This window comes from Eptesicus fuscus, chromosome 6, assembly GCF_027574615.1.
Source record: "Eptesicus fuscus isolate TK198812 chromosome 6, DD_ASM_mEF_20220401, whole genome shotgun sequence".
Taxonomy (NCBI): Eukaryota; Metazoa; Chordata; class Mammalia; order Chiroptera; family Vespertilionidae; genus Eptesicus; species Eptesicus fuscus.
In genome coordinates, this window is record NC_072478.1 from 15,642,815 (window position 1) to 15,702,177 (window position 59,363).

A 59,363-nucleotide genomic window follows, 5' to 3' on the forward strand; every position below is an offset into this window, starting at 1 on the left:
AGAAGTCCTAGGGATCTAATGTATAGCATGGTGACTACAGTTAATACAGTATCGTATACTTGGAAGTTGCTGGGAGTAGATCTTAAGCATTCTCAACACACACACACACACACACACACACACACACACGCACGAGTTAACCATGTTTACTATATGAGGTGATGGATGTGTAAATATTTTGATCTTGGTAATCATTCTGCAATGTATATCAAATCATCACATTGCACACTTTAAATACATACAATTATTTTTGTAAATTGTTTCTCAATAAAGTTAATAAATAAATAAATATCTCCATTTGGCTTTAATAGGCATTTCCAATCTAACATATTAAAAGCATAGCTATTAATCATAAAAACTGCGAATTCCCCAGATTTCTCCACCCAGTTCATGGCAACTTCTGGTTGCTCAGGAAGAAAAACTTGGAATTTATCCTTGAATCCTTTCTTTTTTTTTTTTTTTTTTCACAAGACTTAGTCAATCAGTTGAGAAATCCTACCATCTCTGCTTCAAAATATATCAAGTGTCTGACCACTTTTTACGCTTAAAAAATGTGTCTTATTGATTTTGTGAGAGAGAGAAACATTGATTTGAGAAATACCAATCGGCCACACCCTGACCAGGATGGAACCCACAACAAGGGCATATGCCCTGATGGTCCGACTGGGAATCAAAACAGTGACCCCTCAATTCTTAGGACAGGCCCAACCAACTGAGCCACACTGGCCAGGGCTACTTTTTATCCTTTTTAATGCTACTACCATCAGCTCTTTCCTGCATTATTGCAATCATCTTCCCCTGGTCTCCTTGTTTGCCCTGGTAACCCATTAGTCTATTAAGAATATAACAGCCAGGTGAACTTTATTTTGGGTTATTTGTGTGTGTGTGTGTGTGTGTGTGTGTGTGTGTGTGTGAGCGCGCGCGCGCGATTTATTTGTTTGTTTGTTTGTTTATTTTTTATTTTACATCTTTATTGTTGAACTATCCCAGCAGGGTTTTAATACATCGGAGTCTCTGGTGGTTTTTATAAGCTGTACTGGCTTCTGGGAGACTCAGTCAGTCAGGAAACCCTAACATCTCTGGCATTTAATGCTTTGGCGGTGGGTTGTAACAAATGATATTATTAACAGTTGGAGGGACAGAAGATGAAAAGTGTAGGGTTACTCCAAATTGACAAATGTCACTTGGCATCTACTACATGCAGGCATTTTGTAAGGTGCTAGGTCATGGTGCCATTGGCAAGTTTGAGCAGGCAGATGGGAGTAGATAGGAAAGCTATGCATCACATGGATCCTCACATGCTTCTTGTGCTCAGAAGTGAATGCCTTCTTTTTACTCGTCTGCCCAGTGTGGGCATCTTTTAGTAATTCATGCAAAGGCATTGTACATGCTAACACTGACTTTACTCACTGCCCTGTCCCTCACCAAAATTAATTACAGATTAAAAGATGTTAGAGGTACCTGAATATGAAGTTGTGGGCTAGAAAAATACTGCTGTGTTATATTGTGCTTTGGCTCTACATTGCCTCCACCATTTTATTTTCCCGGAAATTGATTTACATCATTGTTTGTTTTGCCTCCTCAGATGAACAGTAGAAACCTCTATAGGTATGCACATGATGAGTATAACCGAAATTGATCAGTACACTCATTCTTCCTAGGAACAGTACAGTTCGGATGCTCTAAAAATACATTCTTTGATTCATTAAAATAAATTTCTTAAGAATGTAACAAACATGAACATAATTATCTCTAGAAGAAATTTTCCTATATGTCCTAAGAAGAAGCAAACAAAAAGGAACTGAGGGACTGAGCCAAAAAAAGCTAAGGAAAGAGGAGGTGAGTTGAGTTGGAGTTTTTAAAAAAGCAATAGAAAACAGAAGTTAGAAAGAAGGAAGGAAGATATTTATGTCATAACACTGTATCATTAATATTAATTTAAAAAGAAAAATAACTTTCTTTCACCACTATATGTGCCAACATCATGTGAGATAGTGTCATATACTGAGGGCAATGACAGTACAAGTTAAATAAAGAATTGGCTGAATTCATGACTGTGAACTTAGCACTTTGATATCCAAGTAAGAGCTAGAAAATTGGGCTCTCAGAAGTCCCCAAGTTGGAGAATCTGGATTATAAAATAAGGCTCTAGGAATTCTCTACTACCACATGTGAGAGGGCTAAGATGCCAAAGGTGAGAATATTCTCAGAGATATGGAGCATTCTATCTGAAACCAGGCCATGGATCATTTCAAGAAGAGCACGAATCCAAGGGTACATTTTAACTCCGTGTGCACCATATGCACCAAATGGTGTCACTCTGTTCCTTGACCTTTACGGCTCTTCTGATCCTAAAGGCATAATGTAAGGAGTGAAGATAGTACCTTTTATCCACACCAGTGAAAGAAGAGACACTCAAGTTATACTGACAACTTACTGAGAAAGAAATTCGCAGGAATCAGCACACTATTATAATAAGGTTCACCATTTTTCACAAGATGATGTGTGAAAGGAATTGATAAAATCATAGCGCCAGCAGAGGCTCTTTCAGTGATTGAGCCTAATAGGCAGCAGGCCGGTGGAGACAGGCAGAGGTGGATCTCCAAGTTCCTTGGGACTTTGGCTGACTGCCCCTGGGCCTGGTGCTGTTAAAACCCAGCCTCGCCGGCTGATGTGGCTCAGTGGTTGAGCATTGACCCATGAACCAGGAGGTCACTGGTTCAGTTCCCAATCAGGGCACAAGCTCAGGTTGCAGACTCAATTCCCAGTGGGGAGCACACAGGAAGCAACCAATCGATGTTTCTCTCTCATTGATATTTCTATCTCTCTATCCCTCTCCCTTCCTCTCTCTAAAGTGAATAAAAACCTATAAGCATATTTTTTTAAAAAAAACAGCCTTGGTGCACAGCTTGATCCTTCCTGCACACACCCAGGCCCAGCAGAGGCAGCCACAAACTGTGCATCGATTTGTAGCTTCAAACAGGTTGCTTAGGGCTAGTCACAGGCAGCGTCTGACATTGGCCTTCAGCAGAGTTTCTCCCAAAAGGCCCAAATATCAATGATGACATCAGAGCAGGATTCATTTATCCCCACAAGTGGCACATCCAAAGGGAGATCTCGGCAGGTGCCAGACTCTGCTGAGTCAAATTCTGCTCTGTGTGGTCAGCACCTGCACAGCAGTGCCTTCACTGTGGTTAGGGTTGGTCCTCACAGTTAACCAGCCTGAGTGTTGACTCCAGGCACTAATGGGCCAATAGCAATTAGACTCAGTTACAACAGAAAGGCCTACATAAGCCATACAAGGGACATTCCTGGAACTCCCAGCGCAGGTGACCAAGGAAACTGCACCACTAGTCCCACAGGACACCTACTACATAAGGCCACCCTACCAAGACTGGGAGTCATAGCAGACCTACCTAATACAATAATACCTTGATATAATGGGCTAATTTGGGCTAGGGGGTGTCCATTAAAGCTGAAAGTCTATTACATAATAAAGTAGGTTTTCCAAATGTGTATGGTAAAAAATTGGCAAATTAGTTAGTTTACCTGTTTTTACTTACGTAGACACATTTGTGTCATTAAAATTAAGTATGTATGAAAAGTTTAATTCCACAGAAAAGTTTTCTATATGTATTACGGTAATTTTAAATTTATGTTGAATAGTCTAGTAAATGCATGCATTTCACCAGTCAGCATTTCAAAAATAAGCAAATGCACACAGGTAGGGCGTGGCTTAGCATACATCGGAACATCTGCCAGCACAAAATAAAACTGCTGCAGAAAGTCAAAACACACCACAACAGAACCAATTACTACCTGTGATGCAGTGTGACCACGTGCTAATTATTTACTGAACATTGTTTACAAGCAGTGACTCTTGGATTTAAATATGTATACTAGCCCTGGCCAGTTTGCTCAGTGGTCAGAGCCTCTGCTCACAAACCAAAGGGTCATGGGTTTGATTCCCAGTCAAGGGCACATACCTCAATTGCAGATTCAATCCTGGGATAGACCAGGAAGCAACCAATCAATGTGTCTCTTTCACATCAATGTTTCTCTCTCTTTCTCCTCTCTCTCTCTTCCTATCTTCCCTCTCTTCCACTCTCTAAAAATCAAAGGAAAAAATATCCTCACTCTTCAGGTGAGGATTAAAAATATAAATAAGTAAATATGTAGACTAGTCCTGGTTGGTGTTGCTCAGTTGTTACAACATTGGCCCATGCACTGAAGGGTCACAGGTTAAATTCCCAGTCAAGGGCATATACTTGGGTTGCAGGTTTGATACCCAGCCTCAATTGGGGCATGTGTGGGAGGCAACCAATTGATGTGTCTCTCTCGCATCAATGTTTCTCTCTCTCTCTCTCTAAAACATCAATCAAAAAAATATCTTCAGCCAAAAACCGGTTTGGCTCAGTGGATAGAGCATCGGCCTGTGGACTCAAGGGTCCCGGGTTCGATTCCGGTCAAGGGCATGTACCTTGGTTGCGGGCACATCCCCTGTGGGGGGTGTGCAGGAGGCAGCTGATCGATGATGCTCTCTCATCGATGTTTCTAGCTCTCTATCCTTCTCCCTTCGATGTTTCTAGCTCTCTATCCCTCTCCCTTCCTCTCTGTAAAAAATCAATAAAATATATTTTAAAAATATATATATCTTCAGGTGAAGATTAACAAAAATAAATAAATAAATAGACTGTAGTTATAGATATGTAATATTTACTTATGTCAGCAAAATTACTACAGTATTTTTTCCAACATATGGCCTATTAGCTAAAATTTGTTTTAAATAACAGTGAATTAATAACAAAAAATAACCCTATTAACTTAATTATAAGCAATCTTGGTTAAAAGCATTTTTAAATTAATAGGATGTTAATTTTCACATAAGACATACAGACCAGAAATCTTGTTTATTAAATCTACAGTCTGTTAAATCAATGTCCACAAAATCAACTGTACACAGAAATGAACACAAAGAGGCTGCCAAAATAGGGAGACAAAAAACATGCCCCAAATGAAAGAACAGGATGACTCTCCAGTAAAAGAGCTAAATGAAATAGGGACAAGCAATTTACCAGATATAGGTTTCAAAAGAATGGTTATAAGGATGCTCATGGAACTTACTAAGAACTACAAAGAACTTAGTGAGAACTATAGCAGCATGAAAATGACTTAGATGCCATAAAAAAGAACCAGTCAGAAATGAAGAATACAATATCTAAAATGAAGAATACACTAGAAGAAATAATAAGTTGGATGAAGCAGAGTACCAAATCAGTGATTTGAAAGATACGTTAGCATATCACACCCAATCCAAGCAGCAAAAAGAAAAAAAGTATTTTAAAAAATTAGGATAGTTTAAGAAAACTTTGGACAACATGAAGCATACCAACATCCATATCATAGGGGTACCAGAAGGAGAAGAAACAAGCAGGGGACTGAGAACGTATTTGAAGAAATAATGACTGAAAATTTCCCTGAACTGGTGAACGAAAATGACACACAATTTCAGGAAGTGCAGAGTCCCAAATAAGATGAACCTAAAGAGGCCCACACCAAGACACATCATAATTAAAATGGCAAAGGTTAAAGACAAAGAGAGAATCCTAAAAGCAGCAAGAGAAAAGACAGATAGTTGCCTACAAGGGAGCTCCCATAAGACTATCAGCTGATTTCTCAACAGAAACATTTCAGGCCAGCAGTGATTGGCATGAAACATTTAAAGTGATGAAAAGCAAGGACTTATAACCAAGACTACATTACCCAGCAAGGCTATCATTTAAAATTGAAGGAGAAATCAAGAGCTTCCCAGACAATAAAAAGCTAAAGGAGTTGTTCATTACCACCAAACCAATATTACAAGAAATGTTAAAGGGTCTTCTTTATGAAGATGAAGGAGGAGGAGAAAGAGGAGAAGGAGGAGAAGCAGGAGGAGGAGGAGGAGGAGGAGGAGGAGGAGGAGGAGGAAGAGGAGGAGGAGGAGGAGGAGGAGGAAGAGGAGGAGGAGGAGGAGAAAAAGGAACATAGTTAAAAGAATCAAATGGCAATAAATACATGCCTATCAATAATCACTTTAAATGTAAATGGTTAATGCTCCAATCAAAAGACATAGGATAGATGAGTAGATAAGAAAATGAGACCCATATATATGCTGTCTACAAGAGACCCACTTCAGAAGGAAAGATACACACAGAGTAAAAGTAAAGGGATAGAAAAAGATATTTCATGCAAAATGAAATTTTTTAAAAAGCTGACAAAATAGACTTTAAAACAAAGGCTATACTGAAGGACAAAGAAGGACACTACATAATGATAAAGGGAGCAATCCAACAAGAGGATGTAATCATTGTAAACATTTATGCATAAAACATAGGACCAACTAAATATGTAAATCAAATCCTGCCCTGGCTGGTGTGGCTCAGTTGGTTGAGCATTGTCCCATGCACCAAAAGGTTGTCAATTTGATCCCCAGTCAGGGCACATGCCTGGGTTGCAGGCTTGATGCCCAGTAGGGGGCATGTAGGAGGCTGCTAATTGATGTTTCTCTCTCACATCTGTTTCTCTCTCTCTCCCTCTCCCTTCCTCTCTCTCTAAAATCAATAAAATCATTTTTTAAAATATGTAAAACAAATCTTAATGGATATAAAGGGAGAGATAGTAGGGGATTTTAACACCCCATTGACATCAATGCATAGATCTTCCAGACAGAAAATCAATGAGACAGCAGCCTGAAATGACACACTAGATCAGATATACTTAATTGATATCTTCAGAGCATTTCACTCCAAAGAAGCAGAATATAATTCTTTACAAGTGAGCACAGAGCATTTTCTAGGATGTATCATATGCTGGACACAAAACAAGTCTCAATAAATTTAAGAAGATTGAAATCATATCAAGCATTTTCTCTGACCATGATGGTATGAAACTAAAAATCAACCACAAGAGGGGAAAAAACACACCTGAAAAACACGCAAAGACATGGAGGTTAAATAGCATGTTACCAAACAATGAATGGATTAACAATGAGATCAAGAAAGAAAAGTGAGTGTTTATTTACATTTTCACTAATAGTATCTAAGGGTTCTAGTTGCTCAATATTATTACTCTCTCAATTTCTTCTTTTTATTTGGGGGTGTTTATCATATTTACAGTTAATGTTGTTACTGATATGGATAGATTTAAGTATATCACTTTGCTAATTGTTTTTTATTTGTCCCATCTCTTATTGGTTCCCTTTTTCTGTCTTCTTTTAGATTTTTTCTTTTTAATACAACACTAGAGGCCCATTGCACAAAATTCATGCATGGGTAGGGTCTCTAGGCCTGTCCAGCAATTACGGCTGATCTGTGGGGCAACCGGTGGGGTGATCGGGGCCCCCGCTCGCACCCACCTTGGCTGGCCTGGAGCTGCCCGCTCCCTGGCCCCGCCCCCCGCTGCTGCCAGTCAGGGCCTGCGTGCTGGGGGCAGCTCCTGCATTGAGCGTCTGCCCCCTGGTGTTCAGTGTGCATCATAGTGACTGGTCATTCCACCGTTCAGTCAATTTGAATATTAGGGTTTTATATAGATAGACTACTGGCCCGGTGCACGAAATTTGTGCACGGGGAGGAGGGGGTGTCCCTCAGCCTGTCCTGCACCCTCTCCAAACTGGGACCCCTTGGGGGATGTCCGACTGCCAGTTTACAAGTGGGATTGGGCCTAAACCGGCAGTCGGACATCCCTCTCGCAATCCGGGACCACTGGCTCCTAACCGCTCACCTCCCTGCCTGCCTAATCACCCCTAACCACCCTGCCTGCTGGCCTGCTCGCCCCCAACTGTCCCCCCACTGCCAGCCTGCTCACCCCCAACTGCGCTCCCCTCCTGGCCTGATTGCCCTTAACCGCCTCTGCCTCAGCCCCGCCACCATGGCTTTGTCCAGAAGGATGTCCGGAAGGTCTCCTGGTCTAATTAGCATATTACCCTTTTATTAGTATAGATTGTTCTCCCTTTCCTTGTTTATTAGCTCAAACTGCTTTGTCATTTTATTTTCTTTACCAATTATGGTGTGAAACTTTAACTTATCACAGTCTTCATTCTAATGCTGTTATGTAATACAACTTCACTTGTAGCATACAGCCATAGAACACTTTCATTTCTCCCCTCCCAGCCTCTGCTTCATGTTGCCATCCATTTTCTTTTATATATGTAATAAACCCCATGAGTCTTTGTTGTTATTTTTGCTTTAAACAGATGATTGTTTAAACACATTTAAGTAATAAGAAAAAAACTTAAATATTTACCCAAATAGTTACCATTTCCAGTGGTCTTCAGCATGTTGTGTAGGTCCATATTTCCATCTGGCACTATTTTCTTTCTTCCTTGGGAACATTTAACATTTCTTGCAGTCTGCATCTGCTGGTGCTAAGTTCTTTCACCTTTGGTATGTCAGGAAAAAAAAAATTTTAATGTTTTGGTGGGGTTATTTTTAATATATTTTCATTGATTTCTGAGAGGAAGGAAGAGAGAAAGAGAGAGATAAAAACATCAATGATGAGAGAGAATCATTGATTGGCTGCCTCCTGCACACCCCACACTGGGGATTGAGCCACAACCCAGTCATGTGCCCTGACCGAGAATTGAATGGTCACTTCCTGGTTCATAAGTTGACACACAACCACTGAGCCATGCTGGCCGGGCTATTTTTTTGTTTTGGAAATATATTTTTACTAGGTATGAATTCTATGAGACAGTTTTTGTGTCTGTGTATTTAAAAGATGCTGCTCATTAGTATTTCATGCATTTTTTTCAGCAAGAAATATTTCGCCAGTGGTACACCTACACAATGGAATACTATGCTGCAGTAAAAAAGAAAGAATTTTTACTTACCATTTGCAACAGCATGGATGGAATTGGAGAGCATTATGCTAAGCGAAATAAGCCAGTCAGAGAAAGATAAATATCACATGATCTCACACATTTATGGAATATAATGAACAACATAAAGCAATGAACAAAAACAGATCCAGAGACAGAGAAGCATCTATCAGACTGTCAAACCTCAGAGGGAAGGTAGGGGAGGGGAGGGGTAAGGGGAGAGATCAACCAAAGATCTTGTATGCATGCATATAAGCCTAACCAATGGACACAAACACCAGGGGGGTGAGGGCATGAGTCGGGGGAGGGTGGGGGGCAATAGGGGGATAAGGACACATATGTAATACCTTAATCAATAAAGAAAAAAATTATTTAAAAATTAAATAAATAATAGAAGCAAAATAGAAAAAGAAATATTCCACCATCCTTATCTTTCTTCCTCTGCATGCATGTATCTTCTTTCTCTAGCTAGTTTAAAATTTCTTTCTCACTTGCTTTGAGCAACTTGATCACGATGTGCCTTGCTGTAGTTTTCCTTTTGCCTGAGTTTTATTGAGTTTCTTAGATCTATGGAGTTATAGTTTTCATCAGATTTGAAAATATTTCCACCCTTTTTTCATTGCACATTGTTTCTGTTCCTCAAAAGCCTTCCTCTCATTCAAAGTCACTAATTGCACATCTCAGACACTTCAAATTATCCACAACTTACTGATGCTGTGTTTAATTTGGACACTTTTTACTTTCTTTTAAATTTTGTATAGTATGTCTTCTGGTCTATTAATCTCTTCTTCTGCAATGCCTGCTCTGCAATACAATTAATTTGATTCAGTTTATTTTTTATCTCAAACATTACAGTTTTCATCCCTAGACATTTGATTATTTTTTAAGGTAACTTCCATGTTTCTATGGAACATAATTCTATCTCTAGCTCTTAGAATAGATGGAATATAACTGTTTTAATGTCCTAGTGTACTCACTCTATCATTGTGACATTTCTAGGCTGGTTATGACTGATTGGGTTGTTTTTTTATTTTTTAGTTATGGGACACATTTTTCTGCTTTTTACATTCCTGATAATTTTTAATTGGACACATTGTGAATTTTTCCTTGTTGAGTGCTCAAAATTCTTGTCTTTATAAATATTATTTAGCTTTGTTCTGGCATGCAGTTTCTTAGAAACAGTTTGAGCCTTTTAGGTCTTGCTTTTAAGCTGTGTTGGCAGTGAAGTGTTTAATTTAGAGCTAATACTGTCTACTATGGAGGCAAAACCCTTTTGTGTTTTCTACTTGATAAGCTATTAAATATGAAGTTTTCTAGTCTGTGAGTTGGAGACAGACAATATTTTATTTGTGTGAGCTATGTAGTTACTCTTTTCTCTATTTCTTTTAAATGGTTCTTTTGTGACCGTTTGGTAGTTCATTCTCTCTCTTTCCCTCCCTCCCTCCCTCTCTCTCTCACACACACAAAGAAACACACACACACACACACACACACACACACACACACACACACACACACTGATCCGTAGGAAACTGAAGACTCAAGGGACCCCTCAGCAGACTCTAGAGCTCCCTTCCTGTTTCTTCCTCATATCTAGTAAGTACTCTTCCTTCAAGTTCTAGCTGCTCCCTAGATACTCAGCTTTGTTTTCCAGTCTAACACTGGGTCCCTTCTCCTGCACTGCAGCCTTAACACTCTCCCCAGACATTAACCTGGATCACTGCAGGACTCACGTAATTTGTTCCCTTCTCTCAGGGATCACTGTCCTTTGTTGTCTATTGTCCATTGACTTAAACACCATTGTCTCATATATTTGTCTGGTTTGGTCCTTTGCTTTCATCTGTATTATTTATTACTTCATCTTATTTGGAAGTGGAAATCTGAATACAATCGCTTTATAGGAAAATCAATGGTTTAAAATTTGTTAACGAATCTCTGGTAAACCAATTTCAGTCCCCTTGAGGAAGATGTTCATGACTCACAATGGCCTTTCAGGGTCACTCTCTCTCTGGAGCCTGATATTTTGAGTGAGGAAACTGAAATAGAGAGACTAAGTAATTGCCTAAGATTACAAGAAGGAAATGACAGGCACTAGAATCAAATCTAGGTGAGTCTTTTGCCAAAGCCCACATTCTTTTTTTTTTTTTAATAAATCTTTATTGTTCAGATTATTACAGGTGTTCCTCTTTCCCCCCCCCATAGTTCCCCTCCACCTGGTTCCCCACCCCACCCCATGCCCTTACCCCCTGCCACTGTCTTTATCCATAGGTGTAAGACCTTTGTCCAATCTCTTCCCACATCCTTCAGATCCCCTTCCCCCTGAGAATTGTCAGTCCACTCCCTTTCTATGTCCCTGATTCCATTATATTCACCAGTCCCTTCTGTTCTTCAGACATTTTATTCACTTGATTTTTAGATTCACTCGTTGGTAGGTATGTATTTGATGTCTTTTTGTTGTTCATACTTTTTATCTTTACCTTTTTCTTCTTCTTCCTCTTCTTAAAGAATACCCTTCAGCATTTCATGTAATCCTGGTTTGGTGGTGATGAACTCCTTTAGCTTTTTCTTGTCAGTGAAGTTCTTTATCTGACCTTCAATTCTGAATGATAGCTTTGCTGGGTAGAGTAGTCTTGGTTGTAGGTTCTTGCTGTTCATCACTTTGAATATTTCTTGCCACTCCCTTCTGGCCTGCATAGTTTCTGTTGAGAAATCAGCTGACAATCATATGGGTACTCCCTTGCAGGTAACTAACTGTTTTTCTCTTGCTGCTTTCAAGATTCTCTCTTTGTCTTTTGCCCTTGACATTTTGATTATGATGTGTCTTGGTGTGGTCCTCTTTGGATTTCTCTTGTTTGGGGTTCTGTGCGCTTCCTGAACTTGTAAGTCTATTTCTTTCACCAGATGGGGAAAGTTTTCTGTCATTATTTCTTCTAATAGGTTATCAATATTTTGCTCTCTCTCTTCTTCTGGCACCCCAAAAATTCGGATGTTGGTATGCTTAAAGTTGTCCCAGAGGCTCTTTACATTATCTTCATATTTTTGGATCCTTTTTTCTTTTTGGTTGGGTGTTTTTTGTTTCCTCGTATTTTTTGTTTTCTCTGGTTGGGTGTTTTCTGTTTCCTCATATTTCAGATTTTTGGTTTGATTCTTGGGGTACGTTGATCTACAGTTGGGTTTCTGTATATTCTTTATTTCAGACAGTGTATGCTTAATTTCTGACTGGTCCTTTTCCATTTTTTTGACATTCTCATTGAGGTCCTTGAAGTTCTCATCAAGTTTCTCCACAGTTTTTATAAGATTCTTGAGTAACCTTATAAATGTGGTTTTGAATTCTATATCATCCCGTAGTTTACTTTCCTCCATTTCTTTCATTGGTGACATGTTTCTGTGCCTCCGCATTTTGGCTGCTTCCCTGTGTTGATGGAGTAGCTTTGTGTGGTAGGTGACCTATAGGGCCAGTAGCTCAGCCTCCCCAATCACCTGAGGTGGACGGTCTTGGTGCACCCCTTTATGAGCTGAGTGCAAAGTCTTGGTTTAGTTAAGCCTTGATTGCTGTTGGTACACTGGGAGAAATTGTCCTCCAGGCCAATTGGCTGTGGGGATCCGCTGTGTTTATAACTGCTGCGCTGGAGACACGCTTCTGGTGCAGGACTTGTTTCAGTGGGGCTTTGGTGCTCTCTGAGTCCGCCTCCTGAATGTGTCACTTATGGATGTGAGGAGTTGAAATCTGTGTCTCACACTGACCACTAGGTACACTGGTTTCTGGATCTCCAATGGGGTGCAGGTCAGCTACTGTCTGAGTCCACCCTGCCGGGGCTACAGGAGAATTCCAGTCCTCTCCTCCCTGCTTGGGATTTGGAGATTTTGGAGCTGTCTGAACTGGTTTCTAGGTTAAGCGGCGATCCATTCATATGCAAAAGCTGCTGCAAAGCCCACATTCTTTACTCCGTTATGCTTCTTACACCTGCGAGTGAGTTATGGAGGCCATATTTGATATCAGAGACTAAGTGACTGTAGTCCAATAAAAATACCAATATTGTGAAATCCAAAGGTCAAGTGGCAAGGAGAGTCTCAATTTAGAATAGACTTGACTTCTGCAAACTAACTTCTCTCCTTCCTCCCTACTTCCAATTCTCTCCTTTTTACCCCTCCTACCATGTACTTTTACTGGATTTATCAGGTTCATCATCTGACAGTTGATTGAGATTAAAATCCTCTAATCAGTCAGAAAGTTGGTAAAGTGGTACTGCTAGTCAAAGCCCCATTTCAAAAAATATATAAAAATGAAAGAAAATAAATGAAACTGACCACTGAAACACTGGTGACAAGGTAGCTCAAACATTACTTTTCATCTGCTGCTTGGACCTCGCTTTCAGCTTCTCACCTTCCTCCCTGAACAGCATGAGCTTCAGCACCCAACTTCAGCACTCCAACTTCTCCACAAACTTCGGAATGCAGGGCTCTGTGCAATAAATAGCCCAGCCACCCGGCCATCCAGCCAGCAGCACAGCCAGCATCTATGCAGGTGCTGAGGTTTTGGGCTCCTGGTTTTCTGTGTCTTACTCTACCAGTGGGCAGGGCAACTGGGGGTCCCAGGGCCTGGCTACGGGGATGGCACGGTTCTGGTGGGCATAAGGAGCATCCAGAATAAGAAGGAGACTGTGCAATGCCTGAATGACTGCCTGGCCTCCTACCTGGAGAAAGTCAGGAGCCTTGAGGCTGATAATCAGAGACTGGAGAGCAAAATCCAGGAACACCTGGAGAAGAGACCCCAGGTCAAAGACGGGGGCATTATTATTTCAAAACCATCAAGGCCCTGAGGGCTCAGATCTTTGCAAGTTCTGTGGACAATGCCCATATTGCTCTACAGATTGACAATGCCCGTCTTGCTGCTGAAGACTTCAGAGTCAAGTATGAGACAGATCCGGCCATGCACCAGTGTTTGGAGAGTGACGTCAATAGGCTCTGAAAGGTCATTGATGACCCCAATGTCACTTGACTGCAGCTGGAGACAGGGATTGAGACTCTCAATAAGGAGCTGCTCTTCTTGAAGAAGAAATTGTCTACAAAACCAGCTTGCCAACTCTGGATTGACTGTGAAAATAAATGCACCCAAATCTCAGGACCTCAGCAAGATCATGGTGGACATTGTGGCTCAGAAGAGACTCTGTTTCTAGAGCATTAATAACTAACTGTCTCTAAATGTCTTAAGAGATCATTACATATTTTATAAAAACTTACTTATTTTAGTTTAAGGTACTAGGAAAACAAAATATATGGCTCATAACACTTTACATGAAGAAAGTGTGGGTTGGGAAATCAAACCAATAAGAAGCTAATCTGAGTCCCAGCAGGGAAATCCCTGGTCTAGAAATTGGTGCAGGAGTCAGCAACCTCTCCCAGGTGTGGCAAAAGGAAACATGCTGTGATTTGTTCAGTGACATGGTGGCCAAAGCTATGGAGAGTCATGCACAAGCATGTGCATGGCCACAGGAAAAACCCACCCAGCCAATGCACCAATTTTTAAGTTAATCTCTTCTCACTCCTTCCCGTTACATCCCAAGTCTCCAGGTTTGTGGATAGCTGAGAGCCTGAGGCCTGCTCAGCGTTCCTCTAGGTTGTCCCCTATCTCTGGAGCAACCAGGCTCTCGGTGAGACAATATTTACCACATGTATCATAGTGTCTGGAACACGAGAAGATATTCAATAAACATGGTTAGCACCTGTGAGGCAAATGTTGACTGGTTATTTTGTCCCTTCACCTTGACTTGCTTGGAAAGATCTCAACAAGGACTTGGCATGTCTCTTCAGAAAGCTCCCAGTCCCTGAATTGAAGGGTGTAATAACAGAAGGGAGACCACATACTGACTTGCAGTCATGCTACTGGATAAAAACTGGCCAGAGAGGATAGCTAACTCAAACACAAAGAATTTCTAAGCCACAGGAATCTCCTAAGATTTCGTGTGTGAAACCAGTTTTCTAGATGGCAATTCTGTGGGAAAGAAGGGAAGAATGTAGTTGGTAAGTTCATTAGTTATTCTTAACCCCAAATCTCATTGGGGCTATGACTCTATAAATAATCCTATTATGTGGAAGTAGTGTATCATTTTGTAAAAACAAAAATGAAACACAACAGAAATAGAAATCAAAGAGCTGATTTGCATTTTCTTTTGCCCTGCCAAAGAAAGGCAAGAGAGAGGGAAAGAGGGTTCTTTCAAAATGTAACCTTCCCTGATTCTTTTGAAACATGGTTTTCTAAACGTTCAAATTTATGAATAACTATTGGAGGGTCACCTATCAAGTAAAGTAAACTATGCGAATTTTTTTCTATTGCTCCATAACAAAACATCCCCAAATTTACCAGCTTCAAACAATATACATTATTTCACAATTTTTGTGGGTCAAGGATTTGGGAGTGTTTTGCTGGGTCTCTCATGAGGTTGCATTCAAGCTCTTGGTGGGGGCTGCTGTCTCTGATGCCCGCCTGGCTCTTGTGGAGCCACTTCTGAGCTGACCTTGTGGTTGCTTCCCCAGAGCAAGTGATGAGAGAGAGAGAGAGAGAGAGAGAGAGAGAGAGAGAGAGAGAGAGAGAGAGAGAGAACAGGAGGGCAACCAGACTGCAAGTGACAGACCTGTTATCACCTTATTTTGGGAGTGACACACCGTCGCTTCTGCTGAGTGGCATTGGTCACAGTGATCAGTGTGGGAGGAAACTGCCCAAGCATGCAAATACCAGGAAGTGAAAATTTTGGGGACCAACCTGACGGCTGGTTGCTACACTATTCCAACTGTTCTACACACATTTGATCTGCAGCCTCGTGGTTCCTCTGTCTAGGACACTGTGATGACAAATAAAAATTTGAGGTGTGATGAACTAGTTGGTATCCATGGTACAGAGTGCCCTCAGTGGGTACGCTCACCACCACACACATACTTTTATCCTATTAGAAGTCCAAGGCATGCATCTTCTAATCATTAGAATCTAATGATAAATGTATTGTGCTAGGTTTGTATATGAAGCAAACTTATAATTAAGCATGTAGTTTAGAATGTATTTAGGAAATAGAAGGATGTGAACAAATGTGGATACACTGAGTATTATTCAGTAAGAACCAGTTCCAGGTCCGTGTGTGTTACTAACTAGAACTACAATGTCAGGCAAATCACCTAACCTCTTTGAGCTTATTATCTATATATATAAAAAGCCAGCGACCAGAACGCTATAACAACCAGAATGACCAGTCGCTATGACACCCACTGTGGCCAGTGAACCGGCCCAATGGGGGCAGTGGGGCCAGCCGGTCAACCTCCTGCAGCCCCTCCGCCCAGCTGGCCCCACCCCTGATCAGACCGTCCCACCCCAATTGGCCAGCAGCCCCTGCCCCCGACCAGCCCTGCCCCTGATCACTCCCCCTACCCCAATCAGGGGCAGGGCCCACCAGCCAATCACCCACGGCCTCTCCCCTCAGGCGGGCCAACTAACCAACCTCCTGCAGCCCCTCCCCCCACCCAGCCCCACCCCAGATCAGCCACCCCACCCCAATCAGGGTCAGGGCCGGCCAGCCAACCACCTGCGGCCCCTCCCCCAGCCGGCCCCACTCCCGATGGGCTCCCACCACCACGATCAGCCCACGGCCCCTTCCGCCAGCCAGCTCCGCCCCCAATCAGCCCCCCCCATTCCAATCAGGGTCGGGGCCCGCCAGCCAATCACCCACGGCCTCTCCCCTCAGCCAGCCAGTCCCTGATCAGGCCCCATTTGGGGCGGGCCTGCTGGCCAACCTCTTGCCGTCTTCTCCTCCCAACAGGCCTGGCCCCAATCCACCCCAGCCAGACCCCACCCATGCAAAAATTCATGCACTGGGCCTCTAGTATCAACTATAAAATGAGTGTGTTGTATTAGGTGGTTTCTAATAATACTGCTACTTCTAAAAAATGGTTATTTAATGATATGCTAATTATGGAAAATTCCCAATAAGATGCATTTCAGAGTATAATTTTCTAGACAATAGCATTTCTAAAGTAAGAGAAATGCATCACAAATGGGCCTGTAATCTAACTGAATCAGATCAAGATTATTGACTGCCTTCGCTTATGACAAACTGCCATATGCTGGGCACCTGGGATATTCAGGGCTGGCATTAGAGGATGGTGTGTAAGCACTACAGAGGTTCCTCCTCTAGGGGCCAGAGAGGTGTGTCCCCAAAGTACAGTTTTCATAGGTCACATATGCAGCATGTGGTCATGTCTATCCCCACAGGTCTAGGCATACACATTTTTTCATTTACATGCCATATAATTGACTTACGTTAAGTGTACAATTCAATGACTTTTAGCAAGTTACAGAGTTATGGGATCATAACCACAATCTAATTTTCATCATTCCCAAAAGGCCTTATATCCATTTGTAATCAATTGCTTTTCCAACTCCAATCCCCAGACAACCACTAAGTCTACTGTCTCTATAAATTGCCTTTTCTGGAATTTTCATACAAATGGAATCATACAGTATGTAGTCTTTTGCATCTAGTCCCTTCCTATAGCAAGAGGTGTTCAAGGTGCATCCATGTTGTAGTATGTATCATCAGCTTGTTATTTTAATTTCAGAATAATATTCATTCATATGGGCATTTTGTTTATCTCTTCACCAATATATGGACATTTGGCCTACTTTGGGGCTGTTAGAAACATTTCTGTCAAATCTTTGTGGACATATGTTTTCATTTATCTCCGATATATACCCAAGTAATGGAATTTCTGGGTCACATGGGTTAAATTCTATAATTAAGTTTTTAAAAAACTGCCAAACTATTCTCCAGAGTGGCTACACCATTTCACATTGCCATTTCTTATTATATCAACAGGTATTGATGGGCAGTGAGGAAAGTGTAAACTGGGGAGTCTCTTCTTGTCAGGGTGACCCCAGCTCCAGAAGACCTTATGCCTAACTGACAATGAAGTTTTGGGTCAGTGACCACTGAAACAATTGTTTTCTGGACTAAATTCTTCCTGATTGTACTAAGAAGTAATCCCTATTGCCTACCTGGTTTGGCTCAGTGGATAGAGCGTCAGCCCACAGACTGAAAGGTCCCTGGTTTGATTCCAGTCAAGGGCATGTACCTTGATTGCAAGTTCCCCGACCCAGGTAGGGGTACATGCAGGAGGCAACCAATTGATGTGTCTCTCTCACATCAGTGTTTCTCTCTGTCTCTCCCTCTCCCTTACACTCTCTCTAAAAATCAATAGAAAAATATCCTCAGATGAGGATTAACAAAACAAAAAAAGAAGAAGCAATCCCTACTCAGTTGTGTGGGTGCTATTGTATGTTCTTTTTCACTATCAAGACAGCCCAAAGCAAAGTTCTAAAAAAATGTACCTCCCATCCCAAGTAGTTCATTTTATTGCATAAATGCCAATTTCTTTGTAGCTAGTTATTTAGACCTCAGAAAGAGACAATTTATTCCAGAAAATGGTCAAAGATATCTTTATATTAATCTAATATTTTGCTTGTAAAAAAGTATCCTGCTGGTGAGGAAAGTTCTCTGTATTTTACTTAGGAAAAAGTCTGCATCATTTTCCTCTGTAGTTAGTTTAAAGGATCTTTAAGACATGGATGGACCTAAAGAGTAATATGCTAAGTAAGTCAAACTGAGAAAGACAAATACCATATGATTTCATTTATATGTGGAACTAAAAAAGAAGATAAATCAACAAACAAAACAGAAACAAACTCACAGATACAGAGAACATTTTGATGGTTCCCAGATGGGAGGGGGTCAGGGGATGGGTGAAAAAAGTGAAGGGATTAAAAAGTACAAATTGACAATTATAAAAAGAGTCATAGTAATGTAAAGTACAGCACAGGAAATCTATAATAATAAAAGCGTAATATGCTAATTACACCAGACAGCCAAACGACCTTCTGGACATCCTTCCAGACAACCTTCTGGATGAAGCCAATAGTCAATAATAATGTAATAATAAAGAGGTAATATGCAAATTGACCCTCACTTTGTCATGCAATCACAAGATGGTTGTGCCCACAGTGGAGGAGGGGTTCCCATAATGAGCCATATCGAGCAATCAGCAGGGATCTGAGACTGTGCTCCCCACCCAGCAGGGCTTGATGGGGGTCCTGAGGCTGTGCCCCCTGCCCAGCACCAGTCCAGGGGACCTAAGGCTGTGCCCCCCGCCTGGCAGGGATTGACAGGGGTGGGGCCGGCTGGGTCTGGATCTCGCCCAGTAGGGGTGGGACCAGCCAGGTCTGGGTCTTGCGCAATTTTGAGGTGCACACGGGTGGGCAGGGACTTGACTCTGGGTCCCTCGGAGTGCCCCTACTCTGATAGGAGGAAGATTTTCATATACATTTTACTAATTTTCTTTCATCTCTGACACTTCTATTATAGAGAAAGGGCAAATAGCAATATTAAAGTATTTCCTCTAATTAATTCCCTTTTAATGTGCACGAATTTCGAGCACTGGGCCACTAGTATTATAATAACTATGTATGGTGTCAGATGGGTACTAGAATTATCAAGGTGATCACTTCATAAGTTATATAAATGCCTAATCACTATGTTATACACCTGAAACTAATATAATATTGTATGTCAACTGTGATTGAAAAATAAAAAAATTATTTTTTAAAAAAATTCTTAGCTTGTGGGCCATGGAAAAATAAGTCACAGTGGATTTGTTTGGCCCATGGGCTGTAATTTAGTGACAAATAAATAAATAAAGGGTCTCTAAGTATGGCCCTGTACAAATGTCAATATAAAAAAATGTACATAATGTGCACTCTTATTTTAGAAGCCATATTTTTTACTAAGTATAGTGGTTACTCAGTAAAAATTTACTGAATGAATCTGCCCTAAGAATAAATTTCTACTTTAGGGGACTAAAATTATACAAAATAATGACTTAGTGTTGTAATAAAATGTCAATTTTATTAAAACTTCACATGGTTAAGTAAAGTTGTTTTTCTTAAAGCCCATTTTATTGTATTTCTTCATCAGAGTCGGTTGGCTCAGTGAGACTGTCACCGATAAAGACATGTACAAAGTTAGCACCGCACACCTATAAATGCAGATAGCCATGACGACCTTTCCCATATGTACAACCCTTTTACACATACACACATATATTTACAGCTAATAAATAACACGTAAAGCCAGAGCATTGTTAATATATAATATATAGTGAAGTCCACAGAAGCCAGAGTTCCCAGGGCCATGCACCGATTTGATTCAGATGTTCTTAAGTTTATGCACTCAAATCCAGAAAATTAATGAATTACAATAAAGGGGGATGCCAACCACGAATCACGCAACATTTATTTTTAGAGAGAATTCACGCCAAACCGGCTGATACCAATCACAACATTCGTCCTACTCTGTACAACCATATTTCTCAGATGAAGGGCAGAGTTATGGAACTCCGGAACCATTTCTAAGCCAACAAACCCCAATACATCTTGTGATCATTCACCTTCCGAGCCGCACTGCATAAGTAACGTACACGGTGCTTCATATGTGAGTATGCATGTGTTCAAGTGCCCGCACGTGTTCACAGTTTAGATTCCCAGCAATAGCCTCTGAGATATTTGACTTCATTTTATATTAATAGATAGAAAAGCATTCTGAACGCAGGAGATCTATTTTATAAATAATTGCTCACTCACTCCTGACTAGTTGTTAAAAACAATTCTCATGACATTTCATGTGGCCGTGGCCATTGAGGATTCTTTTCATCACGCCCGATGGTTTTAAGCACTGTTTGTGAATATGTCCCGGTGACTTTTCCATCTCTCTACTTAGTAAACGTGGTCCTGGTCTAAAATGTGTAGACGTTTGAGTGATGCAGAATTTTGACGTGGGACACATTTTCTTCTCAAAGCCAGGGAAGAAAGAGTCCTACTCAAAGTATGGCTGAAGAAGGGCCGAGATAAGCCTAAAGCCGAATAGAAACCATTGGATATTAAACAACTTCACATCGGTGAATATAGTTTGGAAACCTGATGCTAAAATTATGGGATCATTTTCCTTCTCCGTAGTGAAAATGATGTGTCAGCTAAGTGCGACAGGCTCATTTTAACACCTACTCAGGGAACACTGTTAAAATATAACTTGGAGACAAAGCTAGAAAAGGAGGGGAGAGATTAAGCAATAAACTGTAAAGCCTTTTAAGACTTAATTGTTCTAAATTTTATATCTCCTTTAATTTGTAACAGTTATGATGCAACCAACCACAGGAAGTGTTAAAGGTTCAGTCAACTCCATTCTCCACTCCTCCCTCCAGTCGCTGGTTCCTGGTTAACTCCTGGGCTGCAACCAATGGCAAGAGGGCAGCCATTCCCAAAAAAGGCAGGTGTTTGACGAGTAAGGAAATAAGTCGCACTCAGGCCATAAAAAATTATTTTCTACTCAGGCTTGGAGTAAACTTTGAGAATGTATGGATCCCGAAAATGCAGAGTTCCAACTAAAATATGAGGTTCTAATCAATTGTAGGCTATGGCTAATATCACTACATAAAGAAGTTTATTATTTTACCACAAGCCCCAAAAAATTCTTATTCCTTTCTCAAAGGACAAAATGCAGTGCTTTTCCTATCTGCTGGGGGTTTTTTGTTTTGTTTTTTAATGTGTCAAGGTGTGCTATTTGGCCACTGTACTCCTCAAATTAAATTAGCCACTTTTTATTATTTGAGACTGTCTCTTAAGATAACTAACAAGGATAGCTGGGATTAATACTCAGGAAATTTCACTTTTAACCACCCAAAGCTCTGGGCATCTCTTGTAAAAGTTACTTCATTCTTCACAGAATTCATGTGCTGTTCTTCCTTCTGCAGATTCTGAGAAAAAGAAAAGAGAGAGAGAGAGAAGGGTGATTTATTACCTGTTTAGTGTTTTACAACCCTCTCCCCTCCCCCACCACCTTCAGGATGAAAAAGATTTCAACTGAAAGGTCAAAACGAAAGTGAGAATAAACCAGGGAAGACGTGGAAAATGGGTCAGAGCAAGGTTGCATTTCCTAGAGCGGAAAGGCACTGTATCACCTACTCAGCCATGTTCCAATAAAGACTCTCATTCTCAGAACACTGAACCCAGTGGTTTCGAAATTTAGGAAGATGTCTTACTTCTAAACTTGCCAAACGAAATGCCTGGTTTGTGTGGGTGGTTTTTTGTGTGTGTTTTTTTCTTGTGATATGAGACTTCTAAAGAGTTATATCGGAAAAAGAAACTTGGTTGATTGATTAACTTAGTCACAGAAGGAAAATGCAAAAGGTTGCTAGTTTGGTTCATAATGACCTCCTAGATAAGTTCAGATGCATTTAAAAAATGCTGCCTAAGTATTTGTTGTCTCAGCAATCCTATAATCAGATGAGGACTGTATCATTAGACTTTCTCAGGTAAATTCTTATTACTTATAAATAATATGACTAGAAATACCTTATAAACAGATGGAACGATTTCCTAATTTGTGGTTTATTTGTTTTTACTTTGACATATAGATTTAAAGTTGTGAATATTTTGGGGAGAATGTGTGTGTACATGTATGTTTGTGTATGTTTGTATGTGACATAAATTCATGTCTAAAACTTCACATATGAGTCCCTTTCTAAGAGTTAAAGCAAATGTGAACTTGCCTCAAATTTGTGATGAGGAAAAACAAAGCAATGAACCTGTTATTAGAACAGTCTCTATGCCACTAACTATTTATCTTGAGTGTCTTACAGTAATGTTTGTAATCCAGATGGCTTCACCTTGCCACTGGATTCCATTTTTGTAAAATAATCTAAAATACATACGTACTATATATGCATAGAGAAAGTCTGAAAATACAACAGGCATATCTCAGAGACATTGCGGGTTTAGTTCCAGGCCACTGCAATAAAGTGAGTGTCACATTAAAGTGAGTCACGTGAATATTTTGGTTTCCCAGTGCATAGAAAATTTAACAAGCATGTCAAACTCGTGGCTGGAGGGCCACAGGGTCCACCAGCCACGAGTTTGACATGCTTGCTCAGTCTATTAAGTGTGCAATAGCATTATGTCTAAAATCAATGCACATACCTTATTTAAAAATGCTTTATTGCTAAAAATGCTAACCATCATCTGAGCCTGTTGATAAATAGAATCGGTAGACTTGCTTGGTGCAGGGTTGCCACAAACCTTCAATTTATTAAAAACGCATTATCTGGGAAGCACAATAAAGCGAGATCTGCCTGTATATTAAAATGTTAATTGGGGGTTGTCCCTGGGTGATAGAGTCACAGTGATGTTCATTTTGCCTCTTTTTCCTAATCTGCCCATAATCTATAATTATCCATGGATACATTACATTAAAAATAGAAATTAAAAATAATACAGATATTCCATGTAGGTCTTTAATATGTTTTTTTCTGATTAGGCAATTCTTATTCTGTACTTTTGTCTACAAATGTAACTGGGAGAAGACAAACCCAAAAGCAATTGCTTTTTCTCTTTCCAGATAACATTGTGGCCAGCCTTTCCCATTGCTCCTTGTGTCACTGGCTTGTAGGGCACGATCTAAGCTTTCTCCTCTTTCTCCCTGCCTGCCTCTCGCATTAGCACTTGGCGCCTGACAGGGGAATGCGTGGAGGAATGGAGGTGGCACAGTGCAGGAATGCAGGAAGGGATGGGGAAGGTCACATGCTTAGTCTCCACTTAGTACTGACGCTCTGGAAAGATTCAGCTGACAGCTGCCACGTGGATTAGCCTTCAAGGTCAGGTAGGAAAGAGCCAGGGAGCTGCTCTGAGGTGGAAAGGAGACCAGCCTCCTACACTCTCACCCCGTTAACTCCCCATCTTTAGAGTTTTGAGGTGGATGCTCGGTGGCTGCCCCTTTGGCTCTCTGTCCGAGTCGGCTGGCACTGAGAGCATCGTTGAAGGACCATGTGGCTGCAGCTGATGTTTCGCTCTCCTGGGAGGAGCTGCATCCACAGCCACATGACTACTCACTTGTGCTGTATGCTCCGCACACGGGGTCATAAAGGTAGCAGGGACGCAGCACAGGGAAAACACTGAACCCAGTGTTTTCGAAAAAAAGTGAAGATTTTGTGGCTGTTCAAGAAATGAAATAAAATCTAAAAAGTGTGCCAGGAATGAAGGTCAGAGCTGGCAGAAAGAACAGAGAAAGAAAAGCCCAGTCAGTGTGGCTCAGTGGTTGAGCATTGACCTATGAACCAGGAGGTCACGGTTCGACTCCTAGGACATATACCAGGTTGCAGGCTCAATCCCCAGTGTGGAGCATGCAGGAGGCAGCCAGCCGATCAATGTTTCTCTCTCATCATTGATGTTTCTATTTCTCTCTCCCTACCTCTCTGAAATTAATTTTAAAAAAAAAAATTTTAGAGAAAAATGGCGACGGAATAGAGTCGGGTTTGGAGTCTGTTCCTGGGGCGGAGAGTCGGAGCAGCAGAGGCTCGCAGAGGGAGTGTATGTGGGCAAGCCAAGGGACAGCTAAACTCCAGGAGAAGGCGGGGGAGTGCTGGGCAGTGTTCCTCTGACCGCGCAGCACCCACAGGGGCTGGGTCCCCTCCTGGAGCTGCGGGCTCGCCGGGCGCCTCGCCATCTTGCAAGGAAAGAAGGATTTTCGTGGAAACCTGACTTTCCGCGACAACTGCAAACACTGAGCTGCTGGGAGCACCAGACCACCGGTCCCCTATCAGCGCAAACATTCGGATTCAAAGAAACTCTTCACTGCACCACGGAAAGGTCAGATTTCGCCTGAAATGAGGGGCGGTTTCTAATCCCCGCGGTGGGTGAGGGAAGCGCTGGGTGAGGGAAGCGCGGCAGCCGCAGGACCGCAGGACCGGCAGGAGCCGGGAGGTCTGTGCCTAGAAAAATCGGCGGCAGTTGGAACTGCCCTGATCCGTGAATGAGGAGGGGGGTCTTCTGAGCTGCTAACAGAAGTGACCTCTTGAAAGCAACTCATTTTAATCTGACGAGGAGGGTCAGACTAAGAATTTTCAAAGGAGTGCAGGCTCCTTAGTCTGGGGCACAGACCCACGGTCCGCACACCTGGGCTCTTTCCGACTCTGATTGCTAAGCCCAATACAGAGGTAAACCCAGGCGGAAACCCTGAAAGACTGCAGGGGGAAGGTGTTTTTTCGGAACCTGGGGACCAGAGCTGCGTGTGACCATCAGAGAGGCAGCTCTGAGGCGCATACCTCCACAAACCAGTAGTGAGTGCCATAGAGGGGAAAAAAAAAAAAAAAAAAAAAAAAAAAAAAAAGAGCTAGAGAGGCCCGGAAGTCAATTCAGAAACACTGCCACCCAGGGGCTGAAACGCTAATTGTCTCTGGTGTAATTAAAAATAAATACGAGAAATTAAGACACGGCTGGCTTAAAAAGCAGGACTGGCTTCCAACACTGAGGAGCCCTGGAATGAAGCTGAACTGAAATACCGCCCAGACTGGGAAAAAGGCGTACCAAACAGAATAATAGAGGAAGTGAATGACAGCCGCTACTGCACATTTTAGTCTTCCTATTTTTTAATTTTCAATTCTTTTTTCAATTTTTAAAATTTTTTATTCTCATATTTTTTTATTTTCATTTTTTGCATCTTTTACTTAAGAAACTAATTTTTTTTCTTTTTCCTCACTCGATTTTCACCTTTTTAATTATTACATTTTTATTTTCAATCAACACTATTATTACTATTATTTTACTTTTTTTTTTTTTAATGTCATTTGATTTTCTCTTTCTTTTTTTTTTGGATTAGTGTCCTACATTCGATTTGCATCTTTCCCTTACAATCGTTTTACCCTATCTCAAAGCTAACATTATGCCATCACTCTCCTCCCAACCTTTCCCATTTTGGTCCCCAGTTTATCTTAACCCTTTCTGGCTTTAGATTTTCCCTACTTTTTCAGTTTACTCCCTGCTAAAACTTCACCCTACTTATATTATCTAATTCCCAACCCCCTGCTCCAAATCCATACAAACCTCTCTCTACACTACCTTAAAAAAATTATTTTTCTCTCGGGCCTTTTGTTGTTGTTTGCTTGAATGTTGATTAGATTGAATTTTTATGCTTTTTTATGAGATTGTTTTGATTATTCTTTTTGTTGGTTTGGTTGGTTCTTTTGTTTGCTTTGTTTTTGTTTGTTTTTTACTTTTGTTTTCCCTTGCCTCACTTGATATTAGCTGCTGTTGCAGTTTGTATTAATCTCCAGGCTCGTGTTGCTGGAATTTGCTGGGAATAGTGGTTGTTCTAGTGGAGTTTACTCCCCATATATATAGTTTGTTCCCCTTTTCTCTCTTAGTATCATTCTTGTCTCTCTTACTTTTTTTTTTCTTTTATTTTTCTTTTCTGTTATTTCTTTTTCTTTTCTTTCTTTCTGCTCTTTTCCCAAGTTCAGATTCACACTCGTTGTTTTTTTTGTTTTGTTTTGTTTTTTTTTTTCGTTGTTGTTCTTTCTTTTTACTCTCCCTCTTCCACTCCTATTCCCTAATTTGTCTTTCTCTGGTGGTTACCTTTATTGGAGGTTATTAATATCGTGAATACAATTCTGTTCAGTGCCTTGTCTGTTGTGCCTGGTTGTGTTGTATTTTATACCTTTAAATCAACGCCAGAGAGAGAAATCTATATAACCAGACATCCGGAGAAGAGAGACCATGGGGAGACAAAGAAACAGCCCCCACAGGAAAGAGAAACAGGCATCACCAGAAAAGGAAGTAAACGATTTAGAGGCAAACAACCTATCAGAGAAAGAATTCAGAGAAATGATCATAGGGTGGCTGAAAAGGATGGAAGACAAATTCGACAATATGAGTAAGAACCAAGAAGAAATGAAGAAGAACCAAGAAGAAATGAAAAATGACATTGCTGCTGTAAAGAACTCAATAGAAAGCATCAAGAGTAGACTAGATGAAGCAGAGGACCGCATAAGTGAGCTAGAAGACAAGATGGAAAAAAATACCCAATTACAACAGCTTCTAGAAACAAAAATTAGAAAGATTGAGGAGAGCGTAAGGGAACTTCGGGACAATACAAAACAAAACAACATCAGGATAATAGGGGTGCCAGAAGGAAAGGAAACTGAGCAAGGAATAGAAAACCTGTTTGAAGAAATAATAACAGAAAACTTCCCTGATATAGGGAAGAAAAAACCCACACAAATCCAAGAAGCTCACAGAGTTCCAAGCAAAATGAACCCCAAAAGACCGACGCCAAGGCACATTATAGTTAAGTTGGCAAACACCAACGACAAAGTAAGAATCTTACAAGCGGCCAGAGAGAGACAGACAGTTACATACAAAGGAACCCCCATCAGACTAGCAACTGATTTCTCAACAGAAACTCATCAGGCCAGAAGGGAATGGAATGAAATATACCAAGTCATGCAAAGGAAGGGTCTAAATCCAAGAATACTGTACCCAGCAAGGCTATCAATCAAAATTGAAGGTGAAATCAGGAGCTTCACAGACAAAAAAGGACTAAGGGAGTTTATCACCACCAAACCAGCAATGAAAGAAATGCTAAAGGGTCTGCTGTAAAAAAAAAAAAAAAAAAGAAAGAAATAGGAAGCAAAGAAGGTACACAGGGGTATAGAATAAAAATGGCGTCAAATAAGTACCTATCAATAATAACTTTAAATGTAAATGGATTGAATGCCCCAATCAAAAGACACAGGGTAACAGACTGGATAAGAAAACAAAACCCAGATATCTGCTGTCTACAGGAAACCCACCTCAAAAAAAAGGATGCATACAGACTGAGAGTAAAGGGATGGAAAAAGGTTTTCCAGGCAAATGGAAATGAAAAAAAAGCTGGGGTTGCAATACTTATATCTGACAAATTAGATCTCAAAGTGAAGGACATAACAAGAGATAATGAAGGCCACTTCATAATACTAAAGGGAGAAATCCAACAAGAAGAAATAACTCTGGTAAACATATATGCACCCAATACAGGAGCACCAAGATACATTAAAAAACTCCTGGAAGATATCAAAGGAGAGATTGACAGTAATACAATCATAGTAGGAGACTTCAATACCCCACTATCACCATTGGACAAATCCTCTAAACTAAACATCAGCAAAGAAACATCAAACCTAAATGACTCACTAGAACAGATGGAATTAATCGACATCTTCAGAACATTTCACCCCAAAGCCACAGAATATACATTCTTCTCAAGTGCACATGGGTCATTTTCAAAGATAGACCATATGTTAGGACATAGGCAAAGTCTCTACAAATTCAAGAAGATAGAAATCATATCAAGTATCTTCTCAGATCACAGTGGCATAAAACTGGAAATCAACTACAATAAAAACAACCCAAAGAAATCAAATACTTGGAGACTAAACAGCATGTTATTAAACCATGACTGGGTTACCAAAGACATCAAGGAAGAAATAAAAAACATCATGGCAACAAACGACAATGAAAACACAACAATCCAAAATCTATGGGACACAATGAAAGCAGTCCTGAGAGGGAAGTTCATAGCTCTACAAGCCTACTTCAAAAAACAAGAAACAATGGTAATAAATTACCTAACCCAACAACTCAAAGAGTTAGAGAGAGAGCAACAAGATAAGCCCAGTGTAAGCAGAAGGAAAGAAATAATAAAGATCAGAGCAGAGATAAACGACATAGAGACCAAAGAAACAATACAAAAGATCAACAAAACCAAGAGCTGGTTCTTTGAAAGGATAAACAAGATTGATGGACCTCTAGCCAGGCTCACCAAGAAGCAAAGAGAGAGGACCCAAATAAACAAAATCAGAAATGAAAGAGGTGAAATAACAACAGATCCCGCTGAGATACAAAGGATTGTTACAAAATACTACAAACAACTCTATTCCAACAAACTGGACAACCTAGAGGAAATCGACATATTCCTAGAAAAATACAACCTTCCAAAACTTAATCAGGAAGATTCTAAACAGCTCAACATGCCAGTAACTATGGAAGAAATTGAAGCAGTCATCAAAAAGCTTCCGGCAAACAAAAGCCCGGGGCCAGATGGCTTCACAGGAGAGTTTTATCAAACTTTCAAGGAAGAACTAAAACCTATCCTCCTCAGACTATTCCAAAAAATTCAAGATGAAGGAACACTTCCAGGCTCCTTCTATGAAGCCAGCATCACCCTAATACCAAAACCAGATAAAGACAACTCAATGAAAGAGAATTACAGGCCAATATCCCTCATGAACATTGATGCCAAAATCCTCAACAAAATTCTAGCAAATCGGCTCCAGCAGTACATCAGAAAGATAATACACCATGACCAAGTAGGATTTATTCCAGGAATGCAAGGATGGTACAATATCCGCAAATCAATAAACGTGATACATCACATAAACAAATTGAGAGATAAAAATCACATAGTCATATCAATAGATGCAGAAAAAGCATTTGACAAAATCCAACACCCTTTCTTGATAAAAACTCTCAACAAGGTGGGAATAGAAGGCTCGTACCTCAACATAATAAAAGCTATTTATGATAAACCCACAGCAAACATCATACTCAATGGGCAAAAACTAAAACCATTTCCCCTAAGAACAGGAACAAGACAGGGATGCCCACTCTCACCACTCCTGTTTGACATAGTACTGGAAGTATTAGCTATCGCAATTAGGCAAGAAGAAGAAATAAGAGGCATCCAAATTGGAAAAGAAGAAGTGAAGCTGTCCTTATTTGCAGATGACATGATATTGTACATAAAAAACCCAAAAGATTCCATCAAAAAACTAATAGACTTAATAAATGAATTCGGCAATGTAGCGGGATACAAAATTAACGCCAAGAAATCTATGGCTTTTCTATACACCAATAATGAACTTACAGAAAGAGAGACTAAAAAAGCAATCCCATTTACCATCGCACCAAAAAAATTAAGATACCTAGGAATAAACTTAACTAAGGAGGTAAAAGACCTATACGCAGAAAACTACAGGACACTGAAAAAAGAGATAGAGGAAGACGTAAACAGATGGAAGAACATACCATGTTCCTGGATTGGTAGAATCAACATCATTAAAATGTCCATACTACCCAAAGCAATCTACAGATTCAATGCACTCCCCATCAAAATACCAACAGCATATTTCACAGACCTAGAAAGAACTCTCCAAAAATTCATCTGGAATAAAAAAAGACCCCGACTAGCCTCAGCAATCCTCAGAAAGAAGAATAAAGTAGGTGGGATCTCAATACCAGATTTCAAGCTGTATTACAAAGCCACTGTTCTCAAAACAGCCTGGTACTGGCACAAGAACAGACATATTGATCAATGGAACAGAATAGAGAACCCAGATATCGACCCAAACCACTATGCTCAATTAATATTTGACAAAGGAGGCATGAACATACAATGGAGTCAAGACAGTCTCTTCAATAAATGGTGTTGGGTAAACTGGACAGATACATGCAAAAAAATGAAACTAGATCACCAACTTACACCATACACAAAAATAAACTCAAAATGGATACAGGACTTAAACATAAGACGGGAAACCATAAAAATACTAGAGGACTCCACAGGCAACAAAATCTCAGACATATGCCAAAAGAACTTCTTCACTGACACTGCCCCTAGGGCAATGGAAGCTAAAGAGAAAATTAACAAATGGGACTACATCAAAATAAAAAGCTTTTTTACAGCAAAAGAAACCATCAACAAAACAACAAGAAAGCCCACCGCATGGGAAAACATATTTGCAAATGCTATCACTGATAAAGGTTTAATCTCCAACATCTACAGGCAGCTTATGCAACTTAATAAGAGGAAGATAAATGATCCAATAAAAAAATGGGCAACAGACCTAAACAGAATATTTTCAAAAGAAGACAGAAGGAAGGCCAAGAGACACATGAAAACATGTTCAAAGTCACTTATTATCCGAGAGATGCAAATCAAAACAACAATGAGGTACCATCTCACACCTGTCAGAATGGCTATCATCAACAAATCAACAAACAACAAGTGTTGGCGAGGATGTGGAGAAAAAGGAACCCTCGTGCACTGCTGGTGGGAATGCAGACTGGTGCAGCCACTGTGGAGAACAGTATGGAGTTTCCTCAAAAAACTGAAAATGGAACTCCCATTTGACCCAGTAATCCCACTCCTGGGAATATATCCGAAGAAACTAGAAACACCAATCAGAAAGGATATATGCACCACTATGTTCATAGCAGCACAATTTACAATAGCTAAGATTTGGAAACAGCCTAGGTGCCCATCAGCAGATGACTGGATCGGAAAACTGTGGTACATCTACACAATGGAATACTATGCTGCCATAAAAAAGAAGGAATTCTCATCATTTGCAGCAACCTGGATGGAATTGGAGAACATTATGCTAAGTGAAATAAGCCAGTCAATGAAAGAAAAATACCACATGATCTCACTCATTTAGGGATAGTAAAGAACATTATAAAGTGGTGAACAAAAAGATAGATACAGAGTCAGTAAAGCATCAAACAGACTTTCAAAGTACAGGGGGAAAGTTTGGAAAGGTGGGGGAGTTATGAAATCAAACGAAGGACTTGTATGCATGCATATAAGCATAAACAATGGACGCAAAACTCTGGGGGGGGAGGGCATGTGTGGGTGTGGGGTGGGGGGTAATAGTAAGATATGTACACATATAATACCTCAATAAAAATATTTAAAAAAAAAAAAAAATTTTAAGAGACAGATAAAAAACAAATGGACCAGGCTGATGTGTGTACGGAAGGGCTAAAGAAGACCTCTGGAAGGTTCTGATCACAACAATCAGTGAAGTCCTGCGTTCCACGTGAGGGATGCCCCGAGAGCTTTAGCCCATGATGCTCACCAGTCAGACTTTTTATTCAGAGACTTGTCGTGGCATTTCACAAATACCACAGATGTCTTTCCTTTCTGCAGACGAGACACTTTCTCCCTGGAACAGAAGATCACCCTGTGGGGGGAAAAGGGACGTGAACATGCCATCTGGAACAATGAAAAAGACCGTTCAGAAACCAGGGCTATTTAAATCCCACGTGACTGGTCTGATTAATTTTTTAATATTTCCAATAATTAACTGTTTACACACGGACCATTCTGGTCAGCAAGACATCTAATCAGAGGGTTATTTGAGGACCTAACCAACTGTTCAGCAATGAAGTCAGTTCATCAATGCAGCTGGCATACAACACTCTGGAGAATCCTTAAAATCACCAGGTTTTCACCAAGGGATGGTACAAGATCTGTTTCACTGCCTCTGAGTGTCTGCCTTAGGGAACTCGCAAACCAGCTTCCAACTGGCCCTGCTACAGAACGGAATGCTCTGCTCCTCCAGCCACGCCCTATTATTATTATTATTATTATTATTAGTTATAAAAGAAAATGACCAAAGAGAAATACTTATCAATCCTAAGTTTTAAAGTCATATTTTTACTAACAATATTATATTAGCACTGTAGGTTGCAACACCCCTGTACATTTCGTATAAAAGTTTTCAATCCTACGGGGCTCTCTATGCAATTCATTGTATAGATAAGTGTAGGGTGGGACTGGGGAGTCAGGGTGAGATTATCTTGGCATCTCATCCTTCTTGCAGAGGTTGGTTCTAATCTTTGAATGTGAAAGTAACATCTCCGAGGTTCTTTCCACACCGGCTCTGTGCTTGCAAGAAGCAGTGAGAAATGAGAAACTGAGTTTCCCCACTTCTCATCTCAGCGCTCACACGTAACTGTGACCGATGCGGGGCTTATGTTGTCTTTTCATGAAATTCAGAAATACTGTTACTTCCCTGGTGTGGTAATTAAGGAACACTCCCCCCAAAATTATAGGTGTCATTATCTAGATGACATCGTTTTGTTTTGTTTTTGTTTTTTCAATTACAGTTGACATGCAATATTGTATTGGTTTCCGGTATATAGCATAGTGCAGGCGTCCTCAAACTACGGCCCGCGGGCCACATGCGGGTGTTTTTGCCGTTTTGTTTTTTTACTTCAAAATAAGATATGTGCAGTGTGCAGAGGAATTTGTTCATCGTTTTTTTTAAACTGTAGTCCGGCCCTCCAACAGTCTGAGGGACAGTGAACTGGCCCCCTGTTTAAAAAGTTTGAGGACCCCTGGCATAGTGAATAGATATTTATACAATTTATGAAATGATTCCCCCTGATAAGTCTAGTGCCCATCTGGCACCATATATAGTTATTACTATATTATCTACTATACTCCCTATGCTGTACTTTACATCCCCATGACTATTTTGTAATTGCCAACTGGTACTTCTCCATCCTTTCCCCTTTTTCACCTAGCCCCCTCAACCCCCCTCCTATCTATCAACCATCAGTTTGTTCTCTGTATCCATGAATCTGTTTCTGTTTTGTTGTTTGTTTTTTAGATTCCACATGTAAGTGAAATCATATGGCATCCACTTTTCCCTATCTGACTTATTTCACTTACTAGCTGATATCGTCTTAAAGACAAAGCTCACTAAATTTCATCTGAGTGTTGAAGGCTCCAGAAACACTATCTCTAGGTAATGGCATTACAGTGAGTCTAAAGGGAGTGGAGAAAAATAAAGGTAGTTACTTCTTTTGAGTCTCTCCTGCTTTCACTCTGATCTTCTCAATGGCAAAGCCAGGGCTGCTCCACCAGTCGGACCAGCTGAAGTAGGAGTCGCTATTCCATTTGAGTTTCAACATCAGCAGTTCTCCGATGTCCACCTCCGTGTAAATGAGGAAGGAGTACGTCTTATTGGTGGAAATTTCAGGCCTGAATACAAAAATCAACATATTTGGTTAGTTCTGGGAATCAAGTGTGTTGTTTTTTTTCCCTTTTCTTCCTCCCAAGATACAAATAGCTTTATTGTTGGAGGAGAGGGAGGGTATTTTAAAAATGCAAAAAATGTCCAACAAAATATTCAAGATGAATGTCAATGGCATTTAGTGTATTTCGAAAGATATCTCCATCCCTTTCATCAGTTCCAACTTTTATCCTAGTAATATGAACCATTTTACACAATTTTAAAAGACAAAATCCATTAGCCAATTATTCAGAGACATTATTTTCATTTCTATATATTCTCTTCCATTTTGTATTGATATGTGAACATGTGTTGGTTTTGTAACAATCACAGTGTACATAAAATTCTCTATTCTTTCTTTGTTCACTACATATTTTGCCTTCTACTTTTGGCATGTTTTACCTAGTTTTATATCATTATAGTTTTTAGAGGCTAGGTTGATTTTGTTGATTTGTTAAATCACAATTCACTTCACCATGGCCTCAATGTTGGACACTTACTTTGTTTCTAATCTATGCCATTATATGCACCACTGTATATAATGGCATATCGATTTTTTTAAAATTCTCTTTAATATTTCTTTTTCTAGGTGTCTTACTCCTCTTCTGCTCCTCAGACTAATGGCTCTGGCAGGTAGCAGGGCCGTGGCAAACCCACGTGCTGGAGGCCATGCATGCGGCTACTCACAGGGTGAAGGGAATGTTCTCACTCTCGGCCACGGTGCCATACAGAGAGATTTCGAAGGCCTGGTTGGTCTGTGTGTCACTCTCAGTCCCAGAGAAATGTATCTTTACTTGGTAATGGAAGACTGCAGGGAGAAAATAGAAACAAGTGCTGGTCAGTCTTTATGGAAACATCACAGCCCCCAAAAGCAGGCAATTCAGAGCCACAGACAGGGTTTCACTAGTGATCAAGTAGGAAGTGCTCACACACGACTATCAGTGTGGCTTAAAAAGATTTCTTCATGTTTATACAGTGTTCGCGACTAGAAAAGTCAAACCTTGACTTCCGCTCTCTTTCAGAAAAGTGGGGTTGCAGTGGAGAGGAAAAATCCAGGTATATCTGAATTGCCAAGCAGTCCTAGAAAGTAGTCATCGTTGATGGGGTACTTGAGAGATTAAATCAAGATGCCAAATTACCCATGATGCTTTCTCCATGCACTCCACCTCTTTCTTGGCTAACATGTCCCTAAGTTTCTATACCAGGCATATTTGGCATTTGTTACTGAGTCACTGTATGTGACTATGTTTCTTCATGCTTAGTGGGTATGACTGACCTCCCTACCCTGTGTTTAAGCTCTTCCAGGTCAGAGGATCATGTTCATGCTCTGTTCCCCCATCGTCTAGCACAGTAGTAGGTATATAGCAGTCTCACAATAAGACTTGTTTTGTTGGATCACCAGTGAGGCCATAAAGACTATCAGTTCCTAATGCATTCTGCGTTAGAGACAGCTTTTGAACTTGAACATCTCCTCCCTGCTCTACCCATCTCTACCAAAAACCCTGAGAAGATGGAATGGAGGAGACAATAAGGGCTAGGAGAGGCAGCAGACTAAGCTACTACAGGGTGAAGAGAAACAGAATTTGATGTTAAATGGAGCCCTTGCAGGCATCACCACAGACTGAAGCAGGAAAAGCCGGGGCTGCCAGAGTGCCCAGAAACACTGGTGGAGCACTGAGTGGCACCACGCAGAATGCCTGGTCTCCTCTACACCTCACACACGCTTCCTTGGCACTTGTTACTGTGTCACTGTATGTGCTTCCTCATTCTGAAGAGTCAGGGAAACGAAGGGTTCGCTCATGACTTAAAAAGTTTCCTTAAATTACAGGAGCTCCAAGCCTCCAGGCCACCAAATGCACCTCTGCAGATTTTTACAAACCACCTCACAAACAGATGCCTCTGTCACATCTATTTTCTTTAATATCATTCCTTCCCTTGGACTTCCATTGGCTGCACATAAGCTAGAATTTCTGATGTTAGTCCTTCTGGCCAGGTACCTGATTATCCCCTCTCCTGTCTCTCCTCAGTTCCTGTAGGTCTTGCTCTAAATTCAACTATGAACAAATTCATATTGAAATGCAAATACCTTAGGAGGTTTAATATATTCTCCCCTCCCAGGAATTACATTTTAAAATACAGGTGGTTCTTGCCTTCACTTAAAGCAAACTTTAGGAGCTGGCCAACTTTTTCTGTAAAGGGCAAGGGGGTAAATATTTTAGGCTTTGTAGGCCATCCAGTCTCTGTCCCAACTACTCAACATCACTATGGTGGCAGGAAAGCAGCCTTAGTCAATACAGAAACAAATGCATGTGACTTGGTTCTAATAAAACTTTATGTACACCCCCACCCTTCACACAACACACATTCATGGGGAACCTGGTGCTAAACCATTCGTAGACGACCTGCTTCTGGGTCAGGGTTCTGTACGTAGCAGAGCAGCTCCCTCACTGTGATCTATTGGAAGTCAGCCCTCGACACAAGGTTTTGTAAGAAAAGAAAACAAACAACAAAAGAAGGAAATTTTATGTACAAAAGCAAGTGGTGAGTTTGCTGACTCTGGATGGATGGTTTTAAATTAGCTCTGAATCTTGTACTAAAGGGCTGGCCCATGCTAACGGTCATGATTACAGAGGAGGGTGGCCAGCAGCGCTGCTGCACAGGGCAGGCAGGCTGTGCGCTGGACCTTCCTGGCAACAGGAATTCAGAGCTTCAGTAAAGTGGATCCATGCAACTCCCTCTCTGCCAATGAACAATTTGGGCTCAGTGTTTAGTAACATCATTGTATCATCTCTGTTGCAATGAACAGCATCAGTATGTGTGATGCAATGAGCATGACAAAAAAAAATGGGATCAAATTGATTTTGCTGTTTACAGCAGTCTCGAGCTTACCTTTGTAAGGCATTTGAGAACGAGTCTTCAGGTACATTTTGCTGCTTCTCTTGGCTCTGACCTTATTGATCTCATAGCCCACGTTGTTGCAACGGTTCTTTCTGCAACTCAGGCAGAGCCCTTTCTCAAAGGCTTCCTTTGAATTGCACCGGTAGGCCTTACTGGGGTTTTCCTCATTCAGCAGCGAGTCAATGAAGAGATGAATGGAGCGCTCATGGGAGCACTTCACCAGCTGGTCCACATCTGGCGAAAAAGGGAAGCAAAGAAAATTTCAACTCTGTGGAAGTCCTCAATGAGTGCCTCGTCTAGAATGTTTAGGTGCAGTCTTAAGTATAAAATGACCTCAGGCCCTGGCTGGGTAGCTCGGTTGGTTGGAGCATCGTCCCGTACACCAAAAGGCTTCAGGTTCAATTCTGGCCAGGGCACATACCTAGGATGCAGGTTCAATCCCCAGTCAGGGTGCATACAGAAGGCAACAGATCAATGTTTCTCTCACCTCTCTCTCTCTCTCTCTCTCTCTCTCTCTCTCTCTCTCTCTCTCTCTCTTTCTCTCTTTCCCTCCCTTCCTCTCTTTAAAAACATATCCTCAGGTGAAGGGTTTTTGTTTTTTTTTAAGAATAAAATGGCCTCAGGATCTAGTCCTATGACTTTTTTATTGTATATCCTATTTAAGGAGCTATTCTTGGTGGCAGCTTCTCACCTACTTCCAATAATGTAAAAGTTGTAAATTTATAGAGAACTTTAGGCTTTACTGCTCTCTTATATTTGTATGTCTAGGACACTATAAGAGATATCCAAAGTAGAAACTGATTTCAGTCAGTATCCTTCTCTTATATTTAAAGCATATAATAATCCCAAATTCTTCTAGAAATCTCATCATAAGGGCATAATTATTAAATAAATAGTATTTTATCATAGATGCTATATAACATTCAAGGGTTTTGTTAATACTAATAATTTTTACATTAAATGAATTATAGAAATAATCACTGATATCATGAGTATATCTCTTACCATAAACTCTCATAATTATTGAAAATAGTAACATTATGCTGTAAGTTTTATAATGTGCACAAAAGTCTTGAACATATTCTCTACAGGTATATCCCATTGTCAACAAAGTATACGAAGTTCCCTTAAGACAAATAATAAATTTAACACAAGCTAGCATAATTATTAATGTAAGTATTAAGCCAATATTATATTTTCTTCTTAGAATTTTGGAATATCTGTTGTTAGAGAATGGTGATTTGTTTCTGACTTGTGTATCTCTTTAAAACATGACAAAAGAAATGTGGACTAATTAACATGTCCCTTTACTTTCCATAAAATTCAAAATAAACTCTACTGGTTCTACAACTGCATTCAAAGTATGACAACATGCTATGCTGCTATTATCAAAGGCAGTGGAGCTTCCTTGTCTAAACCTCACCTTGCTTGTCTTTTGTCCCTCCAAATGCGTTATTCTGTGTAGTCTATACTTCATCAGGAACGTAACTCGGCTAAAAGTGTATATTAAAATGACATACTTTGGAGAATGGTAGAACACTGGCTTGATAAGAGTTAAGAACACAACTTATGTGAAATTAACTTCTAAATCAGATTTACCTCCGAGGCCTCTCTCTGCAATCACACGGATAGCTTCCCCAATGTTACAGCCTGGTTGAAAAGTGCCTCCATTCGGGTAAATGTCAACATGCCCTACTGGTTTCTGGATTCCGATACTTCGGCCAGGTGACCCTCTGGTGAATGTGTGTAAGACGTCTACAAAATCCGCATCATCGGGAGAAAGGCGACTTGGAGCTTCTGCGTATTCAAAGTTAGGTCCGGCGGGATCTAGGCCTTGATGGGTGAGGGGGAGAAAAAGGCCTCAAGATTTTTAAATTCCTATTGTTTTTAGTCTCCATCAGTATCACCCTAGCATCCCATTGCTCACCATTTGAATATAATTGGGAGCCCCAGAGATTCTTTTTTTTTTTTTTATTGTTTAAAGTATTACATATGTCTCCTTTTTCCCCCCATCGATCCCTCCCCACCACTCCCACCCCCCAGGAGAAGCCCCCACCGCCCCAGTGTCCGTGTGTCCATTGGTTATGCTAATACGCATGCATACAAGTCCTTTGGTTGATCCTCATAGATTCTTATTAGGATCTTTAAATTACTGAGAGTCAGAAAAGTAAACTTAGCTCCTTCAAAAATGAAATTTATAGGGAATTTTAAGCTTTACTGCTCTTCTATATTTGTGAGTATGAATTAGTAATTTCCACTCAGGATAACTTGATTTCCTTCATTTTCCCAGTACTTACATGAGGGGTGGCATATGGGCAACACACTCCCAAAGCCCGGGGCAAAGGGAGGAGGGACACCGTGGGCTCTCTGTGCTTAACTCCGCTCTATTTCCCTTCTGCCAGTGGATGGTCTGCCCGGGAGAGCAAGGCCTATGTTCTATCTCACCAGAAAAAAAGAGCGCTCCCATGAGATAATCCAGTGGCTGGGAGACCCAGAAGAACGCATTTGACAAACATTCCCATTCTCTTTCAGAATGACAGGCATCTCAACGCTTTTGTTGTAAGATGAAAGGCATTGCGTTCTTACCTGTAATTCTGTTGACCTTCTTATTGGTCAGACTTCCTGCAATGCCAGCAGCGTGGGCCCCCAGGCTGTATCCCAAGAGATGGACATTATCCACAGGGTAGTTAAATTCCTCCTTTGGAAAAGAGAAAAAAAAAGGGTTCTTACAGTTCTTTACAAAAGATCAAAGCTAAAAGAAAAATGAATATAAATATTGTTTTCAAAATATAGGCAATACTGAAAACTAATTCTACTTATTTTAATTTTGTGTTACAGATAAGAAAGACATACCCTCTGGTGTTGAGTTTTTCTCTTTCCTTAACAACATAGTTGAATTAGAAAGCTTTTCAATACATCTGAAATTGAAATGTATGGAGATTTCCATATATCTGAAAATATGTGTATGCATGTATATGCATGTTTAGAGTTATATATAGATATGTATATCTGTATGATACACATATGAATACATATAGATACACACACAAATACACAAATTTAACTTTAACCCATTATTCCCTACTCTAAATATCCTGCATCTCTTGATTCTTTAAGATCAGCCAAGCAATGACTAAAAATCAGAAAATATTACAGGGGAAGAGACCACAGACATATATATGGCCCAGCCTCCTCATTCAACAGATGAGAAGTCTGAGGTCCAGGGAGGTGATCTGATTTGCCCAAGTTCACCCTCCTGGTTAGCAAAAGAGTCAAAGTTGACACAGTTTATTGTGTACCTCTAAGCATCTGAGCTAAGTAATTTAGCCCTGTTCTTTCCATCACAAGAAACTTTTCAAAGCTACTTTTTAGAGAATGGCCTCACGGAGTTGTGTGGGTAAAACTGGAAGCTAAGTTGAACTCCTGGCCCTGATCACCTCACATCCTACAGACTGTTCCTGCCACATTCTTCCTAGATCACTTCCCTCACTCCCCTAACCCTCAACAAAAGCCTGGAGCCCTAATCCATACTAAGGAATAAGTACCATTAATATTTTCATCAAGTAGATCAGCATCCCAACAGGCCAAAGCCAGAATACAATGTCATGTGCCAGCCAACTGATAGGGAGGGAAGGGCCCGAACATGACATCTTCCCTCGGCCCAGGAGTAACAAGTTTTTTTTGTTCTGCCCACTTAGTTCTTGGTCTCAGCAAATCTATTCACTATGAAAATATCAAAGGACAGAGCAGGGCAGGACTATGTCTTGGCTTTATGGTTTTATCATTCTTATCATAATGCTGCTTTTGGATTTAAAATAATAATAATGCTGATGCCCGCCCTAACCGGTTTGGCTCAGTGGATAGAGCGTTGGCCTGCGGACTGAAAGGTCCCAGGTTCAATTCCGGTCAAAGGTATGTACCTTGGTTGCGGGCACATCCCCAGTAGGAGGTGTGCAGGAGGCAACTGATCAATATTTCTCTCTCATCGAGGTTTCTCTCTCATCGATGTTTCTCTCTCATCGATGTTTCTAACTCTCTATCTCTCTCCCTTCCTCTCTGTAAAAATCAATAAAATATATTTTAAAAATAATAATAATAATGCCAATGCCCATCTAGTGTTGAGATTTGAATTGCCCCAGAAAATACCTATAACTGAGTGAAAAGGAACAAAGACCAGCCATTTGTCCAGCTCTAGCCAAGAGATCTGTTTTGGGCGCACGGCTTCTTCCCCCAGTCTTACCACCATCCAGTCGATAAACGTGGCCACATCCTTCCCCACCAGCTTGGTGTAGCCCGCAGACACCGGGTAGTGCTGCTGGGCCCGCGACAGCCAGTCCACCACGATGACGTTGGAGTCCGGCTCCCTCTTGTACAGGGCAGCCACAAGTTTGGGCACCCAGCTCTCGTACATTCCCGTCACCTGAAGAGGATGATACAAGCTTTCTTAGAATACCCACCTACAACCTGTCACAGAGGTCAGCCAATTATACCCACTTTAAGTGGGGAAAAACAAACCCACAAGGAAGCCCATAGGTTCAGACAGAAGAATCAAACCACACAAATGCTCAGGGACGGCAGACTGCGGCTTAGCACGCCTTCAATTTTAAAAACACGTTTTATGACCCTAGCTGATTTGGCTCAGTGGATAGAGCCTCAGCCTGTGGAGTGAAAGGTACAGGGTTCAATTCTAGTCAAGGGCACATGCCCAGGTTGCAGGCTTGATCCCCAGTGTGGGGCCTGCAGGAGGCAACCGAGCAAAGATTCTTTCTCATCATTGATGTTTCTATCTCTCTCTCCCTTTCCCTTCCTCTCTGAAACCAATAAAAATATATTTTTTAAAAAAGAAAAGCACGTTTTATGAATTCAGTAAAATATCAGTAATTTAAAGTATTAAAAGAAAAGATCAATCTGAACAAATTTAAATTCTACAGCAGAATTACAAACTGTATTTGAAAAATCAGTTTTAATACTATCAATTAGGCTAATAAATGTTTCTGAATAGAATTAATTTGTGGGATAAAGGACCACTTTTTTCTTATAAAGAGTCACATACACATTTGATTTGCTAATGAAAAAAAATAGTTTTAAACATGCTAATGTCTCCTAACAGAAGGCAAGTTTGCTTAGCAATCTCTTTCTTAATACATAAGAAAATGATCAACTTCAGCTCAGACTTTTTCACAAGTCTCTCAAATTCTCCATTATTAGCATAGAAATTAATGAGGTTTAACGGTCACATTTCCCTAATTATTAGATTGGTCCTGTTTGGAGGTAAGCAGACTGCCAACTGTAATTCTTTACTTCTTGTTAATAAAGGCCCCAAAATTCAAAGTCAAAAGAATTATGGGGTCCTCAAATTAACTCTATTGATGTAAATTTTTAATTTATGTTTTCAGAAAGGAGGTGTTGGAAACCTGTGGAAGGATGCACATTTTGAAACACTTAAAAACTGCAGATTAGAAAATTGCACACCACCCTGCCATAAACTTGTACACAGCAACAACCTGATTTAAATCCCCAAATCTACCCACCCTTAAAAGATCTGAGAGCAGATCATATCTTTAAGGTTAGCCACCATGTACTCAACAAAGGAGATTCTGAAATCTATGGGTAAGGCAGCTTTTCGGGGCAGACCTGTAAAACCTTTCATCTTCTAAGAGTAATTCTAATAGAAAAACATTTGCAAACCAAGGGACTTCATTTGGAATTGTGATTTATAGGGTGGGTTCTTTCGTCTTTCAGACGAAATTTATACTTTCGTCTCGTCTATTTTCTAGACTAAGGTCTCTAAACATGGTTGCTTGCCTCACTCCTGACACTAACAAACTGCACCATTTTTTACCCCATTGCTGTGCTCTGTGGCCTGAGAATGAGATCTTGGCTCCAACCCCAGCTCTTCCACTAACTAACTGCTGCTATGAACAATGTGGCCCCGTCTACTCGGCCACCACAGAACAAAGGCGTCCGACTCAGGTGATCTCAAGGTTACCCTCCACCTCCTCAATCTCTCCTCGGGACCATTCTGGTTCCCAATCTACTTGCAGGGATAAAATCCCAACTCCAGAGCTATGTTAAGCATGAAGAGAGAACAAAGAAGAGTAAGTACCAAAGTGATGTCAGCCCATTAGAAACTCCATTACATCTCCTTTGACCATGTCCCAGAGACTATGCTTCAAGTCCTGGTGCAGCCTGGATGTTCGAGGGAACAGGCCAGAACACCCACTTGGCCCAAAACTCTGAGAAATTGGTCCTGCCCCCTTTCTCCTCTATTGGAGATTAGGGGCCACCCTGTGCAGCTGTCTTATAAGAGAGGAGGATGTCGTTTCTTCAGAAAACAATGTTAATCACCCCTCCTTTCAGCCAGGGGTAAGGACCTCCTCCATCCCAATGAGAACCCTGTGCCTAAAGCACGGGTCTGTGAAACCCAAGCAGGTGGCAAAACTCCAGCACAGCTGTGTCTAAACCGCCTTCTGAGATGTGCCCTGTGCACACAGCACGCTAAGCATTCCTTTGGGTTTTTTCATGACAAAGCTGCAGAACCTCCTCACTGCCCTTAGTCCTCAGCCCTTGGTTGCTGAGCAGTCTACTTCAGACAAGGCAGGAAAACCTTTTTTGAACTAGGGCCCTATTATAAGTTTTTCTCTACTATCGATGTTTCCAAATGAGGCAGCCTGTCAAAGAGTAAGTAACCCAACTTACTCCTACTGTGACTGGTACTTGTCTTAACTGCCTATTAAAAAATATATATATTTCTTATGTATTAAGAAAGAGATTGCTAAGCAAACTTGCCTTCTATTAGGAGACATTAGCATGTTTAAAACTTTTTTTTTTTTTCATTAGCAAATCAATGAAATCCAAGTGAGAACCCACCTTCTGCAGTCTGGAAAGGTTTTTCTAGGTTCTTCTTCTGAGGTTCCTTAAACCAGTACCAATTTTTAAAATGTTTTATTATCAGACACACAACTGAACCGAAGCCCTCCTTGCCACCTGCATCAGGGAGTCCACCTGCATCAGCCAGGGAGTTCGCTGAGATAAGCCGAGGTCATAACAAGCATGGCTGGATTGTGCAGACCAGCCAGCTCTATGCAGTGAAACTCAGTCCCCCAGCCAGCGGCCAAGCCCCTGGGCCCATGGTCTCAAAATGTCAGGACTGTGATGAGAAGAATATAAATGGGCTTCGTGAACAGTAGGACCAGTGATAGAAATTGGTACCATCTACTGATGCTGGGTTAGCTGTGTCATCTTAGCTTGAGAAAAATACATGTTTTTTAAAAATTCCTAACTTTTAGCAATTGTCCTTTACTGTCAATAACAGTTGGGACTAGAAGTATGTCAATCATTATAATTTAGTACCTATTACCATATTTGCAAGCTCTGACATAATGGAAAGATGCTATCCCTTTAACCATCCACTTTATTTAAGTCCTTTTTAATAAACAATGAACTCTGCTCACTAGGGATTTAAAATATTAAAAACCAACTGAAGTACTTAAGTAAGAACTGCACCACATAGAGTGACTATCTGGCCTATTTAGAGAGAACTAGTTTATTCATGTTTTTTAAAGTAAATTTAACGGCAGTTTTTACTTTTTCTAGTCATCTTGCATGACAGTTCCCTGGCTGGCCTCCTTTCATCTCTAGAAAAGCTCCCTAAGTTTATAATTGGAGAATATTGGAAGTGGAAGGATGCCTAGTCCAACCTCTTTGTTTTACAGATTTATAAGCTGAGGCCCAGGGATGAGAAGTGGCTTGATCCACATCACAGAGCTGGAGAACGGCAAAACCAGGGCTGGAACAAACACCCCCTCACTCCACTCCAGCCCTCTCCTGGCTCTCACAGGCTGTCTTCCTTACGAAAGAACCTTTGGTGATGTGCTGGACAAATCAGGATCATGCCAGGTTTCCACCGGTTCCCAAAAATGATAACCTACATTCTGCTCTGTAGTTGAGCAAAGCCTCATTTTCCACCTAACAGGAAGGCTGGTTCCAGGGCACCAACTAGGTACCAAGGTAAAATGCAGCACTGTCTGGGGGAAGTGCCCAGGAACCTGTGACTTTAGGTCCATAATCCCCAGCCTGAGCCAGAACTGCCTTTACTCAAGTTTAAAGCAAAGCCATCAGGAAGCGAGTAGAAGTATGGGGTGTGGAGACCCATCATTGGGTTCCCAGCAACTAGGGCAGGATGGTCAGGACACAAGGCCACCCCAGACCCCTCCTTCCTACAGAGCCCCTCTTACCGTCCAGCCGTGGATCACCACGAAGGTTTTGCTGCTGTGGTTGAAATGGCAGTTAGCCACAGATTCGGTCACTCCAGGAATGATGTGGCACGTGTCCTCAGCTGTGTCCTCAGGGGTCCTTAGAGCAAATTTACTTTCAATGTCTGTAAAGTCTTTTCCTCCTATATTATCTGAAAAGGAAAAATTGGATATGCAGTTCGTTGGAGGACTGGGTTTTTTTACTCGATGGAAATGGTCGCTATGTTTAAGGTTCACAAGCAGCCAGCACCAAAACCATTTGTGTTTCTAAAGTTTATAAAAAGTGAATGTGGGTTGCAAGAGAATGACTGATTCTCTAGTGGTGATCAAAGTTGACAGAGATGGTCTTCAAATAACTGAATTAAACAATATTGATCTCTCCTATATCTTCCATCCTCTCCTTCAGTCAGGGTGTGTGTATGTGTGTGTGTGAGTGCGTGTCTGCTATTTGAAATTTCTTAGTTAATTCAATCTTCTCTCAAAATATAAATTGGCCAAGGTCATGCTGCTGATAATAGTGGGAGAGAGAAGGGGGACCAGAACCCGGGTGTCCGGGTTCCAGTTCAAAGTTCATTCTCTTAGAGAACATTAGCTCGTGGCTCTCTCGTTGTCTAGTTCCATGTATTTCATATATCTCTGATCCCACAATAGTATACAATAAGGCTACTTTGCGGGAAGATTGTTTCCTTTTCACCAGCATAATCTTTTAAATATTAGCAAAAAGAAAAGTTGGTGACCCGAGGAAGCCTTGACATGGAATGGGTTCCAACCCCGTGACAGGACGCATCAGTTCAAGATATTTTTTAAAGTAATTTAGTGGGTTGTTCATAAATACCTGAGCCATTGTTAACTCTTTCCCCAAATATTTATTTTCCCACTTATGCCTTTAGTCTTCCATAAAGTCAAAGCTTAACAAACTACTATAAAGCTGGTTTTGGAAAGAATCCACTTTGGTTCTTCATAATTAATCCCAAAATGAGTAAGGAGAGAAAGAGAACTTTAGCCTATTTCTCTCTGGACAGTAAATGTGAATGTTGACAAATCTTCACAGGGTATTTGTAAACAGTACACATCACGTCACAGTGAACACGTGAAGTAAATGCTGTGGCAGATAAAGTCAGACTGTTTTACAAAGCAAACACAAAGGGAAGTTATGTTAGGGGAAAATATGTAATTTCTTGTCAAGGGAAAAATAACATGCCTATTCACTTTAAGAAGGTAATAACTTATAGATTTCAGATTTCACTATTTAAAACTTTCAGGCGATAAATAACTGAGATTTAGAAATACCTCTAATTTCTTAATCTACATTTATTCTTTTCTCAACACAAAAGCTGAAAATCTGTCATTTTAAATAACATTGCAAAAGTGAGGCCAAAAATAAAAATAAGAATATCATACCCGGAAAGATAAGCATTCAAGCCAAAATGATCATCGATTTATCTGAGGACTGGCCAACATTTTCCTTTTTATTTTTCATAATAACTTTCATAGTTATTTTTCGAAATTCCTAAAACAATATTGTGGCTACTTCTTGCTAAGTATTCATTGTATGTAACAAGGTGATCTCACACACACACACGCCAATCTCTAGAAGCTAAACATTCTAAGATAATTTCTTCAAATAAGAAACTGATATTCAAAGCTCTTTTTTTTTTTCATTTATATAGTAAAATTGCACTTGGAATGCACTCATCCATCAAGAATGCACTCTGCTTTTCATCTTATTTGAATCTATAGGTCTTCCTTTTGCTTCCTAACCAGGAAGCACTCTGGTGGCCTCATTATTTATCTGACAGTAGGAAAACATATTGCAGATTTTTAATCTGCTTCTGTATTCAATGTGCAAGACGTTCTTTTATTGTTAGAAAGTACTTGAGAAAATGTAAAACTAAATTAATGTCCCTCTCCCACATCTCTCCACATCAAATAACTCTTGCCTCCTCTCTACCAGTCTTATTGTAACGTGTTCAATTAGCAGTCTTTTTAAAGCAGGAATAATCTGAACAACCTGGCAGATAGATCTCACCCACCACCTATTTGCCAAACTGATATTTAAGACTGTGCCTTGCACAACTCCAGAGGACAGCACTAGCTTTTAGTCCATTTTTCCTAGATTATGCAACATGGTGGTCCTGGTGTTGCTGGTGATTTTGAAATGATTAAGAATATTCTTTGTAATTACTAAGGCTGGCTTTGTACGTTTACACACACACACACACACACACACACACACACAGAATCTATTCAATCCATAGATCCTATATCAGATTATCTGTATAGCTCATGGAGAGCTCCAATTCCCCACAACCAAGATCTCATGTTGGGTACATAGTTTGCAAAGAAAAATAATAGGTAATTCATACATTCTCAAGGAAATTTGTATCTGGAGACTTGTATTTCACTTTGCAAGGAAAGCATTTTTCATTTTAAGTTACAGAAAGCATATGAAGCCTTTGACCGGAAAATACTACCACTCTATAGGCTATGTGATGTTTTTAATGCTATAAATGAAATCATAGATGTCTTACCTTCTCTCTGATGTTCTGATAGGAATTTTCATACTACAGGTGTTTGTGACCCCCTAAGGATGTCTGGGCATCCTAAAGACGAATGTGTTTTACAAACCCCTATCAGCTCTCTCAGAACTAACTTGGGCCGCATAGAGATAGGGAGAAACATGGATCCTGGTTGCGAGCTTTCAATATGTGCAGTTGTCCATTATACATTGGGAGTGTGCCTGGCTGGCAGATGAACTGATATGGCTTCATTTTATTAAGGAAATTACTGTTTTCATACATGGGAATATTAGTCACTCTGCACTTATTCTTTGAAGGGGATAAGGATCTCTTACCGGGTCCCCTTGGAAACTAAAGCCATCTAGAATAGTAAAAAGGGGAATACCTAAGGAGTATTTCTTTATAAGAACCTCTATCCTGAATTTAGCTTATCATATCAGCACCACCATGCCAACCTGGCCCCATCAGACATGTCCTTATTAAGCACTAAGAGGAAATGTGGGGGTGCCAAGCAAAGTACATGCTAACGCATTTCATGATTATGTAATCTTTATTCCTAAATTCCTCAATAGATAGTTAAAAATCTAAGTGTGTGCATAAAGACAAGAAAATTATCTTAATGCGGATAATAACTCACAGAGATAAAAATTAGGTTGAGAAGTCAAAGCACTTTAAGGATAAATTTAGAGAAGATACATTTTTGTTGCTAGAAAAGGAAAAGCATGAAGCATCCCAGTAAAGATATTCCAAAGGCATCTCACAGTTATCAGATGAATTTGATTGACATTTATAAGAAGACTTGAGGTATAAGAGCTCAATTATAATGCAACTCTCTTTGAAGTTTCTACTTTCTATCCCCGCCCCCCCCCCATCTCCCTCTCCTAAAGGACCTCATCAGTCATTCCTCTGCTCTCTAAGACTGATAGACACAATTATTAACTCAGGCAGCTTCTGCAGAGTGCCAAGAAATAAGTTAAACTAATGAAAATAAAATTTAAAAAAATAGTTCTATGAGGGGGAGAAAATCAATATTGTTATCTAAAATAGAGATAGTGAACTGTATAGCCCAATTTCTCCTCCGGAAATAAAGCAAGAAAGGAGGCCTGAGCTAAAACTACACTGCCTGAAAGTGAAAATGTTCCTTTGTAACTCTTCCCCTGGCTCCCACCTTTCACTACAGCTCTTCACCCATCAACCCCGTGCCGAGCTCAGCTCTATTGCAGGTGGTATCTGCTATTTTGCTGTCATCCCTCAGCATGTTTAATTCAGATGTTAGCCTGGAAATTCACTGTGACCAGTCAAATGGAACTTTGGCTACTGAGCACTGACCCATATGCTTCTAGTTCATATACTGTAGTTTCCTGATGAGGCCATGCAGAGATCGGATGGCTCCAAGAACAAGGAAACTGAGGGCCGCGCCTCCTATCCTTGTCTTCTTCTTAGAATGAACTCAGAGCCCAGGGGAGGTACTACTTACCTTTCCCTCACACCTGTATCTTTCTACTCTGAAACTCTTCCTGTCTCAGATGAACTCCTTTGGAGGAGAAAAGGGGGTGGGGAAGTTGCTGCGCTAGAAGAAGCCTAATATGAAGGGGGGTGGGGGGGTGAGACTGAGAGGGATTAATTTCAAGTCTACTTAAAAATGACTCCTCCATGCATTTACAGCCAGTAAAAGCATGCTGGTTAAAATCCAACTTAATTCCTTCATCACTTAAGTGTCCATTTAAATCAAAGAGTAAGAATTAGAGGGGCCTAAGAAACATTTGAGTGTGGCCCAAACTCCTCTTTTAGAGCTGAGGAAGATAAACCCCAAGAGGTGACACTGACTAGCCCAGGAATTTAGGGTCCTGAACCTCTCAGAAAGCCTAGCAAGAACTTACACTCTGGTCCTAACTGGTTTGGCTCAGTGGATAGAGAATCGGACTGTGGACTGAAGGGTCCCAGGTTCGATTCCTGGTCAAGGGCATGTACCTTGGTTGCGGCACATCCCCAGTAGGGGGTGTGCAGGAGGCAGCTGATGGATCTCATCAGCTCTCTTTATCTAACTCTCTATCCCTCTCCCTTCCTCTCTATAAAAAATCAATAAAATATATTTTTTTAAAAAAAAAAAAAAACTTACTCTCTGGAGGACACATATCTGTGTTTGTTTTGTGGTAGAAGTAACACTACTCGATGGTTACTTTCTGAAATAAGAATGTGGATCTTGTTCCTCCCATCTTCCTGAATAGTGGCAACCACTCAAGGGGAACGTGCCACCACACGAGATGTTCAGCTTTAGTGGAATCGACACTGTTTTCCACCTAACAAACATGTTCTTTCACACAGTTCAGTACTGAAATAAACTCCCACAAAAGTCAGGACAAACTCGACTATCACTTGAACCACAGCGCACGGGCCACCTGAGAGGACATCCAAGCAGCGCCACCAGCGCTTCCATTGCACCAGCGAGGAGAAAAGAAGACGCGGGCTCCTTTTATGACTTGCTTCGGTTGCTTTTTCTTTCCCCCCCCCCCCCCTCTGTATTTTATCACTTAAGAAAAAGCACAGCAGCAAGTTCTGTGTTGACTTCAGTACGACCAAACAGCCCATCGTTTTTACTTGCCGTTTTCTGAGAGCCGAAGGAAGGTTCAAGTTAAGCAGGCTGCCTCTACTGCGGGCAGGTCTCCGGCTGAGCGCGGGTTCCTCCCACCCCCGCCCGCGCCCCCGTCGCAAGAAGGCAATTCGCATCTGGCCTCCAGCGCCCTAAGCTCCGGGGCAGCGACTAGGTTCATCCGCGGCCGCCTCCCGGCGGCGCCAAAAGTGGGGCTCAGCTGAGACGACAGTCAGGATAACCAATGGAAACCTGGCAACCCCCAAGCCCACGCTTTCAGGGGATTTGGTGGGCGCTCTGAAAAGCCAAGCGCACCAGAGCCGCAGCTGGAGGGGTTCCCTTGCGCCCTTGGGGAAAGCAAGATGCGTCGCCCCCAGTCCTCCGCGCCTCGCATCTCCGGTCCCCCACGCCCACCCCGACGCAGAGTGAGCGTGCCCTGTGCTCCTAGGATGCAGAAAACCATTCCCCCCGCCTTGGGCCGGCTTCTCCAAAGGGGCCACCTTCTGCCCGCGCTCCCACAGGCGGGGGCCGAGCCGCAGCCGAGGCCACGCCGGGGTCACCTTGGCCCGCGCGCCTTCCATTCCAGGGCCCCCGCCTCCCGAGCGGGGATGTGACTGCTGGTCACCGCCATCTGAGCCCTTCCTCCCGCCCCCCTCGTCCCGCCTCTCACACTCCCCTGTCCTTCCCGGCTGAGCCGGGCGCCCGGGAACCGGCCCCGGCGGGAGCGGAGGGGACAGCGCGGGAACCGGGAGGGCGGGAACTGCGAGCTGCCCCGGCAAGATCGGAGGGAGAACTCCCTTCCAGCCTCTCCCGGATCCCGCCCCGGTGACTTCTCCGAGCGGCGCTCGGGCGAAGAGAGTCCTCGGTGCGCATCCGCATCCCCACCCGCCCTCCTCCTCCCCATCCTCCCGAGCGTGGAGGTGGCCCCTGAGCCGAGCCTGCAGGTGGAGGGGAGTCTGCGCGCAAAACTTACTGGCGGCGGCCACCCCTCCGCGGGAGGCGGTCAGACTCTGGAGCCAGACGCCCAGAGCCACCAGGAGCAGCGCTTTGCTCTCCATCTGAGTTTGTTCCTCCGCGGGAACTACCGGGCACGGTCGGGAGAGGACAGACGGACGGACCCGGAGCCGGAGGCGGGAGTAGGCTGGAGCTTGGGTTCTGAGCGGGTCAAGTCGCCTTTTAAAGGGGAGAGCCAGGCAGCTAGAAGGGGCAGGTTTCCTCGGAGGAAGAGGAATCGAGTCTGACACTGTTTCCACTCCACGGCTGCTTAAGAGACTGGAAATATGCAAATAAACCTCAGCACCTATTGGCTATAAAATCATAAGTTGGGGGGAGGGCCTTAAATGCACTTCCAAATGTTTGAGCAAACTGTGATGAAGAGCAAGCCTGCCAGCCAGAAGAGGGTGAAAGAGCAGGAGGGATTTGTGAATTCCCTCTTCGCTTCTCCTAAGGGATCTGGCTCTCCGGGGGCCCCCAGCACAAGCACCAAACACAGGTTTATACGGATTTATGTTAAATACTCCACAATCACCAGTTTCCCAAGGAGGGGGAGTTAAGCTGTTAAACTACATTTGGTCCAGACTTAACCCCACTCCTCTTTTGAGGGATCCTGTTTGTAACTCGAAGGGTTTATTTCCCCCAAAATTCTCCTGGACCATGTCAGTTTAGGGAACCATAAACACACACTGTTCTGTAGCTTGTGCTTGAACAATCTGACATTTTAATATTGGCAAAACGTAGTAGCTGATGTGGTGAAGGAAAGACCTCTTACTGGAACTAGTTTCTAATTTTTCCCTCACGCAGATTATACCCAAACCCATCAAAGAATGCAAGTATACCATTTTATCCTCAGAGGCAGAATATCAGAGTCAAAAAACCTAAAGCTATATTGTTATGCAAAGTGAAGAAGCCAGTCACAAAAGACAGATGTTGTAAAATATCCACAAATAGGCAACTCTTCTAGACCGAAAGTAGATTAGTGGTTGCCTGGAGCTGGGGAATAGGGAAGGGGAGTATGGAGAAGTTTGGGGGGTGGGGGTGGGGAGGGAGTAGTGATGAAAATGTTTTAAGTTACATTATGGTCATGGTTGTACAACTTGGTAAATACACTAAAAAAAAAAAAAAAATTGACTTGGCCCTGACCGGTTTGGCTCAGTAGATAGAGCTTAGGCCTGTGGACTGAAGGGTCCCAGGTTCGATTCCGGTCAAGGGCATGTACATTGGTTGCGGGCGCATCCCCAGTAGGAGGTGTGCAGGAGGTAGCTGAGTGATGTTTCTCTCTCATTGATGTTTCTAACTCTCTATCCCTCTCCCTTCCTCTCTGTAGAATATCAATAAAATATATATTTTTTTAAATTGACTTGCACACTTTAAATCATTGAACTTTGTGGTATGTAAATTATATCCAAATAAGGCTATTAGCAAAGATGTATTGAGATATGCAGTTAAAATAATAAGAATAATGAAAAATAAATAAAAACAAAAAATAATAAGAATAATGAAATCACATTGGAAATTATATTTTTTTGTCAAAATGCCCAGAATGCTATCAAATATCTTTTTAAGTGTAAAGGATTTGCATTAGCCAGAAAGGACAATTACCTCTATACTCTCCACTTAATATCTGAGAAACAATCTCAAAAATCAAAACCTCTAATTCACTATCTTATATTGGATTCTCTCTCTCTCTCTCTCTCTCTCTCACTCTCACACACACACACACACACACAATCTACATTTGTATGTTAGGAGGATAAAATGCCATATTATTTAAACTAGGCTCAGATTTAAAGTTTACCTCAAAAATGAAATACACCTGCCAAAACCGGTTTGGCTCAGTGGATAGAGCGTCGGCCTGCGGACTGAAAGGTCCCGGGTTCGATTCCGGTCAAGTGCATGTACCTTGGTTGCGGACACATCCCCAGTGGGGGGTGTGCAGGAGGCAGCTGATCAATATTTCTCACCCATCAATGTTTCTCACTCTCTATCCCTATCCCTTCCTCTGTAAAAAAATCAATAAAATATATTAAAAAATAAATAAATAAATAAATAAATAAATAAAAAATGAAATACACCTGATACTACCCAAATCATTCAAAGTGTGCTATCCAGAAGACTAGGTTTCTATTTTTAAGTTGATACATTAAATGGCACAACACAATATATTGTCTTGTATTGAGATTATTAACCAATATATTGTACACATTCATTCTATCCTGCAAAGTATGTGGAGGAATTATGAAACTTGCCAAAAATTAAATCCTTTAGAAGAATTTTAAAAGTGAAGAACAACCATGCAAGGGGTGAATAACTGTGATGTGGCAGTCCTCCAAAAGTTATATAGTAAATTTGATTTTTTTTTTTAAATGACACGAGGTTAGTACAACTGTATTGCATGTACTCACGCATAAATGACATATAAACGGAAGTGCAAATGCCTACTATCTTATATAGAATACTCATGCAGCCTATTTTCACACCTAATTTTTTTAATCATTTGCTAATACAACCAAACCAATCTGTTCTTCTGTGCCTTTCAAAGAACTACAAGAAGATTGCTAAAGGGAAGTCTGATGCTTATAATATGTGTTTAAAATGATTTTCCAGGTTAACAGGTAACAAAATTAAAGATTCTGAGTAATTCTTTTTTTAAATATGAAACTGGTTCTGGTGTGGCCTGTAGTGTTACACTCTATGTCCATTAAGGTTGCAGAGATTTCCAAGAAAAATTAACTCAGTAGCTCAGCTTGCTAGGAAAGCGACAGGTTGGCTCTAATCCCGAGTCCGGTGGTGGGCAGGTGGGTGTGGCGGCAACGCGCTCTCCTGATTGGCTGCTCTCTGGGTGACCAGGTGCCAGGGTTCTAGTACTGAGGCTCATATGACCTCCAGGCTCCCGCTGCCAGGGCGGTAGCCAGGCGCCTCCACCAAACCTCAGCCAGGTTATTTGATCCCCTATAGCGCGAGGCTCCACGGTTTCCGTAATTGACTTTTCCCCTGTAACAGACTTAAAAAGCTTCAGATTAAAAGAAGCTAAACTTTTCATAAACGTTTAACAAACCAGTACACATGGCAGGACACTTGTTCCTGGTATAAGTTTAAAATGATGTAAGTAACAAGTTAAAGGGGCATACCTAAAGAAATGACCAAAAAATCCAGAACTTCACATGTAGGGAAAGTGTATCAATCAATCTATCTATCTATCTATCTATTATTTAGATAGCAGGCCTGCTATTTGCACACACTGGGCACTTTTCCTACCTTTCTACATTTAGTCATTACCAAAACATCCCAAACTTAGTAATATTACCGTTGTACAGATGAAGGAAGATAAAGTGCAAGCAATATTAAATAGCAGTAACCACAAATCATAAAGTGTTTTCTTGTATGGTGATCCCGAGAAAGAAGGAACGTGTATTTGATGTGTTCTATTTTAATGTTGCTGTAATCCAAAGCAGAAAGGTCTGGAAAGATGGTTTTTGTATATGCATGGTTCAGTACAGATTCTATTTTGTGGCTTTTTTGCTAAATTATGATGAAATGTCTGGGCTCTAAAAGAGCATCAGGCCCTAGCTGGTTTGGCTCAGTGGATAGAGCATCGGCCTGTGGACTGAAGGGTCCCGGGTCGATTCCAGTCAAAGGCACATGCCTGGGTTGCAGGCTCATGCCTGGGGGGCATGCAGGAGGCAGCCAATCAATGATTCTCTCTCATCATTGATGTTTCTATCTCTTCTTCTCCCTTCCTCTCTGAAATTAATAAAAATATATTTTTAAAAAATTAAAGAGCATCAGTGCTTCTGAAGTGGATCTGGTGTCTATCACAAAAATTATATGGAATGTAGAAAAAAGTATGGCTAAAACAAATAAAATTTGCCAATACAAAATCATAAATATAAAAAAATATGTTCAGATCTACTGACTTTTAATTTTAAAAAACCAAGGTATTCACTAAACTTTGTCATAAAAGACTTTTCCACTGATACCCACCCATATCCCAGCTGAACTGTAGACAGGGAGGAGCGACGGCTGCATCTGGACAGGGACGGGGTGTGACAGTGAGGGGAGGATGAGGGCGAGGTCATAGCTCTGGGACCTGGTGCCTGAGGCTGCAGCTGTTCCTACGGGCAGTTCAGTGGAGATGCTGGTATTGCAGACCTCTTCTTTGATTCCTTACCAACAAAGCTACTTTGAAGAAACACCAAGTAGCAGTTCAAGGAAAAATTAACCCAGACAGAATATAGTTCTCCATTGGTAACGATGGGTGTCATAGTCTGGAAAAGTTGAAATACAAATAAATGTTATATTTAGCCACTTTGTTACTGTCTCCTTCCTTCACCAAGTTTGAGTAAAGGGATCAGGGTTATGGTCTTGGATTTGGAGGTGAAGGAATTGTGGGGTGGGAAGAGAATTGTTTCAAATGATAAAAATGTGGTGTTAAATAATCCAGGCATATTTTAAGAATTTTAGTTTTCTTGGTTTGGGAATATTCACCCCCTTCTTTCTTCCAAAAACAAAAGAAAATAAACACACACAAAAAGAGAGAGAGAGAGAAAGAAATACTTTAATATCAGCATTAACTGACTAAGAAAATTGACTAAGTGCCCTGGCTGGTTTGGCTCAGTGGATGGGGCATCGGCCTGCGGACCGAAGGGTCTCAGGTTCAATTCTGGCCAAGGGCATATGCACGGGTTGTGGTCTCAATCCCCAGTAGGGGGCGTGCAGGAGGCAGCTGATTGATGGTTCTCTCCCATCATTGATGTTTCTGTCTCTCTATCCCTCTTCCTTCCTCTCTGAAATCAATAAAGAAATATATTTTTAAAAAATTGACTAAAGTTAAGAGGAATAAAAGACTTTTTTTTAAAAAAAAAGAGTGAATTTTTTTTTTAAATGTCAATGTATTGCCATGACCTGTGCTGGAACAAGGTGTAATAGTGAGAGGGGGTGCCAGAGAAACAGATGCTGACAGGGGAGCTGCACAGGCCGAGGGGGGAAGGATGCAGGCCTTCCCTAGAAGACAGCTCAGACAAGCTGAAAAAATGTCCCACAAATTACTCACTGGATTTATCAGCTATGTTTGCTTATAAGTAGTTTCTTTCCCCTTTCACACACACACAACTCAAAACTTAAATGCACGCAAGAAATCGAAGGAAGACTTTCTATGAGACCTAGGTGATGACTTGAATATGCAATACCACGCGTGGATGTTGCTGAGGGCTTCACATCCGGAGATAACCTCAGACAAATCATCGAAGCCGGAGAGACTGACCATGAGCTGAGCCTGACTCCGGCACAGATATGTTTGAAGTGCCCCCTGCTGACTTCCTGGTGACACTGTAACATCTCAAAAAAGCCATTGGAAGAGGCCGGAAACAATTGACTTGAGTAATCATTAAGCTCTTGTATTTTTATTGGAGTTTTTCTTGTTTGTTTTGTCAAATTATATGTAACCATGAAGGAAGAAGCTATTGCTCTTCTCACCTCTGCGGTTACTTCCCACAGCATCCAAAAGTTAGTAGGTTCTTAGTTAATAATTGTTGGGTGAATGAATAACCCTGAGTAAAAGACGGTCCAGTGCTAAATGGGGGAAAAATAAGGGTATTTTTTTATTTTAAATTTTCACTAGCTTTAGTCATTATGAAACTTGAATGTGTGTGCGTATACACACACACACACACACACACACACACACACACACACACACACACATATCCTCCTTGCCATAATCTAGTCTACTTAGACCAAATCTAACTGGTTAGGGAAATGGAGGACAATTTCATTTAACTCGGACTTTTTGCTGGCCTCATATATTTCTCTTCCTTTTAATTAACTCTTTTGTTAAAAAATATACTCTTGCCCAAAATAAATCCATAAAAGACAAAATTTCAAGCAGTACAAAAGTGTGTGCAAGCAAACAAACACCCTCCTCTAGTGTCTCTCCAGGAGCAGTAAGTTTCCTTTCTTGTGTATTTCCTATAAAAGTCTATGCGTTTACAAGCATAAATGTGTACTAGTATTCATCCACACATTTACAGTGATGTCAGCATACCATTAGCACTGTTGTGCGATTCATTTTTTTCACCTAATAATGTGCCTTCGAGATGAGCCCATGCAGAGGGCCCCTTTTTCTTCCTTTTTAAGCCATCTAAGAGTCTCCTCTGTGGTTGTGCCATCATTTTTTAAGCCAGACACCGATTAATAGTTATTTAGGCCTTTTGGTAATATAAACCATGTTGTAATGAGCAAAGACAAAATTCTTTGAAATTATTAATTCAAAAAGTATAAATATTTACCATTTTCATAAGCAAATCCACTAGGTTCACTAATGAACATGCATAAATTTACATTTCTACCTACAGTGTAGAAGAGGTGAGTGTGGACATTCTGGCCATTATTGTGTTGAGTGTGGACATTCTGGCCATATTGTGAACTATTTAATCTCTACAAACCTGGAAAGTGAAAAATGCTCTCTTGTTTTAATTTTCATTGTAAATAATAATAATAGCTAACTCATATAGTACTTGCTATGTGCCAAGCATTATTCCAAGACTTTTACGTATGTGACTAATGTAATATAAAATAGTTTTATTAAGATACAACTTACATATTACTGAAAATATCCATTTAATGTGTACAAATAAATTGATTTTGGTATGTTCACAGGACTGTGTAAATGTGATAAATTTTAGAACATTTTAATTATACCCAAAGGAGCTCTTTAGCTATCACTCTGCTCACCTCCTTCCTCCAGCCCCAGCCCTAGGCTACTTGCTGTATCTATAGATTTACCTATTCTATACATTTCGTATACATGGAATCATATAATATGTGTTTCTTCTGACTGGCTTTTTCCAATTAGCATAATGTTTTCAAGGTTCATGCATGTTGAACCATGAGTTAGTACATTCCTTTTTTTGCCAAATAATATTCCATTGTATGGCTATAACATTTTATTTACCCATTTACCAGTTGATATGTATCTGAGTTGTTACCATTTGGGGGCTACTATGAATAATGCTGCTATGAACATTTGTGTACAAGTTTTTGTGTGGACAAATATTTTTAACTACCTTGGGTATACACGGTGCAATAGAATTGCTGGGTCATATAGTAACTATGTTTAAGTCCTTGAGGAACTGCCAAGCTGTTAAGTACCTCTTTCTCTATAGTTTCCCAGATTTACCTGACAGTTTGTCATCACCTCCTTGTGTTGCAAATTAATGCTCATGTCTTGATTATCATACTCATGAAGTTGGGGATAAAATTCACTCATAGCCTCTCATGGAACAGACTGACATATCTCAAAGAGGGCTGGGGGGGAGATGGGAGGAGATTAACCAAAGAACTTATATTCATATTAGAGTGCATGAAATTCATGCACTCGGGAGGGGAGGGGGTCCCTCAGCCTGGCCTGCGCCCTCTCACAGTCCAGGAGCCCTTGGGGGATGTCCTACTGATGGCTTAGGCCTAAACTGGCAGTCAGACATCCTTAGCACTGCTGTGGAGGCGGGAGAGGCTCCTGTCACTGCCACTGCAATCGCCAGCCGTGAGCCTGGCTTCTGGCTGAGCGGAGCTCCCTAATGTGGGAGTGCACTGACCACCAGGGGGCAACTCCTATGTTAAGCATCTGCCCCCTGGTGGTCAGTGCATATCATAGCAACTGGTTTTTCCACCTTTCAGTCGATTTGTATATTAGCCTTTTATTATATAGGATATGGGTAATCAATGGACACAGACAATGGTGTGGTAAAGGCCTGGGGTGGGGCAGGGGCTGGGAGGACAGGATTAAGGGGAATTGGGGAACATCTGTAATACTGTCAACAATAAAATAAAATAAATCCACTCATAGTCTCTATCACCTTAACACCAAACATAGAGCTGGGTATCAGAGTAGATACTCAAACATCTATGTGAACAAATGAGACAAAAGAGGAAGGAAGGAAGAGGAGGGAGGAGGGTAGGGAAGAAAAGTTGGAAACGTAAAAATCGGTATATACTGCAAGGTATTTACGTTTACCTCAAAATTATTTTCTACTTTTCTTGTCAATATAGTTAAATAAATGAGCCATAATTAAAAGGATAAATGGAAACCTTTGAAGTCTTAAAGAAGTTTACATATGAATGAACATGACACTGTGGTGCTGCTATTCACAAAGTAAAGGTAAACGCCAGCAGTCAGAACCAAATCAGAAGAATCCAGATCTGAGTTGCATTGTCCTAGACATCTGTGATTATATGGTAGTTCTTTTACTTTTATTATGTGAGTTCAATATCTTATAGCAACTGATATAATTTTATAGGTGATTTTTCTCCTACTTGATATTTTAGTGTAAAACTAATTGCCATTTTTATCTTTTCTTGTCATCACTGCTAAAGTAATAGTACTATTTTATCAAAAACTTATTTATATGTTGTTTAGTAGTATCAATTCCAATACCTGCCATTCAAGATATGTAAACAGTCTAATAATAACACAATGTGTCATATATTAGCAG

At 41.0% G+C, this 59,363-nt stretch overlaps 1 protein-coding gene and 1 pseudogene across 1 annotated transcript; one reads left to right on the plus strand and one right to left on the minus strand.

Moving 5' to 3' along the window:
- Positions 1-13,255: 13,255 nt before the first annotated feature.
- LOC103299569 (keratin, type I cytoskeletal 18-like) lies at positions 13,256-14,031 on the plus strand (annotated as a pseudogene).
- A 5,996-nt stretch (positions 14,032-20,027) lies between these two features.
- LPL (lipoprotein lipase) lies at positions 20,028-51,099 on the minus strand. The gene is made up of 10 exons (XM_054717234.1): positions 50,852-51,099; positions 44,752-44,921; positions 40,755-40,934; positions 39,101-39,212; positions 38,114-38,347; positions 36,506-36,748; positions 34,304-34,424; positions 33,403-33,585; positions 31,673-31,777; positions 20,028-21,700 (listed from the first exon to the last, which is right to left on the minus strand). Coding segments are annotated over exons 1-10 (1,434 nt in total). The 5' UTR covers positions 50,937-51,099; the 3' UTR covers positions 20,028-21,699.
- Between the last annotated feature and the right edge of the window lie 8,264 nt (positions 51,100-59,363).

What these genes read in the sequence shown, in the direction of transcription:
- LPL (XM_054717234.1), bottom strand. Translation starts at nt 50,936, where the DNA reads ATGGAGAGCAAAGCGCTGCTCCTGGTGGCTCTGGGCGTCTGGCTCCAG. An exon ending in TTCTCAAATGCCTTACAAAG is followed by an intron (nt 34,425 to 36,505) that starts GTAAGCTCGAGA and finishes TTCTCCCTGCAG; the next exon opens with TCTTCCATTACCAAGTAAAG. An exon ending in GCAGGAGAGACTCAAAAGAA is followed by an intron (nt 31,778 to 33,402) that starts GTAACTACCTTT and finishes TTCCCCCCACAG; the next exon opens with GGTGATCTTCTGTTCCAGGG.